Source organism: Chaetura pelagica, unplaced genomic scaffold (assembly GCF_000747805.2).
Source record: "Chaetura pelagica isolate M959 unplaced genomic scaffold, ChaPel_1.0 scaffold425, whole genome shotgun sequence".
Taxonomy (NCBI): Eukaryota; Metazoa; Chordata; class Aves; order Apodiformes; family Apodidae; genus Chaetura; species Chaetura pelagica.
In genome coordinates this window covers 2,088,207-2,160,295 of record NW_009953205.1, presented here as the reverse complement: position 1 = coordinate 2,160,295, position 72,089 = coordinate 2,088,207, and positions in this window count along the sequence as shown.

Here is a 72,089-nt window from a genome sequence, read left to right as displayed (position 1 = left end):
AATAAGTTATTTTATTTCAGCTCCTCTTTCCTGCATGCTATTGCTACTTTGTGTTCAAGCTTTTCTTTCCAGTCTCTTTAGAGCTTTGGTTTACTTCCCTGTTAACTTCTGCCTTGTACAGCATTCTAATATCCTGTACTGAGCAGACAGCATTGGCAAAAGGCTATTAAAACATATGTGATCAATTTTATTATTTTGTAGTAGTTGCTAAAGGCTTTGTCTAATGAGAGAGCTAATGTCTAATGAGAGAGCTAATGACAGTGAAAATGCAAGGAGCAGAGTGAGAGACTACAAGGAAGGCAGAATGTTCAAAGTTTGGAGTGTGTTTGCCTTGGAGCATCCCTTGGCTAACTGGCTAGCGCGATTGATGAATGTGCCAGGCTTCCAATTGCAGTCAGGGCAAAAGGAAAGTTGTTAAGTAGTGTTCATATGTCAGCTTCGATGGCCTGAATACCACACCACAAAACCAAAACGCAATTCAGCACGACTGGCAACCATCCATCAAACAGGTCGAAAATTGAATGAACTTGCAACAAAATTACCCCCGGCCGAAAGGGAGTAGCATTCCTATGGGTTGCAGTAAGATACTTCAACAGAGCTCTTGCTTGCAGCACTCAGCAACCGTGGCCCACAATTCCAGCTTCTACCGCTCCCAGAGCTTTCATAAACACTTAACATTTCATAAAAGTTACAGTTTTACATGTGATTTCTAAGCTACGAAAAATGTCGAGGGTATGTTGCCCCTTCTGCTCTAACATGCTTTATAAACATTGGCTAGAGCAGCTGACCCAGATGTATGCAGAACTTATTTGTTGAAAATTTAAAAACTGCTCTACCTGACACTTTGCACTCCATTCAGGATTCCACTACAAAACAGGGAACTGGAATATTTTGTGCATGGTACCATACCGTTATGCCTAATTTCTCTATTTCACTCTAAGCAGAAATGTCTCTGAGAAGCTTTAGAAAAAAAGGCATCAAAGAAAGTGAGGGAAAATGTCAAGAACTTGTAAATAAACAGCTGGCTTGCAACATATGTATTTTCTTCTATATTTTTCAGGTGCCACAATCTACAATCCATATCTGCCAGCCTTGTAGCATGCAGCATAATTTAACTGTAATTGATAATGTAAGGGCAGATGGAGAGAAGTGTCAGCTCCTGCTCACATCCTCTGGGGATGCTACAGAAATCAAAGCAGATGGTCCAATTGCTTCTTATTTATGTGTTGCTGCTAGCTCCTCTGCTTGCAGGATAATGGATCATTATTGCCTGCTGTGCACAAACACCAATATGCTTTTAAATCTGGTTCTCAAACCTCATGAAAAAGCACTATATTTCATATTAATTTGTGATTCTGCACTTAACAGGGTCCACTGATTTTAATTTATAACTTTCAAAGGAACAAGGTTCAGTCATGGATTTTTTTTTTTCCATAAAATAAGTGATCAACTGACATTTCTAGCAAAATCATAGACTAGTTAACTGATCATACAGGCTTGAAGACTACAGAGTAGTTAATTATTATTTGAGTGGTATAGTATTATGTGGTTTACTTACTGACCAGTCTTCGGTAATGAAGGTAAATCTCCTTAAAATGGAAACTTCAAATATATATCAGATAATATATAGTGATATCACTTGAAGCCTTCATTTACGCAAAGACACTTCTGATTTCTCTCAGACGTAACAGTTAGGAAACCTGCTTGTCCCAGCTCAGACAGGCTACAGGACTTCCTGCACATCCAGTCCACTATACATATCTCCAGTGATTAAAAACCCCCTGACTTTACCATTGGCATTATATATATTCCATGGAAATTTGTTGCTATGCCTTCTGGAACTCATTGTTAGCAAGTTTCAGTTTAGACCCTAACATTTCACAGCATGACCAATATTTATTTGTTTTGGCTACCAGAGCAAAAGGTAGTTAGTCACTGTTTTGTAAAATGAGATAAGATAGCCAGCTGTGGCACTCTGCTAACTCTGCTGGAATGCAAAATGTAACAGGTTCATGGAAACTGCCTTCAAAGACACTGATGATGTACCTTTTTTCAGGCTGAGACAATACAGAACCAGAAAAAGTTTGCCAATACTTAGCCCCAAACTGCAGCTAGTAATAGGTAGTTTAGTTGGTTTCAAAAAGTATGACATCAAAGCGAAAACTCTAAATTGAGTTTACTACCACAGAATAATTTGACATGTTAACACCTACAGTATATAGAGAAGTATAAGACACAGCAGATAATTTTATAAATTCTGAAAAGCTGTCAGTCCTTTGAAAGGACAAGGTGTTGCTCAGTGCAGCCAGTGAGTAAAGCACCATGAACAGAGCAAGGCCCTTTCCAAACATGGCGCCTACGAATTAGGTTTAGGTTAATCCACCACTTATCCTACCCTCAAGGTGAATCAGTGAATGATTAACAGAAGAAAATGCTCAGTGTTCCATGCACTGTTCAATTAATCCATTTATCTGCTAAGGTGATTAGATACTCTGATGAGTTGATACTGAACCTGTGTTTTATTTACTAGCCTACCAGTTTAACCAGATGATGTTGTGATTTGACTTGAAATATGAAGTTGCTTTTTCAGAACTGTGTTCTGATGTATTTTGAACAAAAAGTATGGACTTGTATAATCTTTTTCTCTGTCTAGAACCTAAACACATCAGACACTGCTATTGTCCAATGTCAGCGGAGGAAATTACTGCTACATAATAAATGTGCTGATACCAGGGAATGTTATTTCACTTTCTAATCAGGCAAACTACCAGTGACTGATGAAAGTTTTTGATAAATTCAGCAATTACCTTCATGCTCAAGACAAGTTCAAGATACTTACTAGCCAAACTGAATTAAGTCTTGGATGATAAAAAGGAACTTGAAATCAGTGGTGTCTGGCAAATACTGTGGGTTGGTTCAGGGACCTTCTGAATCCACCAAAAGCTTGCTTAGAATCATTTTCATATATTTATATATTTATTGTAAAGGCTCTCAAAGCAATTTGGATCTGTCCCCTTAAAGATATCTCCCCTGTTTTTCATACAGGAAAAGTTTGAAAAGAGGGCTTTGGGAAAAGCTTTCCCATAGTGTAGGCCAAACCTCCTAATTGTCTTACCTGGTCTTTCCATGAATGAGGAGAGTTTGACAAGCTCCAGCTGCATGATACAGGATAACTTTTCATAATAGAAGAAAATTACAAATGTACACATGTAAGTAATTCTTCAAAACTAATAGAACTAACAGTGTGTGTGTAGCTACTCACACAATCAAATTTTCAAGGCATTCAGAACAATCAACTTCATCATTCCTAAATATAAAATCTAATCAGATCCTCTAAAATCAGTATTTTGAATGCTCTAGAAATCAACAAAATGTTCCTCTTCATAACAAAAAAGCACTTGTTCCATATGTTGAAGGAAAGGATTTTCTCTGTCAGTGATTAGACTTCGTTCAGTTCCTTCTGGTTAATAGAAATTTTGATTGTCAATCAAATCTTAAATTTCTCTACTTACTACCCAAACAGTCACCTAGAATTTCTTCTTCTCGTCACGTTCCTGACATAAAATAAATTAATGACACACTCAGTCATTCATTTAGAACACGAAGAAGTGTTCCTTAATAATAGTGTTCATATTAACCAGCTAAATTTGAAACATAATTTAACATCTAATTAGAATATTCATATACACTTATACAGTAGGTGCTAAAATAATTTTTGTAACCTCAACTGAGACTTTCTGTAACCTTGAACACATTCCAGTAACTTCAGTAGTTACATACAGTATTGCAGAAAAAGAACAAGACAAAACCCTTGAAGCTGTACCTAATTTTAAAAAATAATCTCCTTTTTTCCTCAGACACCTGCTGATATCCAGAACTGCCTCTCTACATACCTGTTGCACTCCCAGTGTCCCACAGATAAGGAGAAAAGTTTCTGCATGGTATCCTAGAGGCAGTAGAGCAAATTCTTTGATAGAGAGACATGGTTCTGGTTTTTATATAAGTCTATAAACTCTGCCTAGCATAGCATAGAATAGCCACCAAATTACTCAAAACACTGAATTTCAAAGGCATTTCTGTTCAACAATTTAAAGGGTGTGGTTAGTCGGTCGAGAGAGGTTCTCCTTCCCCTCTATTCTGCACTGGTGCAGCCGCATCTGGAGTATTGTGTCCAGTTCTGGGCCCCTCAGTTCAAGAAGGACAGGGAACTGCTTGAAAGAGTCCAGCGCAGAGCTACTAAGATGATGAAGGGAGTGGAACATCTCCCTTATGAGGAAAGGCTGAGGGAGCTGGGTCTCTTTAGCTTGGAGAAAAGGAGACTGAGGGGTGACCGCATCAATGTTTACAAATATGTAAGGGGTGAGTGTCAGGAAGATGGAGTTAGGCTTTTCTCAATGACCACCAGTGATAGGACAAGGGGTAATGGATGCAAATTGGAGCATAGGAGGTTCAAGGTGAATATCTGAATATTTTTTTTTACTGTGAGAGTGACAGAGCACTGGAACAGGCTGCCCAGGGAGGTTGTGGAGTCTCCTTCACTGGAGACATTCAAAACCCACCTGGATGCGTTCCTGTGTGATGTACTCTAGGTGACCCTGCTCTGGCAGGGGGGGTGGACTAGATGATCTTTCGAGGTCCCTTCCCACCCCTAGGATTCTGTGATTCTATGAATTCAGTAGATTATATAGGATGCTTCTTTGGGTTGCAACACTAGACAGGCAGGGAAGCTGTGAGCTGAGCCGCTCTGGGTCTGGCCCTGACCAAGTGGACATGCAACACCTCAGGATGAAGACCTCTATAATAATGAGATTTTTTTCTTTACAGAGAATCTTCTTTTTGCTAAACTGACTTCCTGTTTCTCAATAGTTAATGCTGTGCTATCTCCATACTGTTAAAAGATGTCTTGGACGACCTCCTACCACTTAATTTCAAAAAGAGTTTCAATATGAGAAGACAATCTCTGAGTTGTTCAACAGGTTTATAAAACTAGTTTTGTATGAGAAAGGGAGACAACAGCTCCATACTTACAATGCAATGTCTGTTGCCATTAACAAAAAGGCAGTTTGGTTTTACTTTATCTGCCTGCACTATCACTGGGACTCAGTGACAGGAACTGCACCATGGGAATGGTTTTTACACGAGCTTATATTCTGTGTGGAATGGCTTGTGTTGTTCACTTGCATGAGAATTAATGCTCAGTACAAAAAAAAAACCAACAAACTTTTAACAATCTTAAAAAACCTGCTGGAATAACCACAGTTCTGCTGATTTGGCAGTTACTGCATGGTCTGATGTATTGTTTTGTTTTTCCTTCATTTACAAGACCTAGTGCTAAAGCTGTTCAACTTTAGGTCACCTAAACACCACTGGCAATTCATGTAAACTCTGGGAGTTGTTGTCCTCTGATACAAAATGCTACACATTAGCATTACGAAGCAGCTACACCAACCAAAACAGTATCTGACAAAGATTTTCTCCTTATCAAAAAAGAGGGAAAGGAATAATACTTTAAATATTACTGTACCATGATTATTCACACACACTTTTTTTTCCTCCTGCAGAGCAGACATTAGTATTTCTAAGCTGAGCAGCCTAGTTTTGCAAATCCCACACTTTTCAGGTTTCTTTCTTGGTTACTGTACAAAATGTTTTGAGAAGCTTGAGTTCAGCTTGTGCTAGAATTAACTCTGTGATTCTGACTAACCATTACATTCTCGAGTACGAGGCATTTTGTGGCAGGCTGTAATTCTGGCTGCAATCAGTAGAGAATTTCTCATGACTTTTAAACAGGTAGGTGTGACATCAATTGATCTTTGCCTATAGAACTAGAGAAAAAATACTGAAAGAGGCTCACAGTCAAACAAATCTATTCTAATGAGAGCTGCTTTGAAGGTATAAAGCTCTTTTCTAACAGAAAAACAACCTGCTCCCTGTTCTTAAAATAGGAACTCCATTTTACACACCAAAGGTTCTCTACCACCTACATGCTGTGTCTGCAGTTGCATTTTGTCTATGACAATGCAATGCTGAAATGAGCTGAAATAAAACAGCCTGAATCTTTGGATTCACAACGTGCAGGAACACAGGTAATTGGGTGTTTTAAAATGGCTTGAACTATTAATTCATACCTATTTAGGTAATACAATAAAACCTAAGAAGAGTCAAGTAGGGTATAACTTACAATTTTAATTAAGTAAACTATTTGGTTCATTTGAACTTGTCTTTTTCTCTTCTTAGCACCCATTTTGAGATAATTTCCAGCATCCTCATGAGCTGCAAGAGTTATGGACGAGTGCCTTATAGCATATTAAAGGCAGAAACTGAATTTAACCTCTGAATCACATCACCATATTTATGAATTCTTTTCCTTTAGTAGCAATGTGAGTTCATCCTCCTTCTAAAAGGGGTTTTTCCACCATCTGAAGGTCACATGGATATGAGAAAAGTGCACCAGACCAGGTAAGCAGAAGTAGAACTTGAGTCAATGCATATAAAGTATAACATGTATGTCATGTCATAGTAAAACAGTTTTGTTATCTTCATACCCTGAAAATAGTTTCTTCCTCTTTCAATTACAGAGAAAGAATCAGTTTCTTAATAGGTAAAAACACTTTGAAGTTAAAGCTCAAGATAAACCATATAGCAGATTTAGTGCAGTGAGTTTGATTGAATATATGCTTTAGTCTCTCAGAGAAAGTAAAACCAGAAAATTATAACATGAAAGGAGACCAAAGTCTGTGCCTTTTCCATGGCTGCAACACTTTTAGACCTAGCAGATTTACTTTATTCTTCTATGTATTTGTATAGCTTTCCTGAAATTATTGTTGCTGCTAGTGTTTCTTCTGGTATTTTATTCCAAAGGTTGGTTATCATTCTCTATGTATGAAAAAAGATACTTTGTTAAAATTATTTATTCCTGTTGCATCCTTCCATGAACTGTTTCTCTACGCTGCTGGGACTACAATATTTTCATCTGTTAAACTGATCACAATAAAGCCATAAGCTGTACACAGGATGTTTGGAAGAACAGTTCCATAAGGGCTAATAATTTGCTTCCAAGTCTTCAAGAATAAGATGTTAAATCTACATTCACCTACTAAATAAAAAGCTTGAGTTTACAGATCATCTTCATTGATTCAAGCTGGCAGAGTGTACAATGGGAGAAGAGCCAGACACAGGGCTTAGGAACAGCATTTAAGAGCAACACATCTCATAAGATGCAGGCAGAGGTGGCCAAGACCAATAACCATGTCTGGCTTTGTAGGATATAAAGAAGTGTATGAAACTAGTAAACAGACAGGTCACTGTGGCTTTGCTTGAAATTTTGCCTCAAAGTGATAGGAAAGGTGATGCTGAGACCATGCAGTCTGAGGTTCCTAGGGATGTATTTTTCTCAAGAGAGCTGCAGTGGCTTAATCTACTCAGAAGTTTATGCAGCAAGATGAGAGCCAAGAAGAATGTCAAATTGCCACCCTCTAAACATTGTTATAAAGAAAAGATTCTTTGATCTGTTTTTAGATGAAATCAATTTCTAGAAAGAAAACCTGTCTAGCCAGCTTTGATCACAAATTGCCCCCCCCTTACCCCAGTATTTTATGAGGACACCAAGTACACACCAACTCTGCCAACAAAAACATGATCATAGTCATGAAACCACATATAACTATAGTTTAAAAGTACACTGTCAGTAAGGTACATCTCTGGAAACCATCCCAAAATCACACCTGTGAGAAATGGGCACTACAATGTCAGCGTGACACTGGGAGGTTAAAATGGGTCTTGCCTCACTGAGCACATTGGTGCCTTTCTACCTCCAGATGGAGCAAAATGGGAGGGCATTCTGAGCAGGAATTGGTTTAGAGCACAACCTGAGCTTTTCTGAGATTGCAAATTATTGTGGCTCTTGGCAAAGTTTGGACCTGTACTTCATTATCAAGGCCCAAAATGAGTTTCAGGAGAATCAACAATAGGAGATGTTTATTTAGCTTCAGAGCAGGATAGAAAAGCAACTATCCACATAATTATTATGATTACATTAATGGCAATAGTATTCACAGGTTTTTTATTAAATAATAAAAATGTTCTGACTGAAGGTTTCAGTGTCATAAGTTGAATGCAATTATCTGTTTCAACTCCACCATTGACTGCATTTATTTACATTATGATCAACATTTTAATTGGAACTAAAGCTACCAACTTCTGGTATCCTGCATACTTCCATAAATTGGCTGCACATAAAATCAGCAGTAATCAAACATCTAAATGACCAAAAGATCAAGCTTTTGTATTCAGTCTTTTCAAAATAAAACCCAAAATGTCAATGGCAAGTATCCAAGTCTCATGTTTAGTTTCCTTTAAAAAAAATTGAAATCCTGTCATTCTTCTGCAAAATTCTTAGAGTATAATAGCACATGTATATCTGGCTAATGCCTAGACTTTGAACATGTACATTAGTTGGACTAATTAGGTGAGTTTATGAAAGAATTCTTTGTTTTGCACATTGGATAATACGATTCTAAGCTGTATTTACTCTTGTTACCAGTGGGTTGGATAAGTGACGTACTTCTTGCAGCTGTAAAAGGTTTTCTTTATACCAGTTTCACAACCAATTTATGATGAACGCTGAAATCTGTAATTACTTGTGTATTTATGATAGGCTGAATAATAAACTTATTTATTTCATTTAATGAAAGCCTTTTCCTACCGGTAATTTTTATTCAAAATGCTGTATTTGCCACCTGAAAGGATATCCCAGCATGTCAGAGAGATGTACCTGAAGATGCTGTTATCACAGTATGTCATAGAGTTCTCTGGTACAGCCTGCTAAAGATGATGGCTGAGATTAAATACAGCCCACTTGGCAAAGGGCAGATGGCAAACAATTGTATTTGACCTTTGTCAAAGAAGGCTCATTCACAACCGCCTCTCATCGCATCCTCCTACATCTTTCCTGGGGGACCAAAAAAAGCAGGTCCATGTTCTGTGCAACACTGACTGTGAACTGATGCCCTGTGGGCTAACATGGCATACTCACTCGCTGTCAGTCCAAGGCCTGACAGCTACACTTCCCTGACAAAACTAGTAACAATACCACATGCCACATTTCCAACTTTTACCCAAACTCTTAGCTCCAGAGCCTTTTTAACATGTTTTGTATTAGCAGCACACAAGTGGTATTAAAGAACGTGTTGGGAAAATTGCACTTAATTGCATAAGACTTGTGACAATATTTTCTATTTGACTCAAAGTTGGACTCAGATCTGAACATTCAGCAAACTGGACTTGGGTTAACTCTCAGATTTTAAGACTGTTTTGTTTTTGTTTTGGTTTTCATTACTGGCACCCAGTGAGTACCTTTTAACCTCAGCATGCAGTTTATAGTGTCTCTTCTATCAAGAAATTGGAAAGTCAATTAACTGAAACAGCTTTTTAGTATTTACCTTTACCAATTATTTCTTTATCAATTACTTTTTCTTGTCATAAGTATATACACTGTAAGCACTGCTAATTCATGAGGATGCAAACATCAGTGTCTCAAATAACAGCATGTGAATAGTACAAGTGTGTTAAGAGCACACATGGCCACATTGTCATTTACAGCACTGCCATTTTGCTTGGTTATGGAGAAGTGGTCATAAATGTAATTATTTCCTCTTTTTAAGCACCATTTAAAAAGTTGAGTGAGCCTGGCTGGGATGTAAGTTATTGGGTTTTTCATTGTAACACTAGAGAAATATAATTTTGAAATATATTCGGACCAAAGCCTGAATACAGCAACCACAATCACACACATTACTCAAGAGACAAATGCAATTTTTGCTTCTTTTCCTCCATCCCAGTATATAAAACAGTGGTGTTCTGAGACTGAGATTTTGAAAGAAACTTTGAATGAAGCCTTTTTTTTTTTTTTTTTTTTTTTTTTAAATGAAATAAACAAACCAAGAGCATCACATGCATTATTTAAATTGACAGGACACAGAGGAAAGCTCTATTTCATTTAATGAGGAAAATGAAGCTGAAAGATCATACAGTTCATGGCCACAGGTAGCTTTCCTGGGTCTGTTCTGTGGAAAATCCATAGCCAACCTTCCATAGCCTGGAAATGTTCAAGGCCAGGTTGGATGGGGCTTTAAGCAGCCTGTTTTAGTGGGAGATGTCCCTGGCCATCCAGACAAATTGGGACTATGTGATGTCTAAGGTCCTTTCTGACTCAAACCATTCTACAATACAAAACTGAAACTAGACATTTGCCTAGATGTCTTTAGCAGTCACAGGACACAAAAGACAATAACCTGGGAACTAGGAAAGTTTTTTGGTTGTACCAGATGCCATCATCTGGCTCTACTCTCACAAGTCGAGTTTACTACACAGTACCTGCCTAAGCCCCCAGTTCCACAGAGCTGTAAATCAGCTCAGGTTGCAAGAACATTCCTATTGACTGCAGCCATTTAACTGAGTAAGGATGCCTTCTCAGGACCAAATCCTAAAGGTAAGTTCATTGTAAAGAATATGAGATATGTGATAAAGCACTTCAGAGGCTTTCTACTACCATGGACTCCAGCAATCAGAGACTAACGGCTGAGTTACTTGTGTGGAATTAGAACCTTTCTCATCCCCACTCTAAAAGCCACTGCCAGTTTCATCTCAGATTCCTGAGTGTGCCTCTCAGAAAAAGCTCACTTCTACAGCAGCATGTTACCTCCCCCTGAACTCACTCCTTGTTTAGTCTTGCACTTCCAGGATTCGGCCTTCTGGCTTTTCACTGACTCCAGATAAACCACAGCTTGCCAGCCTGGAAACTCTTCCCTTTCCCTCATAGCCCCACTCATCCCATGAGGTAAAGACTATTCTCAGATGAATGGATGGTGCCTATCCATGCCTGTGTGGGAAAAACATATAATGCTGGACCTACAGAAATTAAAAGCTTTAGAAACCTAATGTGGAAATGAATTGTCTATATAATGTCACAGAAGCAGAGCACTCTGCTCCAAAAGGTAGAGAGTATTTTATAGCCTGTTGAATTTCAAAAGCTAGGGTTAATTTTAAGAGTTACTGAGATTCCTCACATGCTAAAGTACTTTGCCAAACTGTGACAAGATGAAAGGAGGTGAAAGTAATGAACAGCTTGAGGGTGTATATTTGTTTTACTCAGAGGAGTTTTATCATTAACTTTACCGGTGCCAGGCCTGTATACCCAAAATTAAACAGTGAGTTAGGTATTTGCATACATAATAGGCTAATAAGCCACTTAAAAGTATGATTGTACATAAGAAGCATAGGCAGTACCATAGCACTACCAGACTAATTGGTACATCTTTAGCAGATTATGATGGTTTCCTTTATCATTTTACATCTGTTTCTGCTTCAACAGAGATCTGTATGCCTTACATTAGTCTTACACTAGATAAGCTTAATTTTAGTATATTATTTTCAGCTGTAACAACAGCCAAGCTGACAACCAGTACACCAAAGGCAGGTTTGGTCTTTTAATTTGTGTTTGTTTTGTTTTTTCCTTCTGTTTTATTCATTCCTTTAATTTACTTATTTATACTTATTTTACAGCTTTGTTCAAATTTGTATCTGTGGCGAGTTTACGGCACACTGTGCTTAACTTTGTAAAGCCAGACTGTTCTCTCATATGCAGTAAAGTTTTCTACGTGATGCATGTTGTGTTTTCCTTCACTGTTTGGAGGACCTTTTATGAAATCAGCAGCTAGACGGAAGGAAATCATTTGCATACTTGGCTCCATACACCTGGAATTCCTTAATTTTAGGGATTAACAAAATGAGTCTAATAAAAAGCATAGGGCCTTGTTAATCAGCTCTGTAAACTCCCTTCATTAGCTGTTACTTGCTGCCAACATGAGTGCACATTTCAGGAAATTTACATTGTGCAGGTCAGTTATTACTATTTTATGAACTGATTTCTAATTTTATGTGACACAGTTTGTGTTTTTAGTGTTCCTAAAAGTTAAATAACTTTTCTTTTTTTTTGAAGTCTTGGATAGTGTGTGCCCTTGTGCAGCCTCATTCATGACACTTTCCATACATTAGGTCTATAACAACATTGATTTACTAAAACTGACAATAAAATATAGTGTCATTAATATAAATACAAGTTGTATTTGAGTTGATGTTGAAAACTTTCCTTTAGACTATAAAATATAGGTTATAAACACCTGAAGTTTTGTCAAATTTTGTTCTGTTTTTTAAAACAAAGGCAGGAAAAAACTTGTAAAATTATTAAGAAATCAAATAATTATAATCACTTTCTCCTACTATTTCCTACTAGAGTGAGTATAGCTCATGTTTTCATTGTAGATGAAACAATGTGTAAAGTTATTCTTCATCTCTGCTTATTCATACTTGGAAGATCAGATCTCTGTCCTTTTGAAGCATTTGGAGACATTTTCCCCACTGATTTCATTTTCCCCACTGATGTCTTCCATCAGATCTTTGATTTCAAGGAATACCTGGGAACCTGCTATTTTCTTTACTAATAAACAAATGAGAATTTTGAATATATCAATGGTATGTATGTAGTAATAAAATTCCTTTTCCCTTCCTCTCAGTTCTTTCTTCCTAAATAATAAGATCTTGGGTTTTTTTACCAGTGGAATTTGATGCTGCCTTCTAAGAGTGGAAACCTGTTCCACTCATATAGCAACTATAAATAGCAAATTTTAGATACTTTAACATCTTCCTGTCTACCAGACTTCATTTGGATTTTCAATACCTACCATATCTGTCATGCTGGCTTTAAAAACCTGACTTGACTTCAAGCTAATGCTCTTTCATTTTAGAGCAAAGCAAGTTTAACCAGTGAGGGAAAACTCCCCACCTCTCTGGTGCAAAAAAGTGTGTCCCAAAACCTAGACTGCTTTGGCCTGAGGATGCGACACATCACAGAGAAATGAGCCGTGGAGACTGAACAAAAGGAAAACGTGATTTGTGACTAGGATGTACACATAGCCTGATCATCCTCCTACCATCTTAGCATTATTTTAATGCTTTATTTTATCATGTCAAGCACACAAAAAGCAGCTGAAATAGCTTTAAGTGGAACAGAAGTATCTGCAATTAATAAATGTTGTTAGAATGGAAGAAGAAAAACTCCACATTCAAATGCTTAAAGTCTTTACAGTAGTAAGATTCTGATAGATATTCTGAGAGCAAGCCAAGGGACTAACTTCTTCAGATAAATAATTCATTTGAATTATTCAATTCATTCTCACATTGTTACCTAATTCACAGAGGTATCATGCCAAATAATATGTACAAAGCAATTCAAGAGATGGAAGATGTGATGAAAATAATAAATATTATTCTTATATTCAATTTATTTATTTTCATACACATGCAAAAAACACAGACAATTTTTTAGAAATTGAGGTTCATGATAGTTTCACATTGGTTTTGAGAACTTTCACACTACTGAGTTCAAAGACCTTTTTCTTCTGGAAAAATAAGTATGCTTTCTTGTGGATTTAAGTTAAAGCAATGTGCTACGTATACTGATAAAGTTCTCTCACATGTTGGTTTTGTACTGGATGGCTATATTACAACAGTTTTATTATAATTTTCTCATTTTCCCCAACTCTTCTTGCATTATTTCAGGCTTGCCTAGTCTCCTTTAAGTACTTGCACTTTGTGCTTCCCAGTTTCCCCATTATGAAAAAGGTAGCTTCAAAAAGTGTTAGGGAAAAATCCTGAACAACTTTTGTAATTTTTCGGTAATTCAGGAAAAGAACTATAACTTCTCCAGCAGTAATGTCAGTTACTTGGGGGGTGTTGCTCCCGTTTAGGAATAAACTGTAGTGATTTCTTTCACATATTGAACCTCCTTTTTCCGCTTTTCAAGAGGATGTAATTTTTTCTTAGAAACTCAAGAGAAGATTTTGCCACTCTATATTTAGTACTAAGAAGTATTGCCACATATTATTTCTAACAGCTGCAGCTTTGACAAACTATATTGACTTTTTGCATGTATATACATAGCCTATTTCCAAAATAATAAAAATCAGAATAAAATTACTAAACTCTAAAGAAATCAAGATACATGCAAACATATACAGAAATAAGAATGTTGCCATGTCAGATTAAATGTAATAGATTTTCAGAAATCAACAAAATACTAATTCTGTTTGTGTTGAGTAAAATTCCTTGGTACTTAAACTAGAGTACACACTACAGAGAAAAAACAGCTCTTAGAAATCCCTGGCAACTGAAGACACACTGCATAGTGGCTGACCCTGTGTAACTGCTCCAAAACTATCTTTTTCTAAAAAATATAACTAAATTAATAGGTTTAGTATTTTAAGCTACTCAGTGAAATGAATAAAGCGCTTTATGTTGCCACAGAGCAGACTGAAAAGCAACTCTACATCTAGCCTGACCTGAATAGCATAGTGATTTTAAACATTATGATAGTATCCATGTAGGGCTGAAAAAAGAAGCCTGAACTCTTCAACATGTTTTAAGCTGGTGGAGAAGATTACTATTGCTTAGGAAAGTTTTGCTTTGTATTATTTCCTTCAAATATTATCACTTTTCTCCCCTAGGGAATTGTAGAGATAACCAAACTATCTAGATGTCAAGAGAGGATATGAAAAATAGACAGGCTGTTTTTAACTGTTTGTCACCTTAATGGCAACTGGAGAAATCAACATGAAACGACAGCAGGATACAAACCCTCCTTCCACTTCACACAGTCTGATCACACACTATCCACCAATTTCCACTTTCTCAAGTATTCTCATACAAAAGGCAAGCCTTAGAGGTAACTTCAGGGCATTTTCAAAAATGTCTATAGACACTCCCCTACTTCACACATCTATTAACGTATGGCAAAAAAACGTCACACTTCCCTCTGTGTATGTGTTATACATCTTGTTGAGTTTCGACTTCACCCCTACCTTCCCTTGAAGACAATTCCAAGGATAAACCTTAAGGAAAAAGTTAAGAAAGGAAGGAAGAAAAACAGTTCCAAAACTGATACTTGCAGGCACTGGGGTAGTAGCTGAAGCAGAGTGGGTAGCCAGCCTACTGCTGCTAGCCAGCCCGCTGCTGCAGCTTTGTCTGGTGTCACTGGGTTGCTGTCCAGCTGAAAAAAATACTGTCTAAAGAAGAGCATATTGCCAATGCTGGCTGCCAACCTTAGAACTAGTGATAATCCAAACAGCACAAAGTGCCCATTATCAGTTCCTTCTCTGAACAGCCCATTAAAAACAGCTGTGCAGATAAAAGAACTGGAGAACTTTGTAGCAGAAATTAAGCAGAGAGAGAATGTGGTGATGGGAGCCAGCCACTGCCATTTCATTTCTGTGAAAGAAGAGTAAAAAAAAAAAAAAAAAAGTAAAAAAAAAGTATAAGACTCCAAGTTATGAATGGGAAAGGAAAGTTGTATGTCTGCCTAAAGCACTGAAAACCATTGTGGAAGAGGATTTCCGAAGGCAGGAGGTCTTCATTAAGATTTAGGGGGGCTAATCCTAGACGATCTCACATCTCACTGCCGTGAGCTGGGAAGGCAGATGCCAACACCTGAATGACAGCATACAAATACAGATACTGTCATCTCTCCACACACACAACACATTCCCACAGAGGCAGCCACACACAGTATTTCCCAGAGTAACTGCCACTGCTCTGTTGCAGAGGAGCCACTGGGGAACAAACTAAAATCCTTTCTGTAACAGGAAAATGATTCATGGAAAGTTACATAAAACTTCGGGTACTCTGTTTATCAAGCTGCATCTGCAAAGAAACATGAGGAAATAATTGCAACTAGGTGCTTTGGAGCCCCTGGATCATTGTGTGTCTCAGTCCAGCTATAAACAAACACAGTTCTCCCCATGCGAGCCTCAGTTTCGTAGACAATAGAGCTCTCCCTCCTCCCTTACTGAAAGTGCATTCAAATAAATTCAAAAGAATTTACAAGAGCTGCTCTGCAACACCATGTCCTCTAGCACAGCCTGTTGGAGAGACACAGAGACATCACAGGCTCACATCTGATCCACTCATGCAGCCTCTCACATGTTTTAGTCAAAGTCCAAATCGTTACTTTTCCTAAAAGGTTTTTTGCCTGGACACTGCAAACACAAAGGACAGCTGTCACTGAGGACTGGACTCCCCAAACAAATACAGCATGGTGGGTGACAGGGGCTTCTCTTCTGAAGAAAACAATTTTGAAGATATGTTGCCAGTATAGAGAGTCTCTGGTCTCACTTTAAAAGCAACCATCCTTTTTGGACTCTGTACAAACTTATTCTGTACTAGTAATCATCATTGGTATAAATCATAGAAGCAAAGGGGTATTTTGTAGTATTGTTTCTTCTAAAATTTATAAATTTTCTTTTTCTTTTCTTTTTTTTTTCTCCCCCTGGATAATAGGCAACCCTTTTTAAGTGACAACAAGCAAGCAAACTTTTTCTTATCCTACCAATAAAATTGTAAAGATTTTTTTTACAGTTCTGACTGCCCCTGTTTCAAGTTTCCTTAGGTGATATGATCAATGTGTTTTACTTCAATTCTTATGCAATTATGTGGAAAAAAAAGGTCTAGGAAAGGGCTGCTGAACTTTGCAAATAGTGTTGAGTACCACTTAACAAGAGTGGTTAGAAAATTGGAAATCACTTTACCAGCTACTCCAGACAACTGCAGAGATTTTTCATGCTAATATTATTTTGGAATTTCCCCAAACTCTTGGAAAGCCCGTTTGTCTCTTCACAACGTAGCTGAACTAGAGGACAGCTGGCATGAGGTGGTTCACACAAAACCTTACACTTCTTTTTTGCTGAAGAGGAGTTAGCGCATCGCTCAGTGTTCAGAACTGAATGTAAAGCTCCTCTTTGATTTAGCTTTCCAACAAAAACAAAAAGAAATGAAGAGAATTTAGAGGGAAAAGGAGGAAGAAGTGAATAATAATAAATAATCAAATCCAGCTGTTTCAGAGGGGAGACAGGGAAGAAGGAATCTAGACCACAGTTCTTCCTCCTAACATAACTGTGTAAGTATTTTGAGTGTTCAGATGCCCTGGTGATGCATGGTAATTGTATACATAGACACTGAAACTTTTTTTTCTTCTCACATCAGGCTTCTCCATTTTAACCAGATCTAAAACATGCACCATCAGGAACTATTGCTTTCTCCATTTTTCAAAGAGCTAATAGATACTAATCATTGACCTCAGACTTGTCATACATCACTAGAAGGATGTTCTCCATAAACAACATGCTGGAGGTCATGTCAATGTCCACTTCCACCTCCTTTGATTTCTGCCCATCTGCAGCTTGCAGGCCAAATAAATCTCGTTAAACAGCATGTGCACAACTCTCTTAAACATTCCAGAGAACAAAGACAAAAGAAACAGTAATGGCTGCAGTTATATAAAGCTGCAGCAGTAGCAAAAGAAGTCTACGGGCAGCTTGAGTTTCGTAAGCACTGAAAACATAATCTATCACCAAGCAGCGTGCACGCTCTGTGTGACTACAGCTGGGGCACAATCACAGGCAATTCCTGAGCTGATTTGTGACTCAGGGCTGCAGGATGGTCTCTTCCATCCACCTTTCCCTTTGCCTGCCCCTTTCTTGCTCCCAGCTGCATGCTCCTGTCTCTTCTCTTATGCTGGCCTGTCTTAGTGCCCTTCTGAACAGATGCTACTGATAAACTTCCTAACCTGTACGAAAAAAGAAGGAAAAGTTTTATGCCCAGGCAGATGAGATAGCTCAGCAAAGCTAGCAGAGTGAGTTAAAGGAAAGCAGGGAACTGTAACACTGGGAAAACAGAGATGGATGGATGTGGAAACTGGACCATTCTCTCTGGCAGCAACCACCTGTACTGTCTGTGTGGCTAACATTCTTTTACAGCCTGGTCATGTAGTTAATTTTTATGCCTGGAAAAGATAGAGATGGGACAGATGCACACTTTTGAAGAGACTAAGAGAGACCCCCAGAAGATTCACCAAAATCCACATCAGCCTCAAAATCCACAGTCTGTTTCTTCTTGGCTTCTTTCTTGGATTCAAGAGAACAGAAGAAAGAGGAAATATAACAAGGTGTCAGTGAACATGCTTTGGATTATCAGAGATGTGCTTGAACCAAAGAGGGGTAAAGAAATAGAGTTCCAGTAGCTGTTTTGCAATTTTCAAATTGCAAAACCGATTGGTTTTAAAATTGTAAAGCTATTTGGATGAGTTCCTCTAACCCAGAATTCTACATTATTCTACTACCATAGTTTGCATCCCTCTAAAACTGTTCTATCTTGATTTAATGGCAAAGGAAAATTGCCACATACACTGGTATTCCAATGATTAATTAACATTCATATTGAAAATGTACATCCAATTTTACCTCTGATTTTAGCTCCAGCTAGCTTCAATTTATAGCTGTTTTGCTTTGTTACCCCTTCTTTTTATTAAAGGAGCCTTTCTAAAAGTGACACCTTCTCCCTAGGAAGATAATTATACAGCCTGATCAAGTCACTTGTTAACCTTTTCTTCAATAAGCAGCATAGACTTCATCTCTTGAGTAGCACTGGTTTTCCAGATCTTGATTCACTTTTTGCCTCTTTTCTTAAGCTTCTCCAATTTTACTATATTCTTCTCCAAAAATTTTGAAGTACCTTTTTGTCAGCTTTGAAGCAGTGAAGCTCAGCCCATGCTCAGCTGCTGCAGTCATTCCTTTCTTGCCTTCAGCTCGTATAAAATTACAACTACTCTGTTCTTAGATAGCTTTAAAAAAAAATATTGAAATTCCTCCTTTACGTGAATTCCAGTAGGTCTTCATTTGTATTAGTTTTTAATAATCTTGGGAGTTCAGTTACCCCATCCCAGCCCTTAAGAGATTCAAATCAAAAGCTATCAGTCTGCTTTACTGCACTTTGATTAATTTCCCAGAACCAATAGACTGTTTCCAAAATTAAACTACCTAGTGTAAGTGGCAGGAGTTCCTGCTTTCATACTGCTGCATTACGGAGCAGTGCTTAGGAATAGCAGCTGGATAAACTTTGCTCACAAGTTTTAATTCTGTCAATGCTACAAATGACCAAGGCTGTTTACTTTCAGATATCACATTGATTGAAAACTCTTTTTCTTTTTAAATTTCTATTGCCTCACTTTTGATAACTTATGGAGATACCATCTTATAAAATGGGAATTAATTAATGGTTAACAGCTTTCTAAACTACACTGCATTAGTGCTCAGGGAATCTGAACTGAATGCTAGAATTATATTCAGAAAAAATTCCATCTGGCAACAGTTGCATCTATCCACGCTCATTGCAAAGGACTGGGAATAGTAATATTTGTATACGAAATGATTTAATATCCAGTACTATGTTAATTTCCAACAAAAAAAAAAAAAAAAAAAAAACCAACAAAAAAAACAAAGGACATAGAACACTATGAAACAGAAAGAAAAGGGAAAGACACTTATGGATTAAAAAAAAAAAAAAGCCAGCAACAAAAAAAACCCAACACTACCAACAGCAACAAAAAGAACAAAACCAAACCACCAAAATAAAAAAACAACAACAAAAAACCTTGTTTATTTTCTATGGAAGAATAAAACTGATTTTGCTTGTAAAGCTATGACCATATGCCAGGCCTTTAGGGCACAGTGTGAGTAAAAGCTAACATCTTCTGGTTTTGCTCTACTCCGACTTTATTCTGAAATATGCAGTCAAGACCTCCCTCCCATTGTTCTCCATCTATTGTATATGACTTCCACTCTCAGTTTTGCATGAGCAAAATAGTTCTTTAAAACGTATATACCACCAGTTCTGGATAGTCCTTTTAAACTGTCCTCTGTTCATGCCATCACAGTTTAAGGCATGAGTGAAGAACACTGCAAAGTGCTCTGGATTAACTGCACAATCCACAATCTGATAATTGATCAGTTCCTGTCCTTATGACCAGCCATCAGGATGGGATATGTTAACTTGGTTTACACTGCTCAGATTTAAACAAACTAAGGCAGTATGACCCCACTGGTGTGGTAACCTCCTGAGTCCCGGGAACAGAAAGCCTGAAGCTGAAGGCTCAACTACCATGTAGTCACACCTGCTTAGATCACGGCAAAAGACATGGTCTGGTCAAAATTTCAGCTGCATACACTGACAAAAGTAGAATGATAAAACGTTTGAAAAAATGTGGCAAAACTTCTTCTTTGCTTTGTTTTTTAACCGCTTGCAAATAGACCAGCTGTCAGCAAGAGACCAAGGCAAAGCTGCACTGAATGAAGTCCAGGACCTGTCAGATCATGTCAAAGCTGACCCGAGCTGTGGCTGAGCTCTGCAGCTGCACTCTGCCTTGGGCAGAGCTTCGTGGCAGCATTTACATTTCAGTCCCTGCTAGTTCAGGGAGCACCAACAGGTTCCCAACGCTCTAGGTCAATATTACACAAATGTGGAATTCATAAATGTACTCTTCAAAGCTAAGTCTGGGAGCATCTGAGCTGACATCCTCTTATTGCACTCACATTGGTGAGGACAGAAAATGACGCCAAATAAACACCCGAGGTAGACTTTGTCACATTGTTAATGCTTTGCCATTAATCCTGATGTTTGGTTCCACAATCAACCTTCTGTTTGGTGATGGCTGTCTTTGAAGGCTGCTCTTAGTCTTTGAAAATGCTAATTGTCAAGCCAACATTTACAGAGGAAGTTGTAAAATGAGAGGTTATTATCTACTGCCCTTGCTCTGATGATAGAAAAAGGCCACAAAGAATGGTGTTCTATTAAAAGCTTCATACATCTTTGTGGATGGTGGCAAGCACAAACAGATTAAAGAGTTGGTCTGAAAAACAGCATGGGATGGGCAAGCACAACAGAGGCTCCACAGCCTGCACTTCATCTAGCTGGGAAAGTATCCACTCTTGCTTTCAAATGATGGAGAATCAGCATTTGAAAACACCACTTTAAATGGTGTAGTGGTTAATTAATCTTAATGTTAGGCTGGTATATTATTTTTTATTTAAGTTTCTTTAACTTGCAAACTGCTTTATATACTGTTATTTGGCTAAAGGATTTATTTTTTTTTTATCATTTGTTTCCTTTTCCCCTCCTGTGATTAAATTGTCCATTTTTAGCACCCCTTTAGGGGATTTAAATACACTGAATTCCTTAACTCTCACTATGGATTTATTGTCAAGATCTGGAGCTCATTTTTGTGGCCTTTTCTGAGTTTTGTTCTTTTTTAAATAGAAAAATGAAAAAAAAATAAAGAAATAAACGCTTTATTAATACTTTATATATGGGTAATAGTATTTCTTTCTTATGCACCAAGAACCAGTTTCACTTTCATGCTCTTCTGGATGTTTATGTAAATTCTTTTCAAAGACTTCAAATAGCCCACCAAGTACCTATCTTCATTATGTGATTTCTCCAATTAGGAAGCTGTAATTGTGATGCTGAGCCTTGTAGAGCCATTGTGCACAAAGAACAAACAGGAACTGTCACAGTAGCTAAAGCTAGAACACCTCTGTATACGGCCCAGCTGGTAGAGAGTTACAGTTCACAGTTACTGCAAACTATTTCCTTATCGTTTGTTGTCATGAAGACATACAAGGTATTTGACACGGGTTCTGTGCTAGCTGTGATCAGCTGCAGCAGATGCAGAAACTCTCACGTGAGCACACGAAGGGGAATCAACACATGCCAAGATTCCATTTAGGTATGCAGACCCCAAAACTTGTGTGGTAAAACCAACCCCTACTTCAGCAAGCAGAAACTCCGTGCAAATTTCATCTGCAGGTGTATGGTTAAGAGGATGGACTGGGACTGCTTTTATCTAGCACATGATACTGAGATTGCAGGTGTGGTTATAATGGCTGGTTACAATAACACATACAAATATGGATCAAGGAAAGAAAACGTCTAGATTTAGAAGGGTAAGGCACAAACTAAAAAGTGCAAGTGTTGGTCACAGAGGGATAATGGCAGAAATAAAAGTGGAAAGATTTCAGTGGGAATTTAGCAGAGGAGGTAGCCAGTTTTCTCCAAACTTTCACTCCAGTTAAGGCAAAATATTCAAGTGTGAATGCAAGCACGCACTTGCACAGCAGCCAGTTCTTTGTGAGAAATCGGACAGCTTTGCTGTCAAGAGTGAAAGTGTGATTTCTTATTTTGTCTTTTCATATCCAAGGTGGAATTTTAATCCACCAGAGGTAGGCCTAGCATCCCTACCCTTTATTTACATAAGGTGCTAATTCAAAATAGTCACACATTTACAGGACATTTTCTCCATACCACAGCTTTTCCCTCTCTGGAATGTTTCTCCTGCCTAGTCTGGCTGCAACTGCATTGAGGTTTTGGTGGGCTATGTCCACTCCTGGTTTTCCATCGTCCCTACAGCATGAGTCCCATTTGTTTAGCTGTGTTTTGATCTCCTAATTCACACCCCTGTGTGCCATGTCCCCGCCACTGAAAAATTCCTGCCCTCTTCTCTCTGGCTCCTCAGAGGTGCCAAAGCAAACAGTTAGCGATCACACCACAGATTTCTGTTAATGTTCCAGGAAAAGAGATCCAGCAGTTCCTGCAGGCTATTAGGAAGGTGCTGGTGCAAACATAAGGATGCTAAAAGGATTAGCAAGATGTGTATGCACCACCTTGCTGGAGGCAAGGAGCTAACAAAGGTTGAAAAAAGAAATATAGAGTTAAAACTAGTGGATTCATGGATGAAAAAGGAATTCTACATTGATCCCAATCACATATCAGAAGCATGATTATAACTATATGTATTGTACTCTTAACAGAAATTTTAATTTACACTAAGGATACACTTTAAGGATTAAGGATCTGTCCACAAACAAAATATACAGCAAAGATCCCCTTCAGTTTAGGGGTCTGAGACTAAGTGCCTTAACAAGGGTTTTTTGACAACATGCATGAAACTACATGAATCCTCCTGAATGTCTGTTTTATAATTTCTCTTCACATTGCAGGTCCTAATTAGGGGCATATGAAACTAAATATATTCAGGAATCACATTCTCAAAGTGAAGAAACACTTAATCGTTTAAGCTCAGGATTTCTTAACCGATTCCTTAATTTCATCTCTCAAATTTTACACTGAATTTTGTCAGTTTATAAATTTACACTAGAGCATAGCAAAAGGGGAGGCAGGGAAGAATAAAAAAATTCCCAGACCTTAAAGGCATTTTACCACAGAGACACTGAAAAATAAAGACCATTAGCAAAAAAGTATAATTAAATTAAAATGCCAGCTTGCCAAAGAAGCTCAGTAAATGGGAAATATATCAAACGGTGATAATACAAATGGGCTATTTCTCAAGGTGTGAGAAAGTCAATGGAATAAACTCTGATAATTTGCTGACTTCCTGCGTACAAGGTAGAGTAATGACTTAAAAGTAAATTGCACAATAACAAACACCACAATACATTATGCACCGTAGTTGCTCTTCATATTAACATCAGTATTGCAGGTTATTAAACTGCGTGCAAATTTTAACCATATACATTTGGGGGGTTGTAGCTGAGGTAATGTGGCTTGCAAATAATGGTAGATCTGCATGTGATTATGTAATTCTGTATTTTGATGTCTGCACTTTCCCAGAAATCACTTCGGCTCCTTTATTTTTGACCCTGTTTTCATTTTAATCAGACATGAATGACAGCGAGGGCCTTTTCCGCCTGAAAAAAAATAAAATAAAATAAATCCACTCTTTTCATAGGACCACAGCCTTTTTGGAATATTCAGAATTACTTTTGGCACCTAAGTTCGTTTTGCTAATTCCCCTTTTAGTGTCCAAATCACCTTTGAAACCCACCCGAGGCGTTGATGTGCGGGGCGGGGATCCCCGCGGCTCTGCTGCCCCCTGCCGGCCGCGCCGCGGAACTGCGGGGGCTGCACACGAGAGCGCTGCCAATTAAATGCCACTTCCCTAAGCGCTACGGCGAGTCTGATCATCAAAAAGTAGCGTCACATGGAACAACAGCAAAAAAAAATAAAAAAAAAAAAAGTAATCAGAAGATGCTATTCTATTCATAGGGAAATAATTCCATTCAACCCAAATCCGCCCTTGTCCTCTGCTGCGACCGATACACAAACGTTGTGGTGACATCTCACTTTGTAAGGGCTTGAAAAAACAGATCTGCCAAGAAATAAGTTTCTTTCGTCCAACATATAAGACTAGATAATATAACTCCATTGAGAAAAGCAGAAATAAGCATTTTCCCAGCCAGTCTCCTGGGGATGCAAACGTTTCCATCCCAGCGGACCCGCAGCCGGGGCAGGGCCGGAGGCAGCGCAGGCAGAGCTGGGCTGGAACCCCAGGCTTGTCCCGAGGGGAACCCCAGGCTTGCCCCGAGGGGAACCCCAGGCTTGTCCCGAGGGGAACCCCAGGCTTGCCCCGAGGGGAACCCCAGGCTTGTCCCGAGGGGAACCCCAGGCTTGTCCCAAGGGGCCTTGGGGCTCTTCGGTCAGGGTTGCTAGGTCCAATTTCTGAAATTCATTGGCTACCAAGTCAGAGGACGTCCGAAAGAAATGGTTGAAAAATTATTTTTAAAAAGAAGGTATGGACAGCTTTAAAAGATTTTTTTTTCTTTTTGTCATAAACCTGCTGTGTGTTTTAATGAATTCCATTTTCTTTATATAGTATGCAATTAAGCAGGCAGAGTTAAGTCTTCTCACAGGTAAACTCGCATTCAAAATGTTAAAAGAATCTAACTTGACCTTTAAAGGGCCAGCATTTAAGCAGTCAAATTCTTGCTTTCCACAAGCATGTATGTGCTTTATATGTATTATCTACCTGATTTTTATCCTGATAGACCATAACAGCTCCTAAAGAGCCATTATAGATTATTGTGTAAATCCTTCTTTGTTCATGGACTATTGACCCAACAGTGCATTATGTCCCTAAAGAAGTCTTGATAGTCCATCACGTTAATCCAGCTGCAAGGTTAGTGTCGATGTATGGAAAATCTTTATATAATTTTCAATGAAATTAAATAAGAATTTGCCTGTGCAGATAATTACATTCCATAGTGAAATAATTCAATATCAGAGATAATGCAGAGTATACTCACATAAAGAACATTAGATCATGTTATGGATTACACTGGTGTGGTTTTTATTAAAATTAAATGTAAGCTCTGTAACAAGAACAGTCATTATAGATTTGCTGAGCTTCAGAGCTAAGATAACTACAGAGATTTTATTTCTAAACATATAATTCTAATAAAGAATATGTTATCTTTTTATATTAGTAAGCAATTTGAACAGAATTTGGGATATAGAAAATACACCTCAAAAAAAAAAAGATCATACTTATACTTCAACTCTCAGTAATTCACAGTTAATATCTAACCACAATACGGTTCTCTAAATAGAATTTGTATGTTGTGACATAACCCAAAAGGCAAAACTATTTAAAAGTGTTTAGTTTTATGAACTACATGCAGTAGAGACAACTTGTCCCTCGGGGCAGAGGCTTTGTGGCAGCTGGTGCTCAGGTGACATTGGGCTGCAGGCCAGCAGCTGTGCTGGGTGTACCTCAAGCATCAGCTAAAACCCCTCTTTTGTACAGAGCCGAGATAAGGCAGTATTTTGAGTTTTATGGTACAGTTACTACAAAAATTAAATGGTTTAGTGACTTTTACCTCTCTTTTTTATACATGTGTTTATCTTTCTCACTCAAATTAACATTTGAAGCTTTCATTCGACTTCAGAATTATACAGAAATGAAGTAAAATTATCATAAATGAGCTGAAATCTTGCTGCTATATTACCATTTTAATTCATTGCTCCATTACCCATTTCCCAGTCAAAATATGTTCTATATCACAGCAATCCCGACCTGCTGAATTCAAATAGCACTTCGCTACAGACAGTTACATTTGAGGTCTAAATATCTGGACCAAATATCCATCAGTTTGCAGGAGAGTTCCTCTCCCTACTAGTGTTTCTAAAAGAGCCAAATCACTGCATAAAAGATAGCTTCCTAGCAGTATGCAACTAGATGCCAAATGGTTTTACAGTAACACTGGACAATAGCTTTACAGAAAGTATCCCCTGGGGTATAACTGCAGTATTCAGCTATTGCTCCAAATGAAGACAGGAGTGCGAAAGAAGTTGTTTTTTTCACCCTGTAAGAATATGCTGATTATTAGGGTAAAGGAAAATGACAGCTCCTGGCCTCAGGAGGAGATGAAGAAGAAGAGCTGTGACACCATTCTTCCTCTCTTCATTCATGGCATTACCAAGACAGGACTCCTTCCCGAGGGAACAGCATGTCCCATGTATCTAACTCCCCATACATCACAAATCCCTCCCACAAACTAGCTCCTCCAGGCAGTGCAATCTGAGCGATTAGCAAAGAGCAACCCAAGCACCCAGGGCACAATGTGGACCCTTAGCACTGGGGTATAAGAGGTTCATTATCATTTCAATCCCTTCCTTACAAGCCAACAGTCACCTCTACACCTCTTCACAGCTTTATCTTGTGGAACACACACTGCAGTAATTGCAGATGAATCTCTGGACACTGTTTCACATCTGCGGGAATGTTCATTTCACCAATGCTCTGAGGAGTACCAAAGGAATTGAGCTCTGCTTGCAATTCCCAAGCCTGTGGGTCAGTAGGAAACATTTCCTTTAGCTCTACAAAGGCAGTGTAAGACCTTATGTAAGACACAGGTATATTCTCCTCCAGTGCCTACAGAAACAGACCATTAATATTTTACAGATTTCTCATCCTCTCCACTTTGTAATTTATCAATGCCCAACAGGTCCTCTGCCAGCTATACATTAAAACTATTTTCAAAATATTTCATTGTCAGCCCATGGCACCTTCATTATTTATTAAGATAAGGGACTATGATGAACAGGAACAGTAAGTAGCTTGTTTGCTCAAATGCACTTTATGAATCCTTTGAATGCACAGATCTGGTAGGAATGTATAGCCCGTAGGTATTAGAGTCATAGGTATGATTCATGCAAATAATAAAAATATCGTATGCTTGGTATAGTAACAGCATCATCTGCCTGGAGAGTTATGGTCTATACAAGCCGGACTTTGAATCTTGTGACTTTATTTTAGGTATATACATGAAAATAAATCAGAGACTTAATTGTATTTAACACTGACCCAATTATATGGCATTTTACAGCATGATGAGTGAACAGTATGAGCAGGTGACAGAATTCATAGCTCATTATTACCATTCTGATAATATATTTTAGCCCTTCTATTAATTTTTTAATGAAGGAAGGTAAAGTTCCCCCTTATGCCCCAGAAAAGGATTCCTTTAATTTGCTATTGTCTTCTATAAATTTTTTCAATTACCTATTTTAGAAAAACAAACAAAGCAACAAAGACACCACCACAAAAAAACAATACTGCAAAAATCCATGTTTTTAACCTGATTACATTATTTCTAGTTAATTCAGAGAATTCTCATGCTTTTTTATGTTGGTTAAAGGTGCTTTCAAAATCCACAAATAAAAGAAGAAATCAACACATGAACAAGGCAAATTCCTAGTGGAATTCTCACGTACAATCAGAAAGCATCAGAAATTACTTAGCTGACTCACCTCCCTCTCTCTCACACAAGTGCTACCAAAACCCCATTCAACAATTAGCTCCAAAAGGGTAACAGGGAGAAGCAGCTTTTAGGATAAGAATCTGGACCTGAGTACCCAAATTTATAGAATCTTTGCCATATCCCTCTTTTTTAAGAGTATACTAGGATATTTGTTAGAATAGGGAGTGCCCACCCAGGCAGAGCAGCACCTGCAAGCATAGAAAGTTTTGACACACTTTTCTATGTCCTCAGCTTCAGTCCTAAAGACCTCTCATTCAGCTCTGGAACAGCAAATAAACTGAGCAGATCTTGCATTGGGAAATGTCTTTCCTCTCATACCAGATAGCAACATACTAAAAAAATCCCCACAAACCCCTTCCCATAAACCAAAAATCAAACCCAAACACCACAAGCCATGATCCCCCTAGGTTTATGCTTTCTGTAAGTGGGGTTAATGGTGTAGATGCGGACAACCAAATGGCTTCATTGCACGCTCTTTGCCTGCTGCAGGCAAACTGTTACCCACAATCTAAGCTCAGACTTCAGCAGCAGATACTCAGTATCAGTGAAGTAATCCTCCTCCAGCTCACTGGGTTTTATGTCCAGTCCCAAGTAGATGAGATTTGTTCCAACCCCTAAGTACAGAAGCCCATCCACAGAACATAGAGATCTGAACATATTTAACTTGGAAGATACCCAGAGTGAGTCAGGATGGACACAACCACTCTTCAGTTCCCCCCATACCATGAACAAGCAGTTGGTAATGACTCGCTTGGAAAATCAACACTGTAATTTCCTACTCATAATTGCCTTCAACAGCTTTAATGTATTATTCTCTCACTAAACTTGTCCCAGTTACGGTGAAAATTATTTGCTATGGATGACTTGTGAACTGTCAACAAAGAAACACTTTTTGCCTATTTGATTCTTAAACTGCATAATTAATCATATAGTATAATTTGTTTTCTGATACTATAAACTCTACCTCCCCTCTAGAAAAATACTGTTTTGTGGGGAAGCAACTCAACTACAAATCAGTATCTGGTAGAAAGAGTAAAGATGTATTTACAATCAACTAATAAGCAGTACTATATTGAATGTATTTTTTTTTAAATCAAAGTCTAATAAAGGGTATTAACACAGTAGTGTTTTAAGTCATATTACAATTTATTCATTATCCTTGTCATTATTCACCAGCTCTCAGCATCTGTATGCATAGAAATTCCCCACTTTGATAAGGTAAGGAAAGACTATCACTTATACTTATTTAATCAAGCCAGTTGGTATTTAATTTTGTATACATTTCAGTTAAAAGAAATTTCATTTTCTCTCAGAAAGATAATTTTAATGGTAAAATGTAATCATATGTCCATTACCTATGACATCCAATTTTATGTTTAATAGAGCTTGTCAAATTGAAAATTGCAGTTTAAGACATAATCCTTCTTAGGTCCTGTCACACACACACACACATCTGCCTTTTCATTTTTATTAAGTTATCTGATAATTTCTTAACAGACAGTTAAGCTCTAGCAGAGATCTCACAAGGTTACAGGAGAAAAGTTGATCTGCATTGGTCAGAAAGAGCTACCTTCGAAAGAGCTCATTTCAGCAGGGGAAAAAAAAAAACAGATCTACAGCCTGAAACACAATTACTTTGTGGCCATGAATACTAAGTTGTAGAAATATTTACCCTCAAAGGTGTAAACCCATTATTTGCTCTTATATCTCATTCAACCCCTTAACTTCAATATTTTTAATGTAATTTTCCATCCACCCCAACAATTATTATGAATACAACTTTGTAAGAAAATATAGCTCTCAGATTTCAAAATTATCCACTGTGGAGGTGTTAGCAACTGACAGCAAGATGGATAAACTACAACATAGCACATATAAAAGAGATTTGGTAAGGAACAGCAAGGGGAACAGCTTATTTAAAGAAAGTTGAGCAACTACCTCCTATGATTTTCTGATGATGCTAGAAAAGGATGAGGAAATTAGCTAAGGTTTCAGTTCAGTTTTCCTACAGTGCTCAGCTGGACTGAGAGCAGGACTCAGCATTTAGATTTTCAAGCCAATAGATTTTGTCAAATATTTTCAGAAAATACTCTTCTAAATAAGGATACAGTAGTGACTGTGTACAGAAGAATTGATTGTTATCACCATGTGCTCTTTTGCCAGTTTTTTGGGGGGGTTGTTTTTGCTTTATTTTTATTCCTAAATACTTTTTCTATGAAATCCAGATTTGCATATTTATAAATTGCCACCCATTTGGACAGGTAAATGAAGACCAAGTTTTTGAGCCAGGTTCTTAGCTGGCATGTAGCAGAATGCTACTGAAGTTAACAGAATTAGAAGTACAGTTACACTGTGTTGTAATACTGAAATCAATGTTCATTTAACTCAGAAGCCTCCTGAAGACTCAACTCCAAAGACTACATTTTTCCATGAGCCTCACTCCAAGCAAAATTTAAATTTAAAAAAAAAAAAAAAAAAAAAAAAAAAAAAAAAAAAGCCACAACCAACTTTAAATTACTTGTATTAATTTCTGTCTTATCCTTTTAGGTTGGCTGAAGTATCTGCAGCACTGGAGTACAGAGGTAGGGAGAGAAGGAAGAGGTGGTGACTTTTTTCTCTAGTGATGAATGGAAGTCTGACTACAGCAGTGATGTACACTATCTCAGTTGCTGCAGGGGTTAGATCACATTAAAAGAGGAATGTGCAATTGAACTGACAGAAGGTGAATGATTAGCACTGGACATCAGTCATTTGTTTCAAGGCTGTAACATGGTAGAAAACTCTGGGCACTGGAATTAATCTGCAGGATTTCACAATGGTCGATAGATCTGTTCTTAGATAATTGAAGTGTTTACATTGATATAAAACCACATTATTGTTTTTCACCAGCAAGAACTACAAAGGATAGAAAATTTGAAAATGTTAAAAAACCCATATCAGTTTTTGGCCCACTGCCTGACAAGTGCAGGATTATTGCTAAACCATTTTGTGGGTTGTCCACTCTAGCTAACAGTATCCCAAGGGAGATCACTTCAGATGCTTTCCCACAACTGATCTATAACACTGTCAGAAGCTTCTTGCTTATTATCAACCAAACATTTGCCTTTTTAAATATCTTCCTGTAACTTCTAACTACACCCTCACTTACAGTGCAATTTTTCTTCGTTGGTGTTAACACTTTCCATATACTTGTAGATGGTTATCATATCCACACTTCATCACTGCTTAGGCAAGTTCTGCACTCTCAGCTTTTTTTATCTTTTATCTTCAAGTCAATTCCCTTAGTCTTCAGATTTTATGTCACTACTTAGACACAATAGGGAAAACCCAATGTGCTAACTTTAGTACACTTGAAAGAAAGAGTGTCAGGGTTTTTTGCATAATTCTCCACTTCATTTCTGAGCATGTTTTTACTTGTCCCTTTAAGAAGTCTGAATAAAATATTCAAACTGAATCTTCTAGTGACTTTTTTTTTCCCCTTGTGAATTGTTTGTAAGCAGATAAACACCTTATTGCACAGTTTGGTCTATAATTTGTATTCTTTCAGTTTACATTAAAATATTGATGAAGCTTAAGAGCATGAGTTTTATTCAACTGAAAGCACTGAATAGTTGATATTAAGTATATTATTCATATAATTGTTCCCCTAGACATGGAATATGGGATTACTTATTCTTTATTTTCACAAGAATTAAGTGTAAGAGATTTGAAAAAAATCACTAAAGATGTTAAAATCTCTTGAATGTGAGAATTTGAACAAGTTTCTGGCCATATTTCAGTAGACCATTCTGCAAACTCCTTATTACATAGCAACCCTTTGGAAACAGCTATTCATAAATAAAAGTGACCTTAAAGAGGAGGAATTTGGATTAATTTTATTTAAGATTTAACATTATCTGAAAATGTGATTATAAAGCACAATATGGGTATCTTCTGATGTGATTGTAGGTTGGTTTAGGTCTTGAATTAGACTTGTATAAAATGTGTATTGCTTCGTAATTGCAAGTAGCATGTTGATGCATTATCTAAACTGCTGCCTACTAGGCATTGTTGGATTAGATGCTTCAGTGACAGCATTACAGCCCTTAACATTACAGTAGCTGCCATGGAGTAAGGTCCTGAACTATGAATCCCCAACAGGGCTTCAGCCAGGTGCTGGGCAGCACAGAGCACACATGATGCTCTGGAGGTCTCCAAAGTAATTTTTCACCTGTTCACACAGCACTGTTCTTGAATTTATCAGCCTGGCCCCCTCTCAAGCAAAAATGTGGTTAAGGTTACTGTTTGGCCCTGCTAAGCAATGCTCTGGGAAGGCTGCCGGAGTCAGAGTCCTCACCAGAGTCTGGCAGAGCTCTTCAACAGGCCTCTCATGTTCTTTCTGGGACCTGTTCTAATGTGACACTCTCACATTAAGAGATTTAAAGTAATATTGGAAGCAGCTCCCTTACTTTGGTGAGCTACATTGGAGAAAGGGGAAGTAACATTTACAGTTTTAAATAAAGTTCAAAATTATTCTCATGCATGTTAATTTGAAATAAGGTCTGTATGAATAATTGTTCATAGGAGACAAGAGAGCATACAGAACTAAACCTGAAAAATTCAGATTGAGCTTTTAATATCTTCAGAGTGGAAAAATCATTGGAAGAACCTATTTATGATCACATTTCAGATTGTCCTGTTTAAGTGTTTAATGCCAAAACATCTGGACAACCTGATCAAATTCTCCTAAAATTCTTTGCATCAAGGTTATATTTAATATCTGAATACTAGGACACTTCAGTATCCTTGTAGATGGTTGTCTAGAAGTAGATTGTCTAGTTATTTTTTTAATGTATTTTATATACGAAAAAACATTTTCCTTCATCATTCCTCCTTTTTCCTTTTTACTGAAGAAAAGTTCAAACACTCTAACTGCCAAGCTGTAGTAAATTGAAACAGTTGTCTATTAGTCCCTGAAAGGACAAGATGTTTTCAAACAATCCAGTGGTTTTGACAGACACACCAAGGCAGCAGTGTTAGAGAAGTCAACATCACTAATGAAAACTGCGTATGATTTAAGACAAAACCAGTACAACCAAGTACAAAAGACTTTCCTTTTAAGGTAATAATTGCTGCGAATTAAAATAGTTTGATAGAATTTCAAGAGGTAGCTGGCCACTTTCTTCATAACAACAGTTTGTTCTCATACATTGCTGTATAGCAAGTTCCACTGGTATAAAGGGCTGGTGTTGAACTATTACATATGAGTTTTATTACAAAGAAAATTGTGCTAAACAATATTTTTTACTATAAAACCAACAAAACGCAATGGACCAAACTCTAAAATCAATAAGGTAAATGCAACTTTTGTAGCACAGAAGGCTTATATACACAAGCAGGTCTCAAAAGCTTGACTATTGTAATCTACCTCTAATAGGTATTTTGAGATTTAAACTAAAACAGCTTGCACTGAGTTGGTTTGGAGAGGTCATTATAAAATCCCATTATCACTGCTACAAGTTGGACTATTTGTCATCACGGAAGAGATGACAAGCTCAGAAATACTACATTTGTTATTATCAGATGATAAATGATATTCCATTAAAGCTGCAATATATCACCTGCAAAGCTGCAAAGAAGATATCAAACCTATCAGTACTTGACTTATAATTTAATTTTCAAAAGCTGTCAACTAAAATTCCAAAGGCTAAGCATTTTCATTTTTAAAGTTCATCTTATTTATTTTCCTCATCTGTTAGTCTAATTTTTTTGATATGGCAAAAATAACTGATTATGTGCAAGGTGTAATTCTTTTGCTTTTGATTAAGTAATACATCAGATGTCACTTATGTATTAAAAATATATGACAAATAATAAAGCCAAAGAGCAGTGATGAACATACCTTATTTAGGTTTCTTATTTTATTTTTAAATGGTACAGTAAATGATGGGCCCATCTAAAAATATTTCAATTATGTTGTATTCTAACTAATACTAAGTCTGAAAGTGTAAAAGCAAGAAACAAGCCCTATGTGATCCTTAGAACCACCACTGTTCAAGGGAAAACTTAACCAGAAAAATCTCCTAAAACCAAAAAACAAACACCTCTGAAAAAAAGAATCAAAACTCCATATTTGTGTCTTTGGACAATGATATTGTAGAGGACACTCATTTAAAAAAAAATATGCACAGCCTCAAATTACAGAACTGATGCAAGTATTAAAAGTGACATCCGCTGATTATTCATTTAATTGCTATTTCAGTGTTACCTAGGTTGTTCATATTTCTTAGAATATTTCTAAAGTCAGCAGGCATTACAAGTTACCTGAATATTTTGGCTGCTAGTCAGGCATAGTGCATAATGAAACACTTCAGCTATTAGCATGACAATTTTTGCAGTATGTTACTGCTGTGTGATTAAACTGTCCCTTTTTAAATTAATTGACTCAACACTTTCTGATACAACATACTTGATACATTGTGTTAAAAGTTTCTGCTTCTTCATTTATTACTTTAACATCAACATGTAATAACATCCATGTTACCCAGGTGTAACATTTCCTGGCAATTAATGAAGGGCACTAACTGAATGTTGGGGAGAGATTCAAAGTAACTTGGTAGCTAAAATACATACATCTGCTGTTAGATGTTCATGCTCACTATGCAAGGCTGCCCTACCAAGAGGAAAAAAAGTCCATAGCCCTGTCAGCAACTGCTGTTTGGCTTTCAAAGCACTCAGTTCCTCAGAGTATTTTCCAGAATTCAGCAATAAGCAGTGGAACAGCCCAAGTTGGCCACAGGACAGTTTCTTTGCAGAGCATAGGAAAAAAGCCTAACAAGCTTACTGTAAATTAGATACTCTGTGCTATGCAACACAAACAAATGATTAAGGATAACAAATACTTTCTTCGCCAAAGGGCAGAAATTATAAAGTTTTTTGAAATAATTAGTCATGATTCCATAGTGGAAATTAAACTGACACTCTTCTACCCACCCTTAATTCCTGTAATGTCACTGTGTGCACAGAGCCACATCTGAGCTGATATGTTCAACTTCAACCCCAGGTTGTTGGTTTTTTTTTTTTTACTTGAAGGAAATCCACCTTTGCCTAAAACTAGCAAGTGCTACCTCTAGCAGTTTTATTCACCCTGTCTGGATCTGACAGCAGTTAGTCTGTTCTTCATATTCCAACCTGTGTGACTTTCAGGCAGGCAAAGATTTTTGGTCCCCTGCAACAGATCTAGCTTAACTTCCTGTTCAATACTGCCACCTACAAGGGAAAACAGTACCTACCAAGTTGCTCTGAAAATGTTGCCTTCAGCATTGTGTTACTTTGATCACATTCATCTCTGTCCTTTTTTTTTCAAATTTGATTTTAAATATTTACAACATCATACATCTTCCACTCCTGAAATTACTAACGAACTGCTACTGTCTGTGAAACCTGCTGGATGAGTGATGGTCAACTTAAAAGGGAGCATCAATGTTTTATTTGTGAAATATAAGCTGAAAATAGTCTGCAGATTCCTTTTTTATTGATCTTCTACCTTATGGAAAGGTACCTTATGTACTTAAGCAAAAAAAGACTCCACTGTGTATAATAAATATTAAAAACCTTTAAGGAAGTAGATCAACATTCAGTACTAACTTCAGGTAAACTACAGGGAAACTAAAACCTCAACAGACACAAATAAAGCAACCGCAGCTGGAAATAATTTACAGAGAGAGTGGGAGGACAGACTAATGAAGAAACTAGTTGCAAAATATTTTTATGAGTTTAAAAAATACTGTGAACAGTATTTCCACAGTTACACACAAACTCTGAAAGACTAAGAAAAATCAGAATAGTTCTCATGATAGAAGAAAATCACAGATTTGAATTTTAAACCACCTAGTTTTTACATACTTCATACTATAATTTTTCATGGTTTCTCACTTTTAGCCAGGAATGCAAACAAAAAATATTGCAATGACTGCTGCCTACTAGAGGTCACAGTACTGTTGCTACTAATTGTAGCTGGAAGACCTATAGAAGCAATTTAAACCAGTGTGCAGAGGCATAGACTGAGCTGTGGCACCAATTCAGTCTTTGCAGGATGACTGTAATTAGTCGCCATAACATAATAAGCACAAAATACAGGTTGAATAAGTGATAAACAGAGGGACACAAGAAATAGAACAGGATTACATTAAAATGAATGAACTAGTGCTTGGAGTAGCGCTAGGCTGAAAAATAAGGGAAAGGCATAGAAATAGTGAGCTGAGAAGTATTTGAATGTGAAGTAGGCCTTTCACCTTAAATGGAGGAGTGTCTGTATCAAGATACCTCAAACTAGACTGATAGAGCATAGGAATCAATTCAGCTGGTTAGCTGTTTTTTTTCAATCCTTAACCTCAAAAATAGAAAAAATCCATGTAGTTACACAGTATTAACCAAAATACTTTAGTTATTATCAGTATTGAGGAGAAATACAGGTCCACTTTTGCTGTTGAATATTTCCATATGCAATATAAATGTATTGCAATATGCATACATGTATTCCACATTTGTGCATATGAAGTACACCACAATATACAAAGCTGTCATATGCACCTTAGTGCCCCATGATCTCTCTGCTCTCCTGCTATACAGCGAGATGCAATGGATCTAATGAGCAACTCCTGCAAAAAAAAGGCACTTTTTATTTTATTTTGGCCTGTGAATTACGAGTGCTTGACATCTGAGCTGTTTAGATGAAGCTTACTGTCTTCCCAGTTGGATGAACATAAATCCTAGAGTTATATTTCCAGCATAAATAACACTGTAAATTTGAATTCTACCTTTCCATAGATATGCTTTAGTAGTGGCTTAAGGATCCATGTTTACTCAAATGTTTCTGACAATATATTAATTTTCTAGAACATTTATAAGAAGCAGATGTTAAGCAAACTTTTTTTTTAAATATTGAACGGACACTCATTTTCCAAAGGCTCAACAGTTCTTCCACATGAACCCTAAATCGACCAGCAATATCTTGCCTATTTACTGAATTAACGACCAGGTCCATAGCTTTTATTTTCTTAAGGAGAGAGAAAGAAAAATAAAGAAAAGAACAAGGTAAAAAGATGGCAAATTATTCACTCATGTTTAAGCAACAACTGTTCTGTTCCTATAGCAGCCCAGAGTGCTGAGGACACAAGATTGCACAGCAGGCTAAGAGGCCAATCTCTGCCTGAAGAAAGCTGTTGAAGAGTCTTCACAGTGAACAGCTATTCTAAATGGCCTGCATTTTCTCCTAATTTCTAATCCATAAACGATGAGCCAACAAAGAATATATTAATCACCTCCTTCCTTCATCTTTACAGAATAGCAGTACACTTCTGCTAATCTCTAAGAAACTCAACCCTTTGCTGTAGATGCACCTATTTATGTGAAGCTAAGAGCAGCCCAGGCTAGTTGCTGTCTAGGAGTCCCCACCAGCAGCTACAAATGAATCTGGATAATCTGAGAATTTACTTGTGTGTGTATTCAAAAATGTTTAATTACAGACATTGCGAGTAGACTGGGACCTGCTTTTCAAAGAGATAATGGAGTCATCAATATCTCAGCCCCCTCCTTCTGCTATTTCTATGCAGATTACTGACTCATCCTTTAACACCAACTCTGTGTTTGCCTGCAGTGCTCTCATTACCTTTGACATCATTTTTGGTCCCAGGACATCTAATTTTGAGCTCTACAGTACACAGATGGGAAAAGAGAGACAGTACTTGCTGCCTTTGAATTATACAGAATCCAAATCCTAATGTTATTGCCTTTTCTTGTCACATTGATGAGAAACAAAGAAAGTGAAGCTTTTTGTAATGCACCTGTATAAACTGCAAATGGCATCACTTCAAATGGCACTTCATGTTCCTATTGTAAAAATGGATGTAAAATATTTTTTTTGGGTGTTTAAAATTATGTAGTGTAATGCTTTCAGCTCAGATCCCAGAACATTTATTGCAATCAAAGAAGATAACAGTATATTAAAAACAAAAGCAAATAAACAATGATCCTTCCTCCTTTCTCTATACCATATGCACAAGAAGTGATAAAAGCATCCTGGTGCATCAGGGGAATTCAGACACTTAAAGATACTGATACCTTAGTGGATTAAATTCAGAATTGTCCTAGGCTGGAAGAAAGGCTCTCCCAGGAGTCATTTTGCTGCATGAACCTGTCTGCAAATTCCTGCAGATCTGGTCATAGGTGAAAATCTTCCTGGGGGTCTTGGCACCTATATGAATCAGTGGATGGATTTAGATTACATAGATAGGGCATTTGGAATTGAATTCCAAGGATTAATTTCCTTAAGGACTTTTTAAAGTAGTAGTATAACTTCTACTGAAGTAACAGAATGGGATATTGATTTGATTTTAAAAAAACAACATACTCTGGCTCCAGATACAGAGTGGCTGATGCAGTTTGAGAGGGAATTCCTACATTTATAAACAGCTGATGCACACTGGAATTTACACAAACATCCTTTCTTATATGACTTCTCCTTTTTCTGTCTTTACCACATGCCAAGGATTTATTTCAGTAGAAGTACACTGGCTCCTCCCTCCATTTTCCCAACCACCCTGCAAGATCAGGAACTGGGACTTTTTATCAAAGAGGTACACTGAGGAACTCTGAAAATCTTTGTCTTGCAAAAGTTAGGATTACTACAGAATACATCAAATATGAACTCTCATTTGACACCAGAAGTACAAGGATATTGCCTATTCTCCTTACAAATACCACCATCCCTACCTGGTTTTGCTCTCAGAAATATATTTTTAAATTAATAGCATCACTAATTTCTAGGTGAACAAAAGTAAAAACAACCAAAACCCAAAACACATGCTCAGGCTGTTATAGTCATTATTAATATTCAGAAAAATAATAACCACTTAATTTTGAGCTTCAAAGATGACTCATGAAGACTTGCAAATGCTTCCTCATGGAATCTTTGTTTTCTTTAATGCTGCTGCCTCTCATGTGTTCTACATTTTTTTCTACATCTTGTAACCAAGTACACCATGGCAGAGAGTGGAGGAGATGAACCCATAAGGCTCCTGTTATTAGAAAAAGCCTGTGGCTGGAGATATGGGAAGACTGAACATTCAGATTATAAACTCTACCTTTTAAGGGTTTGTAATAGACTAATAACTCCCAGGTTTTCTCATTCCCATAAGCTGAATGACCCTATGACACTTTGGACGTTTCTCTGCATGTGTCACCTTACAGAGCAAAAAATAATTACGCAAGTCTTATTGTTGAAGGTGTGCTGCTCACCAGTGTATGCCTCCAGCATCTTTTCCTTTCACTCATCACCAGATGCTTTATGTCATTACTAAACTCAGACATAACAGGAGCCTCTCTTCTGTTGAGATTTGCCTTATAATCCAATGCCAATTCTGGAAAAGCTAATCCTACGCGGTACAGGGAAGACAGGAGTGACTGATTACCTCCTTGGAAAAGGGTGAGGCTGAACTGTAGAATAAACTTCTGGAGAAAACAAGAAATAAACATCACCTTTTCAGGTACTCCTCATCACAGAGCACACAGATGCCTGTTGAACCTCAGTCCAGACTTGGAGCGATACCCCTCCTCAGAAATAGGTATGTACCTTTTGTGAGTCACACCAGCTCTGGCAGCCAGGTCACGGGGAAATAACACCTGCTTCTTCTCTTGGGTCCTTATAAATGACAGGGTTAAAGATTCATAGTTCACCGCTACCTGAGAACTAATTTATATTTTGAAATACAACACTAACTACTCTCCTCAAAGCTATCTGAGCAAGCCTGATCCCACATCACCTCTTTATCTATGGTATTTTCCACTTGCTTTTATTTCTTTTTCAGGGGTGGCAGGAAAAAATAAATAAAATTTAAAAAAATCAGCCAAGAACAAGGCATAGCTGCAAAAATAAAAAAATAAAATAAAAAGGTTTTGGCTTCCCTGCGATGAATATTTACATGACATGCCACACAAGGAAAATATTGAAAACTGATCATTTCTGCTTATCACTTTTAAGACTTACAGCAAATACATAGCACAGATTATCTAAAATGCAAATGTCAGACAGAAACTACCATGGCGTGTGTCAAACTGGGACATTAATAAGAGGATATTATAAATTCTTAAACATCCCTGCAAAAATGATAAACTGACACATAGAAAAAACCTGCTCTGTTGAATCTTTTATTGTAAAAATATCCTTAACTATATTTGAAAGCAAATATGGAATTTTAATTACTTGGTTAAGAGCCTTGCTTTTGGAAATAACTTCCTGAACCCCCTACCTCAAGGATCCATCAGAATCAGTCCGAGGACCTTCATCTTGCTACAAGTTTGTCTTTCCCTTTATTAAGTAGCACAGGTTGGCAGGCCAATTTTTCAAAGTAAAAGCAGCTCCCTTTCCAGCGACTGAAGGCCCATGCCCTTGAGGGCACCAAGCTAATGTCATCCAGATCACTTCGGCACTAATCTGCCTCTTTAGCTATGTCTGCACCCTGCCTGACCATCTGAGAGTCCTACATTTTAGTACTTGCTAACCTAACTTTGCCCAGGATTAAATCTGATTTCAACACCAGATGTCAGTGTTGTGCTTATGTTACACATAACTTGGTTTGGAAATTACCTTATTCTTTCCCCTATGGAAATTGCACAACTAAACCGAGAGATTTTACTCTTTTAACTACACTATGTCACATCATATATTACATAATTGTCTTTAAAAAAGGACTAGCCCTACTGGAGCAATTGGCACATCAATTTAATCAGAAGCATTAAGGCTTTGATGTGATATTAATCAAATACATATCCCACTTCTTTGGAAACACTAAATAAAGTAAGACTTTTAACTACTTTATTTTTATTTCCTTCTATTTCCATGAGGAAAAAAGGTAATAAGTGGATTATTCTGACATTTCTTAAACTTCTGTGTGATACCACAATTAACTGGTCTCAGAATGGATTTGCTCCACAGAGCTGCTCCCACTCTGCAGAGCTGCTCTCCTCCTTTCAGCAGAGGTCTCTGCTGGGAAAAGTATTTTCAGTGGCAGTACAGAAAGATACAAAGGTAAACACAACAGTGTCAGCTCGTTGAACAGATGATCTCTCAGTCCATGCCTATTGAAGCCACAAAGCCCTTACAGAAGGAAATATTATGTCATGAGCCACATAATGTATGTTTTAATTTTATAGCTTGAGAGCAATACTTAATGATCTGTCTTTTATAGAAAAGTCCAGACATTTCAACTTTAACACTATTTTCTCAAATGAGAGGAAAATACCCAGGTCTCCCTGTTAAACTGTATTCAAATCCAATTCAATATGAATTTAAATACTCATCGAAAGCGTTGTTCATGTTACACAGATGTTGAAATATTTTTCTGAATATAGGTTTTGGAATAAAATAGACATTAGCCGACACTGTCTACATAAAAACTATGAAATCTTGGTATTTTAGGGTTATTAGGTAATAGTGCACGGCACTTGTTGGAACATCACTTGTGTCGCTTCCAGCTTTTTCCACAAGATGGTGCAGAAAGATTTGAGGGGCCAGAAACGCTCGTTAATTTAGTAATTAATTTCTTTCTGTAGTGATTAGATCTGATTCAAAAGTATAAACTGATATAACAGAACTATATTTGAACTTCCTTACATAAGAAGATATTATCCACCAAACTGAAAAAGAATGAGGAAGATACTGACCATGGACTGTATTTTCTATAGACGCATGATGAATTTCAGTCAAAAGCAATATCCAGTGCTTGTAACTGTAAGTGATGGTAGCATACTTAAATCGTTCTAGACCACGGGCGACTAACAGGTGACTCAAAAAGAAAAAAAAACCAACAGCAAAGATACTTGTCGCCCAGTATTTGGTAAAACAAGAAAAAGAAAGGGAGGAGCAGACTTCCCTGTATAATGCATTGTAATCATCAGGAGGCATGTGGATGAGTAGTGAGCGAGCTGTGCCTGAAACACGTGTGTGATAAACACCCCTAGGAGTTATTATTCCACTTAGGAAGGAAAACGAGGTGTCTTCCATGTTTTCTCTCCTATTATCCAATGCTTTTTCACTGAAAAAGGAAGGGGCAAGAGAAATCTTAACACAGACAGAAACATAACAGCTCTCTCAGGGACAGGCAGCATAGAGAACAAGACAAGAGTATTAATATCCCCTGTGATGCCAGCAGTTTTCTGAATCACATCCAATTAAAGCTTAGATCAAAAGCAGGTATTACAGCAAGTGGAATTTACCCCTTGACTCCCTCCTCTTCCCACCCCTTCCATTGCCTTTGCTGTGATGCACAAATGCCTCTAGCTCAGAGCAAACACAGCCAGATTGCATCAGCTGCAGAAAGATTCTTTTCAATTTTATTTTTTTTTTCAAAACAAACAAAACCAGCCTCCTCCCAGGCAATTTCTGCTGCCTTTCATGTCATTCTTACTTGCCATGGGTTATGTTGTACAGAACTCAAAGCCTAATTATATTTCTCTCCTGGGAGAGAAACAAATACCATCCTGGGAGAGAAACAAACATCATCCTGGGAGGAAGCAAGTACACCTATCTTGAGAGTTTTGGTAGAAGTGAAGGTAACCGTTTATCAACCTTACCTCTTCAAATGCAGAAAAAATATCCAATAAATATTTACATTTCCTTTTATGTTTTAAGAAAACAAGCTGTACAAATAGGCGAGATTTTTAGCATCCGCCTACTCTAAGCTATCGTGATGCTTTCTTAGAGGTGAATAACTTTTCTTTAAGATGAACAAGGTTTGCATATTTAGGCACAATCTTCCTCTTGAGAGTTCCCGAAGCAGGTAGTTACCTAAGGAATACTTAGATCTAGCTTCTACAGAAGACTGTCTGTCATAAAAGTGAATATTAAACTCACCTCTTATCAGTTGGCCATATTTTGGTGTCTGTGTTTTGGACACAAAAAAAACGTATAAGTACCTTTATGTAGTGAGCTACAGAAAGTACCATAAACTAGACTACAAATGGAACTGACTTGAATAGAAACTGGCTATTTTTGTAGATGTTACGTGTAAAGAGTATTATGAAAAAGGTTTGAAGAGTCATCAAATCAGTAGATTTAAAAGGGGAAAAGTAATCCCAAGGCTTCAGGGATGTTTCTCAAGCATGATACAGTGCTAACTTTCAGGTTATCACTAGAAGAATCCATTGATTGCATGAATGAAGCCGTGTCAATTATCCTATAGAAAATAACTAGAGATGTACACAAAGACTTTTGAAAGAAGGAGTATCTCAGGTGGAGCTTGGAAGGCTGCTAACAGTCTAAGAGCCCCAGTCTCTATAACTGGTCTCTGGAAAATTCTAAATTCCTTGGTTATGTCATAAGTTACATGTTACTCCTTTCCTTTAGTAGCATTTGTGAAATCCTAACAGGTGAACAGGTCGGCAAATTTAGATTGCTTCTTTTCCCTCGCTCCTGGACTCTTTTAATGTTGACTTGAATTTTCCACATGCTTTGTGAATAAAAGCAATTGGAATTAAGATGGATTAGTCACTTCCTTGGCAGCAGGTAGCCTAGAAGAAGCAAGCATAACAGTCTTTCCACTTAAACTTCATTCAGCTCTTCCTCCTTAGAGGATGCACTGAGGCCTTGAGTGTGCAAGTGGAGACAAGGACTGCCCAGGCAGGATGGCACTAGCCTGGTGGTTTTTAAGCTAATGACTGACAATCCTGCCATGCTTCAGTATAATTCTCAACTTCTGTTACTAAATAAAATCACTACAAATGTTATTGCAAAGTCATGAAAAAAATTATCTTCTGCAATTTTCTACTGTGATTGTGACTAATAATTTAACAATAATCTCTGACATCATGAACTTTGAAGGGGACACTGTAGGACACTCCTGTTTTTCTGTCATAAGGGTGGTACAGGGGAGCAGAGCTGAGCAGAGGGAGCTCCTCCCTCAGCTCAGTCCCTGCTGTGGCACCAGGCATTTCCTCTGCGGTGGCAGGGCCACCTGGACTTGTTGCACCTCTCAAGTCAGGTCCTAGAGCTTTCCATTAGAATATCTCCACAACAGCACAGCAAAATGGATGGGGATGGAAGGCACAAAGAAACTACAGAGTAGCTCCTCAGAGGCATTGGATGAGGAGCTGGTAATACCAATACCCTGTAGGATTTAGGGCCCCAGTGGTGTCCAGGCCCAGGTCACTGGGGAAGAGCAGAGCAATGTCCTCTGGGGAAAGTGGTGCAACCACTTGTCAGCCATCAGCACTGCTTCACTGCACTGATTTGAGCTCTGCCTGGGACCTTGGGGTAGGAAAAAATCATCATCTGCCCAGAATCTCCTTCCTAACATTGGAAAGCCTTTCAGTGAAAAAGTCATCTCCATCTCTTCCTTCAGGATGAAATATGAGTGAGAAGTCATCACATAAATTCTCAAATTGCTTCCAAATTTCACTTACTGCAAATTATGCAGTATTTGGCTCAGCTTTGTTTTCTGTCAGGAAGAAACCACACACACAGTAAACCAAGGAAGTTTCCTGAGTTATTTGGAGATAGGCTCTGTTAGCTCTTGCCTTCATTTCTCTGAGCGAGGCCCAAACAAGGCTGCTGCCTTCATTTCTCTTAGACCTTCCATCAAGCTCAGAAGCATCAGCCAGAGCTGAGCGTGTCCTCCTACATGGTAAGTTCTGCAAAGCACTAACTTTGTTTATTTGCAGGTGCAAGGTATGGTGGGCTGCAATGGGTCAGAGTTGTACTAGCTTGAGACACACACCCCCAATTGTCCCCACCCCGGATATCAACACAGTCATGGAGTCCACCTGAATAACACTAATGGTTGATTTAAATATATTACCTGGTGGATTTAAATTCTGAGGCTGAGTCAGAGAGCTTTTGTTACAGCATTTTTAACTCTAGAAATTGCTCCCTGGTGATCTGATAGACTCCCTAGTTCATTGATTTTCAGGACGATGTCCAAGGCTTATATATTTATTGATGCCTTTGCTTGCAGATGTTGGTGATGATTTATATACATTTATTGAGGACGTGTTGAAGGAGTTCACTTAGTTGAAACTAGTCAATATGTTCTTATTTTTTTGTTATCTTTGTATACATGCCAAGAATCCTAGTGATGAGTGAACTTTATAAATTGTAAAATAAATACATTTATGCTAAACCATGTAGTTATTTATGGCTCAGAGAGCTAACTTAGCTGAGACAGCAAAATGATGCTACTGGAACCTAATTCATTTTCTGACTTCCAGAAGCTAAGAACAAGTCGATTATTCCAGTGTGACATGAAAACTTTATGGTTTTAGTGATTAAGAATATGTACGTGCTATTTACTTTACAGCATTATAATTATTTTGTAATCCATTAAACCTTGTTTTCTCTTTGGAGTAACATTTCCCAAGCCTAGCATTGAAGTTGGGAACTGAAAAGAGTTCACTCGACTAGAGACAGTGAAAGGCATTTACTGCCCATCTGAGTAGCAGCACTGGATATGCATTTATACCAGGGCTAAAGCATTTTTCTGTTCCCTGGGAAAAGCCACAAGTTTACATCTCCTGATGAAACAGGGTTTCATGTAGAGAAGCAGTCATTACTACTAAAATTCTCTGAGCAGAACTTGCTCATCCACTGCTAAAATCCTGAATAATATACAGAGTAAGATACAGGAATGAAGAAAAAAAAAAAAAGGGGGGGGACTTTTGGGGAAGGGAATCTTCCTGATTCCTGCACAACCATTCCAAGTGCCAGATAAGTAACACCCCAGAAATACTAGTACAATAAATACAAGGCCAAGTAGCCCTCTTTCACAAGCTCCTATTTCACCTTAAAGCCTAGAGCATCATTCTTGGTTAACTTCAAATGTATTCGCTCCTTCCATTGTTCCAACTGCAAACATGGAAACAGTAAAGTACTCATGCTACAAGTTTCAACTTCAGTGAGTCTCCTACCAAATGGTGCATTTTAGATGTTAGCAATTTAACCGAGTATACTAACATGAAATTGCAACCCACATGGGGGCACTGAAATAGTAGGCAGTGACCATAGGTTTTTCTGATATAGGAGATAATATAAAACCATTTTTTCTATGATGGGCTCCACCTCTTACTTACTGGTTTCCCGAAAGCTGTAGCTTTTCTCCCTAACATATTCAATAATTCCTCAGAGGTGGCAGTGAAGATTTTTGTGTAAAATAAGTTTGGATGTCAACTGGGGTGGGGTGACAGTGACAGACCTCTTTCAGTTCCTGTGATTCAGACACAGTACAAGTCTATTAACTATGACTAAAAATGTGTTACGCCTTATTTTTAATTAGTCAAGTCTACAGCTGTGGTTCTTGTCAACCTGATATTCCTTACATATTCCTTACAATTACATGTTAAAACTAACAAAACTTACTATATCAGAACAGAAAAAGTTAAAGCAGTACATTTGGATGCTTCTATATTCCAGGGAAAGGTGCTTATTTAAATGAGATGCAAAACAGAGAAAGAAGACAATTGAGAAGAGAGTATTTTTAGAGGTGTTCTGCATAATCTATGGATAAATCTATTCATTCTTGCCCCACTTAGAACAGAAGCATCACAATCCCCTATTCTCACTTGTAGATACCTTTTAACAATAATAAAAGTAGATAGACTACAAAAATTAAAGATTGACTTGACTGGAAATTCTGAAAAAGCTAGGTCCTTCCTAGTTTACCAGATTTGCTGTTAAAGTGCCAGACCTTGAAAACTTGGATTTCCCAGAAATGCCATGATGGACAATTCCCAAATTAGCTCTAATTCTGAAGTCAGAGCCCAGTGCGCTCCACTTCAACATCACCACCCTCCTGTCAGTTCCAAGTTTAAGCTGAAGTACTCCGATAATACCTGCAGAACTGCACATTGAGATAAATGCTTCTTACAGAACGGTGCAGTGACTTCGGACATCACACAGCAAGGTTAAGTAATTGTAATAATTAAAAGCCAGTACATGGCCCAGGATATGAGTATCATCTGCTCAGAGACTCCTATGAGCAACTTCACTTCCCAAGTGTACACCCTGCAGAGAATTTCATAGGATGCAAAAGCAAATATCAGCTCTCCAATCAGATCAGGTAGAAAAAGCATTGTACTGTTATGGTCAGTCTATATATAATAGCAGATTTTAGCCATGACACCAGTTGCAAACTCCAATGGCAACATACAGACAAAAACATAACGGATAGTTAGGCTGTCTCTATCTTCAGTTGATTCTCTCACTTAACATCATATTTAAACATACCTGGGTTTAAGCTTTCATTGCACCAAACACAAAGCAACTCATTTAACAAGCACTTTTTAATAGCATCAGCATCTAGACAATACTGACACTCCTACACACACTAGATAAAAAGGAATGTTTTCCAATGTGCAAGTTTTCTTCATGTGGTAGAAGCATCTTAGAGTGCTCTAAGTAAGAGTTAGGAAGGCAGAAGTGCTCACTCAGTTCTGTTTCCCTCCACTGTGTCCTGCACACCCACCAGGAATGTGTCAGAATCGACTTGCCCAGAACATCAAGTCTAGCTTTCAGCCACCTGATACTCATAAAACTTTTTTTGAGCTTTACAGGAATCACTTTCTCCCTAATGTGCTGGGGTAGTGGTGAGCAGAAGCGGTCCTGCTCATGTCTTCTTGCTTGCATTTACAGTTACTAGCACTCTGCCACAGAAATATACACAATATATTAAACTTCAGAGGGAATCCTACATTTTCTGTAACTAATATCTCCTTCATTAACAAGCACCAGCAATTAGACTAAACTAACTGTAGCACTCACAAATGGGGTTAGCAAAATACATTAAAATGAACATAATTCTATTTTGTGCTCAGTCATTTAAATGGAAAAACAAATGCATTCAAAACAAAAAAAGAACTTTAAAACTTTCCCTTTGGTACAAAAAGATTTGCATAAATAACACTTTGGGTGAGAGACTTTCCAAACAGCTATTTTAATATTCATTGCACAGCTCACTAGCATATAAACATCATTTTCTCTTGTGAGCTTGCTGCTGTCATGTTTTTCTTCTCCTTGTTTCTACAATGACTAAGCTGCAGTCCCTTCTGCATCCCATCCTGTCCCCCCTCACTATGGGACATGTAGTTCCACCTTCCACACTCCAAGGTGACAGCCACACTGCACTGAAATTGAGGCAATGGTTCTTTTCCAACAATATTCCTTGCTTCTTCCCAGACTCTTTGTAGCCAGTGATTTAATTCTCATATCTAACCCTGCTTTTCAAAATTCCTAACATTTTGCCATTTTATCATTTTGCTCTGTTTTCAAAGATGTGTTCATTCAGCGTTATTAAATATCATTAATATTGCCCAATATGTTTTTCTCCTAATGCTGCTAAAAAGCAAATATTATTCTTTTAATTAAAACAGAAATTAAGAAGCTTCCTGAAAAATGCAGTTGAATACCAAGTCTAGAAAATAACCAAATGAAGGATAATTTTGTGCAGGTTTGGATCTTCTGCAAAGCATTTATCATTGCTTTAGCTGGCACCACGATCACTTCTCCTCTGTGGATAATGGATTGTAGGGAGAGTACGTGAAAACCCAGGACAGGAGTTAGTTAAATGTTGTGCCCTTAATATAGAAATCAAGTGGAATTGTTTGAAAGGGAAATGTAATTTTGACAGGAAAATAAGCATATTAAGGTTGACAGGGTAAAACAGGTCTGCTTTTTGTCCTTTAATATTCCCATGATTGTTGGGGTACCTGCAATACAGCAGAATTTGATGACTAATGGGAGTGGTGGGTGTTTTTCAACCTTTCACAATCTGTGCTGATGTAGTTGTGCTTGTCATTGGATCCATCCTTCCCGAGCTTATGATTGTGGCTAGACTGTAACTATTAATAGGTTTGAGACATGAGTGGACTCTATTGCCGTGCAATTCAGTATGATGAAAGCTTGATTCACAGGGCTAGCTTTGTGCTGTCCTTACTGTGCTGCTTGCTTTTCTGGTGCTACAGTGAAGTAGTGCAATGGTGCATCTGATGCTGAATATTTAACCAGCAAAAATTGTTGAGTGGTAAGTAAAAAGCATTGTTGGAAAGAAGTACATCTGGAAATGGAAAGTATCTTGTCCCCATTGTACTTAGAGAAGATCACACATTTAATCATTTAATGTTACTTTTAACCAACACCATTCTGGTTTCATTTGTATGATAAACATATATTTCTTTGCACTATTAAATGCTATATATTAAAAACAGACAAAAAACCAAAACCACAAAACCCTGATTTGCCTTTGCTACCTCAAGGTCACTGAATACCCTAATATATGAAAGTGCACAAATTTCCTAGGGATACCACAGTAAATCTGGGGGTTATGTTTGAAGAAGAAAGAGATGACATCTCTCTTATCAGTTCTTATGTTTGTTGCTATTTTGTTGCAGTTGTGGTAATGCAGCAGATATGGCCACTGCTACTTTGTTGAAAGGGGATCTTTATAAATTCCAGTTGTCAACATGAAATCAATTCTGCTATGGGCAAAAGAGTGTTTCATCATTCCAATATTTGCACTCAGCTAAACCATATCCACAGGCTGGATTGTGCCTTCATTTGTTTATTTATTTAGAACCAGGAACACAACACATTTTCAGCCCCGCACTATGGATCTGTGGCAAAAATTGCATAAAGATTGTACAGTGGATTTTTCTAAGTAAATGTGTCCTTTGATTTCAGTGAGAGAACAAAGCCTCTAACTGAGGCCCTGTGGATTCAATCTGAACCAAGCTTCCTAGTCGGAGAACAACCACATATCATTAATTAAAGACAAGAATTGGGAAGAAAAATTATGATTACATGTGATATTCTTGGTGCTCTGTAATTATTTTTTCGTGTCTTACACCTACGGTAAATAAGCCAAGCACTCAGTAGCAACAGAGAGAGGAAAAGAAAAAAGAAAAAAAAAAATGAAAAAGAGAAAAAAAGCTCTCAGTTTGCTATTTCTTTCGCTATAGTATTTCTTCTTCCAGTGAAAGTGTCTGTAAAATTTTTAAAGGAAAGTAGGTTGCTAAAATGTACTTAATTTGCCATGATAGATTGAGTCCATGCTTCAGTGACTGTAATTGAATCTGTGACCTATTTCTTTAGTAAAGTAGAAATAGTCTCTTGGGTTTTTGTCACTACCATCTTTTAATGAAATTCAAAAAGACTGTCAAAATGTCTACACTTTTTCCAGTAGTTGTTAATATTACTACTTTACAATTTGTTACTTTTTAATTAATCTTAATAAATGTGTACACCATCTACCTGGCAGGTGGAAATGGTAGACATCAATTCATCACTGTCACACTAAAGCAAAATTAACAGGACAGAAAGGGTATTAAAAACAACAGAATATCTAGACACATATTGGTTCTACTTAAACACACTTTATATCTCTAATTTACAAGATCTGTATATTACAGAAGCCCCACTCCCATAGCTGAACTTAAAGGATCTGTCAGTATTTTATTCATAACCCTGGACTATTTCTAAGATTCAGCCTTCAAATCAGCCTTGGGACTGAATTTGATGGGGAGACTCCACAGCCAGGACTATCCTGCCTCACTCTCCATTTCCTTCACCAGAAGACAACACTTCCACTATGTAGCTATTTAAAATATCACACCATGGGAACCTGGGATGTGACCCATGTCTTGGGTGACATCCTGATTCTACACTCAGATGAGATAAACCTTACTTTTCCCACTCAGTCTTTCTAACGGAAATGTAAGTCAAGTGGTGCAGAAAGGGGGAGCTTTTATCTAGTCCTTCAGTCTAGACAGACAGGGAAGCAAAGCAAACCTTTCCTGCCCTACAGTCCAGACACAGCCTTAGAGTCTTCATGGGTGCTTTTTAGCTCGATTATTTCTGATACATTGGTGTTTCTAGGAAAAGTCACTGTCAGTTCTTCCCCCATCAAGGACTGAAATGCCACTAGCTAGGTGTTAATACAGATCTAGGAATGATCATACAAACAATCAGGTGCAATGTTGTTCTTATATTATCTTTAAGCATGTAACTATGTAACTGTTGATTTATGTTGATTACATCTGCACATGGACAGCCTAGGGCTGGCATTCACAAAAGAAGGAGTATTCAAAAGAGCAGCATAAAGCAGCTCCTGTGGCTGGGCATAGTTTCCTCATTGTAGGAGGACAGAGAAGATGTTATCTCTATCTTCTTCCTATGGGAAGCCAAAAACATAGGCCAGACTGCTCCCATTACTGGGACATGCAGGCAGGGCATAGGCTCACATTCTCTTCCTGTAAGTACAGAGTTTTTGCCCAATTGCACACCCCTATATCTCCTGTTGTGGACCTGCAGCAGAGACTTTCTCTGCTGGTGTATACACTACAAGAGACTCAGAGGGAGAGAATGCTGTATGAATCAGCTATTTATAAATTCAAGTATGATCTCTCCCACTCACCCTCAGTACAGTACCATGAGTCACACTTACCTGAAAGCTATTGCTAGATGTACTTTTTTAAAAAAAATTAAACTCTTCAGAGGAGGAAACAAAAAGTAAACAAAATAATCCCAAAATTCTATTTTAATTTAAAAACTCAACTTCAACACTTAATCATATTCCTGGTCCCTTAGCCTGCTTTCATCCTACAGCTCTTTACTCTTGATTTTGTCTGCTAATGCAAACAAGTCATACGGTAAAGGGCTTAGCTCAAGAAGGCAACCATTGTGCCTTCTTTAGGGCACAGTAAACTAGGAGCTACAAAAGCATGATATTGCACTTTGATGTTTTCAAGTCACATAGGCCCTGTCCAATTAACAGTTGGCTACTGGTATAGTTTAAAGCACAACACAGAGCACAGAATACTTCAGCTGGCCTCCCATGGGCTGCACATACAGACCTCACTGCAAAAAGCTAGCAAGCAACCAATAGGTGAACTGCTGGCAGGTCACCATGGGGAACCATAGCTCATTTTTCCCTATGATCTAGTTTACCTGTTTCTCAAATAAATGAAAGGTTTTGTTTCCACTAAGGCGGAAGTTTTGATGAAAATTAAAACAACAAACACTCTTCCTTTTCCACTGAGACAAGTTTGAAGGCCTATAAAGAGATGATCACTATTTTGAAAGGGAAGTGATTTTAAAGTTATATATATATATATACACATATATATATATATACACACACACCACATAACTATGGTTCATTTTCTCAGAGGAAATATCATTGATAAGGATATTCAGCATATGGAGTCACTAACATGATGGACTATAATGGCTTGAAAGCAGTCATTATGTTCTATTAGGATACACAAACAAAACAGATTCCCTCAGCAGACCTTGGTATGTTTCAAAGCTATTACACTCCAGAAGAATTAAATCTGCATTTTAATTATGGTAAAGCTGTTTAAGTTTTATCCAAGCTACTGGATATTATCTTCCTAAACATAATTAGGATTTAAACAAAGAAGGGTCATTAAAAATTAAGTAATAAAAAAAGTTTACCTGCCAAACTTTAGGTTTAAGATATTAACTAAAGATATCAGGAGTGATAAAGGCGCAGATTTTTCAAAGGGTTACAACCTTTTTTGTGAGCAGTCTTCTATCCAACAATAACAATAGACAAACAGGCAGGCTTTGGTGCCTCATTACCTGACGGCTAGATGCACTCAAAGATTTAGAAGTTTTCCTTATTTGTACTTGCCATCAGGTCTGCAATTTTGTAAGTGCTACTGCAGGAATATTAAAATACTTACATTTTTATTATCCAAAACTTAAGGTGCTAAATTAATATTCAAAGTCATAGTCAAAAGATGGGACTGGAAATTTTGGAACTCAAAGTGTGCCAGCCCCTACAGGACACAAGGAGGCTCAGGATACCTGCTTCAGAGCTTGCACTTAAAGATGGAGCACTTGGATAGTTTCTACCAAAATAAATACATAAATAAATATGGCTTTAAACCAGATCTTAGTATGTGAAACATTGTTCAGAGTAAATAAAATACAGGATGCTTTAGCCTAGCATTAAAATAGGAGAACTAAAAACTTTGTCAAGACAGTTTGCATATATTCCTCATGTAGCATGGAATGACAGTATATTAGCTATCTATCAATACATGAAGTCAGATTTTTATCATCTTCAGATTTTTTTCAAGGACCATGTAAGTCACAATCTTCCTGGCATCAGCCTGAAAGATTTCAGCTCATTCTCATGAATCTAGCACAAATGAATCAACTGCATCAAAAGTAAAATTAAAAGAGGATGAAATCAAACTAAAATGATGGCAGCAGAACTCCTGAACTTCAAAAAAAAATGACAACATGATTAAATTTCAGTTTCATCTTAATAATTTTATCTAGATTCCAGTCTTGCAAGGCTTTGAACATAAATTAAGTCTCCTGAAAACTGCACATACAGATACCTAAATGCATACAACTTATAAAACAAATAAAAATAGTAGCAAAATCCCCCATTTCTTCATCAGTCCTAGAACAATTCTGTAGCTGTCTAGAGGAAATGCAAAAGGGGAAGGACAGAAGAACCCCCACCAGTGAAGGGTATCAGGAGGCAAGAGGGGTGTGCATTTCTTGAATGATGGAAATCCAAATGCATGTAATTATTGATCTGGACAGCTTTTGCTAGTCTTTGAAAACCTAGCAAGATAATTCAAGAAATGGAAATGAGTAAGAGTAAGAAATGGGATTGTCTACAAAACACAAATGCCATTTCCAAACAGAGGGGACAAAATCAGATGAGTTCTTAAAAATAACATTGGTGAATTACAGTTTAGTACAGACATTAGTATTTTTATATAAGATGAATTACTGAATAGATCTGGATACCATCCTGCACTGCCGAGTTCTAAAGTCCTTTTGGAAGAGTCCCATGTGTATTTCAGTATTGTACTGGGCTTTTGTTTCAGGCTTTTGTTTGTTTTAAACTGATAAAAATTATTTATTCCATATATATTTAGAGTATATGAAACATGTGCCTTGGGCTGAAAATGGCAGCTTATATGACTGTGGAAGAATAAAGGTGGCTATGATTGCATGCATAATTGCCCAAATTAAACCCTGTTGGGTTTAATCTTCCGAAAACACAAACAAGTAAAAAATAAAGTGGATAGAGAAATCATACTGCATTCCATACAGGTTTTCCAACTTCATATATAATAAAAGTAAAAGCCAGAGAATTCATTTAGATCCTAGTATACCTCCCAGATGAACTTTATTCCCCACTTTTTAAAGACTTTAAAAGTCAAACTAGGTTCCATATTGTAAAAATTTCAATGGAAGGGTGAAATATTTTCATGCCTTGCAAGGGATAAGAGACCATTTGGCAGGTGGTCAAAAGTTGAGGAAAATCTGCACAAAGCATGACAAGATGAATAGAAAAGATGCCTCAAAGCACTGAAATGGAACAACAGGAGTTGGGAAAGGTCATTCATAACAGTAAAACTATTGAACATTTTAATCACAGCCTGGTTCTCTGTTGCTTTGAGCCTTATTTCACTTAGTCATTTTTACCAGTGCAAAAGGAGTGCAAATCATTATTCAAATACTACTTCATACCCACTTACACCACCATTACCTGACACTGCACAGTGTGAGGCAGAAGTTTCTCTAGTTTGAGTTTTGCAGCAGTCACAAGCCTTCTAGTCTGTGGGAATGCAACTTTGCAAGAATATTTTCAATTAAACTGTACTGTACACAGAAGCTGACATTTGCAAAGAAGTGGGAAAAAAAAGGTTCTTTCATGCATTATGTTATTTCTGAAACTGTACAAATATTTTTACTCCAAAAGCCCTCAAAGTGCCACCAATAGCATCCTACAATAGGAAAGTGGAGACAAAAAACCACTCTCTAATCAAAGCCTTATATGAAACGGTGATTTAGGGATGATATCAAAGTCACAGGGAGTCAAATTCAGGGGAATTTTTTTTTATTTTTTTATTTTGCATTCCAAAATATTCCAATTATTAAAAATAACATTAACAACTTTTATTGTGGTGACCTGGAGATCATCACAGTTGATTTTAACAGGAAAAAAAGCCAGATGTATCAGTGAGGAGATTTTATATAGATAGATACTCCACCCACTGCAGAAAATCTTTTATGTCTTAGAGATGCGTTGAACTGAACAGGTTTGGATTTCATTTAAAATAAATACGTTCATGGTAATCAAAGTGTAGTTTGAAAGATAGTGCCATAAAAGTGAATTGTGCTTTAACTTTATGTCAAATTTAGAAATCAGTATTACAACTCAGAAAATGCAGCAACAAAATGTTCTTGTATTTATTTAGAATCCAGAACATCTAAAACCTATTCTACTAATTTTAAGGTCATATAAACTCTGTCTGCTTTCATTTCCATGTATGACTACAACAAAACCTAAGTGACTAAGCTTAGTTTAAAGCTAGCTCCTGACCTCCCCAAAGTCCCCAGCCCAGACTAACAGAAATTGAGACAGTAGAGCTGCACTGTACTCTAGTATGTCACTCAACCATCCCTTAAATTTCTCAGATAACTTCAGAATAAAAGCCAAGTTAGCTTCACAGAAGGGACATTCACTTTACTCCTGTAAGGGACAAACGGATACTTGCTTTCTTTCAAGGATCATTATAGATACCATGAGGATTATTCACAACACAAACACCACTGATGTATTACCTTCTCTTTCTGCCATCAAAAATGGAATAGGTTTAATGTCAGATACCACATCAACTGTAAGGAGTACATACCCCCTAAGAACTGGGAAATGTACTGCATTATTTCCACCTTTTACATCCACTAAATAAGTAATAGTCCCAAAAGCTGACTCAACACTTGATTCTGTCTTTCAAAGTTTCTTTTACTAGTTGTGTGTCTTTGCTACACACTGAAAAGCTACTTTCACCTCTACAGTATGGATTTTACAAGACGATTTCTCCAGAATTTTCAGCAAGTCTAAACATACCAATAAATTAAGTCTAGTAAATAATTTCCACTTGGGGAGAGAATGTTCTGAAGTCCTCTAAGACTCCCTGCATGGGATATATTGGCATGAGAAAGAAAAAGTACAATGCATTGCACCAACATCCTTTAAGCACGTTTGTTGAATATCTCATCTTGGTGTGTGCAGAAAACACTCCTCTAACACGACTAAATTGAAAGGAATGCCCACGAGGAGAAAGCAGTCCTTATTCCACATATATGTTAAGTACTGCCTGAAATGACCATTAATGCTCAGAGACAGTATCTTGGCATTATACCAGATAGACCAGCAGAAATTTCATCTTAATGGTCAATAGCAGTTAAAAAGAAAACAAATTATTTATAATTAGGAAAAGAATAAGGAATAACATACTAATCAGCATTGTAACATTGTGGAACTCCATTTTATCCCTACATCTTAAAGGTCTGTGTGAGGGGGAAAAAAAATAGTAAAATTAGAAGCAGTACAGAGAAGGACAACAAAGATAATCGAAAGTTGCTGTAGAAGTGCAGAATATTTACCTTAGTATGACTTTGATGATGCTTTATAACTAATTCCATACTGGTAAATCATAAAGAACCTAATTTTAACTGTACCCTTCTTGTTCCTGCTTCCTATGTTGTTCGACCTTCCTTTTATGGCTACTACTCCCAGCAGCATTTTTTTTAAATTTGAAATTATACCCAAAGCCTCATTTTACCAGTTCAGTTTCTCTCATCCTCCAGTAGAATTACAAATGCCACCACTATGACTTCACTCAACTGACATCATTCAACTGTGTAAAGCAACAGCCTCAGCTCTGAGCAAAGCAGTGCTATTCACCTGCAACTTATGGGTAAGGCGATACAAAAGAGTAACAATAGCCTGAGAATACACAAAGCCTTGAGTGTTTCGTCAAAAACCTCAGTCCTGATTTTCTGTTTTGCAGGTACAGGGCAGGTGTGACTGACTCACATTAAGATGCTTTGAGGAAATTCTACAGCAAATGAGTAACTTAAGCTCAGACACTTCTGGATATTGCTGCATGCTCAATGCTACTTGTCTGCTCTTTTTGCTGGGTTGTACAGTACCACAAGCAAGAAGTCTTGTTTTGAAAAGTGGCAGAATTTTTCTGCTAACCGTAACTGTATCTTTAGAACCTTCTCCATGTTTTTCAAATGTTGTCTGCATTCCTCCAAGTGTTTGTATATCATCGAAATAGAGGCAACACTATCTACCTCTTGCTGTATGTTTTTCTCTAAAATACAGCAGGTGCACTGGTCACCCCATAAGAAAACCTTTCATATCCAAACAGCCCCTCATCCAAGTTCCTTGTCAGAGGATTTTTTCTGCTGTGGGCCTAGGGTCCCTGTTGGCAGAGAGGAAAAGCTAAGGCGAAGGAATCCTGTTGCCTCTACCAGACCTCTTAAGTTCCTAAGCCAATTATTCAAATACCTCTGGTAAAATTCTGCCTAGGTATTACTCTTTCATTTTAAACAATATCCTTTTACCAAACCCCAACTTGTACCAAATATAGCCTAACAATTTTTCAGCTTTCTCTTTTCCTCTGAGTCACTAGCACACTGTGGTATCAATTAAAATTCAGACAGCAGCTTTCTGTCCAACAATGGAGGGCACAAATGCATTAATTCTAACGGAAAACAGATACATTTAAAAGATAAAATAGTGCACGCATACATAGTCTTTGCTGCATTTTGTAAAAAATATTTTTTACAAAATACTTTTAATTCATTTCCTTGTACACTCTATCAAAAATAACGACTGTTACTTCTCTGTATATTCCTATTTTCAATGCCATGTCACTTAAGCCAAGTGGATAGGCTGTGCTGCTTCCTTTTCTACAATGCATGATTTTGAAGTGGCACAATATCCTAAACACTTACATAAAGAGCTCAGTTTCTAAGCCTATAGCTCCTTCACACTCATGGAATAAATTTCCTAGATAACAACTGCTTTGTTTTGTCTTAAAGAGCTTGTTATGGTAGCAGCAAAATAATCTTTCCCATCACTGTGTATTAGCATGCAAACAAGCTCAAGCAGCATAACTGCTCTAACTACTGTGTGATGCTCCTGAGCAGCAAAAAATTTGCTCCACAAATTTTCTTATGTCCTGTGTCTCATTTTCCTCATTCTTGTTAAAGACTGTCTTCCCTGCTTTATTTTGAAAGATTCACTACATTTTTTTTCTCTTCCAGGGTCAACAAGGGCTACCTCTGTGGTGCATTCTAGTGGGAGTTCTGCATGCAATCATTTGTCTTCCCATCTCTAGATCTTTTGCTACTAAAGCAAGCTGATTTTAAAAGTTACTGCAAAATAACAAAATCTGATCTGAGTGTATCAGGACTGACAGAAAAACAGAGTTGATTTTTGTTATTAAGTTTGTATTCATCTTTAAATATTTGTGATAGCAATATCATAAAAACACTTGCGCTCTAATACTTCATCTCATTAAATTCTTACACATAAACACAAGGTATTAAGCAATAAAAAATAGGTTTTCTGGCTAACATAAGAAAAACAGCCCTTTGATCACACTTTCTACATTGTTTTCATAAAACAATATTCAAGTCTGAGTACATCTTGCAGTACCTACCTTTCACTAATTACACTGGAACTTGTTCATGGTTCTACACTTAGGTATTTTGTCCTTTTCTTTTAAAATACTATTTTAGGTGTCAGCATTGTCAGTCATGCTGTATGTAAAGGGTTTAAAACCAATGTAAACCCTACTCCTAAAAAAAACCTGAAAACCATTAACCACTTGCTTGCTAAAAACCCAACTGGCAACATTCTGTTACACTGAACCTAAAACAATAAATACCCCAAACACTATTAAAAACAAACCCATCTTATCTGCTCCTTGTGCAAATCTTACATTGTAAACAAATCTGCAACTGAATGAAAACACCATTGCTTCCCTGTAGCAAAAGAAAGTAATTATACAGTTTTTATTATTAAAAGAACACTAGTTTTCTCTAGTCATGATAGTCCGTAAGTGGATTATGCTCCTGGGTTTAGCTCTTAGTAATCAGGTCACAAGCATCTGTGAACATGCATTAAGTTTGTGCAAACAACTGTGTTTGGAGGTCAAGCTAACCCATGTGTGCATAGACATGAATAACGAGCTATTAGGCATTGTCCATCCATTAATTCCCTGCTCATATGTGGAAATAACATTCACAGAAAACAGGCATGCACCTGCATGTTACTTAAAGTCTAATGGTCACATTTTGCTTCTCACCACCAGTTCATAAAACAACCTTAGAATAACCTTTTTGTGGTCATTAGTTTGTGTCTTCTGCAATATTGTTCAGGATTCATATTCAGAATGGAATTTGTTTCTTTTCATAAAAAGCAGATGTAAGCCTTGAGAATGAAGCTCAGTTGCATTTCTTCTAGAAAAATAGTCACTTCCAATTACTAATCTCTCAGGATAAAAAGAAAAGAGCTAAATATCTTATCCACAGAAAAACATATCATTAGACTAAACAGATTAGTCCGTCAGGTGGTCCATAATTGCAAACTTTGGCAACACTACACAAATAATCACTTAGGTCACCAAATTATAACAAGTGTCTTCATTACATGATAGGCCTGATACACACAACTGTGAACATTCAACAATTCTTAAGCCATCCTTTTGATAAGACAATTGGGTTATATCGAACTGAATTCCTCCCTTGAAATTAGACAAGGTACTTTATAAGAAACAGACCCTACATCAAAATATTGAAGGAAGCTATGCAAATTAATCAGCAAAACAAGTAGTGCAAAAAGGCCAATACCCTCAATAAATTGCATTCTCCTACACACTGAGGAGTTGCAATAGTTTTTGTAATCAATCGACTAATATGTGTAGATTCATCAAACATCCTGTAGACTGCAAGATACAAGTGACAGAATATGTATAAAGGAGCAGAACTAAACACATGGATTAACTAAGCAGCCTGGTGGCACATTATCAACCCCAGAGCCAGAAGCAACAGGTTATTTCCTTTCCACCAGACAATAGGAAATACATGCAATCCTGATTAAATAAAGTTCTACACAAAAACTCTGTCCAGGACTGAAACTGTGGATTCACATAAATGATTGCATTAATCCTGGGATAGCTCTGGGTAATTCTTTTTTGATCAGAAAATTATGATATATATGTTCATATCTGAAACACGTGTGGGACGTCACTACAGGCAAGAATATGAGTGCCATTCCATTTACACAGTTTCGTTTTTCCTTTGCTGAAGCATAAAAGGTGTGTTTTTTCACACATTGTGTGGTGTTTTCTCATATTTTTAATACTATGCCATGTGACCCCAATAAAGACTAATACTAAACACATTTTCAGCTAACACTGTTAAAGGAAAAAAAAAAAATCTAATGGCTGTAGCATAAATGACAGTAAAGATCAGATAATAGGAGGTTCTAAGAAATCTGTGGGGTTTTTTTTCCCCAGAGATGAGCAATTTCACATTTTTGCACTTATTTGTCACTATTTGCATAATGACTCTAGCTACTGCTTTTAGTCTAGTAAGTGCTGTATGACAGGACTGTTTTAGACAGCAAACAAACAAGGTAAATTTCTTGTGGTGCACAAAGAACTTATCTGAATTTGCTGAGCCTCAAAAGATGAACAAAATCCCAAAATTTCTAATTTGATTCTGGATTAGACTTGTGGAAATAAAATTTCAGTTTCTCCTCTGACTTCTTGTTCAGAGGAGAAAAAGTTTCTTGAACTCAGCACAAGAAAAACATGTGAATGGATCTGCAGAAAATCCACTGCTGTTCAACTAGAATCTTCTACACAGAACCTGGGATTTGTTCACTTTTCAAATCTAAAACTGCTTTCTTACTTCAGCATCTCACTAAGGACTAGTAGTGGTGCTAGAGAAATTATCCACCACCCTTTTCTTCATGACAGTTTCTTTGGTAACTCTCTGGGAATGCACCTTCAGTGTTCATTTAGACAGAAACTACAACTTTCCTATTGTTGCACTACAATTGAACAGTTTCTATCTAGGTAAGACAATATGGTAATTACTTATGACAGGATAACAATATCTCAAAGCTAAAAGAATGCCAAAATCAAACCAAGAATGTATTTTTAAAGTAATAGCTAGTACTTGATAAAAATATAAAATTTAGTTTACATAACTATTGACTAACTTCCTTTCCAAAAAAAGGATGAAAGGGGAAGAAAAATTAGCATCAACAAGTGCTTTTAATATCATTAAGACATGAAGACTGATAGCTGATTGTCTTCAATGGATAACAAATGTAAACTGCCTTTAAAGCTCAGTACATTAATATTTTTTAAGACCTATCTACTGAAATAGAAGTCATACTAAAGGAGTAGTAAACTAAGAACTAAGGTAGTTACTGACCAATAGGCAGTGACAGAATAAAGTGACAGCTGTTCCTGCAAGCCTTATGGAAACACTGTATTTTGGGATAATGTTTAGGATACTGACATATGCTACACATTTCCAAAGTATTTAACCTGAATTTTGTGGCATTATTAAGCATACAATATTGTTTGTTGTTTTTTTTAATTTTCTAACCATCACAGTTGTATATGAAATCAGAACACAGTACCAAAGCCTGGAGTTTAATGTCATAAAACTTCCTTTTTTTGAGATGTACAGCAACTACTGAATTTCAAACTCCATTACTCTTATATTCTCACCATTCACTTGGTTTGCTTGAAACCAGAGCAGAACATAGTCAACTACTGTAATTCCGCACATTGGGCCAAAGATACTGTGCAACTGGGTCAGCATTAAAACAAACTCCTTAAACTTTGCAGTCAAGAAACTATCCTATGAAAGGATAAAACTAGTTTTTTTTTCTATTGTTCAAGTAATCCTACTTCATTAGTAAAGCTACCATGATTGTTATACTTAATAGTTGTATGTCACTTTAAATCTTAAAAAACTGTTTGAACATTAATTATAAATGAACATTAATAATACACTCCTGTCTAAAGTATTTAACTAATTATTAACTCTAATTCACACATGTGAAAACTGAGACAAAAATAATCTCAAGTTTCAAACTTCAAATGCTTACATTTAGGTACTAAAACCTATATTACCTATATATTATTTTCAAAAACTCTGAGAACCAAAAATATCACTTGAAATTTAGAAATTTTGGAGGTCTCACCACATCTGAAAATCAAACTAGTTATTTAGGAATTCCAGAAAAGAGTCCAAGTTTTGGACAGAACCCCAGGACTACATCAGGTAGGACAAGTACTGATTTGTGATTCATGTTGCTTAATTTGAGCCCTGTAGACACTTCAGGTGCCCAGGATATATCTGTAGTCAACAGGTACTGAAAAAACATCTTCAGAGTTTAGAATATTCTATCCAAGGGCTGCATCTAATCTAAGTGAGATGAAGGAAAAATATATGAACAGTTTGGAGTGGTAATCTATAAGCCACATGAGGCAAATGCAACCCAAATGTGCAAGCCATCAACAGCTCTGTTGCACACAGCATCAATTCAAAACCAGCAAGTGAGAGTGTGATCCAAAAGACCTGCGAGATCAGACTGCCATCACAACAAAACACCGCCAAGACTATGCAAGAGTCTCTCTTCAAACCTTTTCAAAGAGCTAAATTAATTCCTCTGTGAGAAACTACTTATTTTAATAGCTTATTATTACAATAATTATTATGCAAAGGATGCCTCATAATTAAACTTTTAAAAACTGCACAACACAATGCTGTGCAGAAGAGTCCCTCAAATAAACAATCTAGTATCTATGTAGAAGTAGAGTAAATGCTTGGACATGGGTTTATCTACACAAAATGTTCTTCCAATTGGGCATATAAGTTTTATAATCTATATGTATATTATTAAAACTGCTATGAAAGAGGTTGATTCTTTATGTATAATCGGTTCCCATTGAATTTAAATTACTTTTGCTAAAGCACTGATGCAGATAAAATACACTAAATGTACAGAATATTAAGTAAACATTTATATTACAAAACTGCTTTCAGGTGAAAACGTGCTCAGTGAAACACAACCCCCATAGTGCCTTGCAGAATATTAATGCCCACTAGATCACAAGACAACAAGTATTCCTATGTAAAAGCTTGAGGTGGGATAAAAGGTAGCATTCAGATGACAAGCCTCAACAAAAGAAATGTGCAAACACATGGGGTGTGATGCTATTGGGATGTAAATGAGGTTAGAAATATATGGTATCAAACCTGCTTAGCATCAGGAGTGTCTTGTAAAACAGGGACAGTTTGTTTAGCATGAGTAGCTTCAGCTGACTGATATCCCACTAGAATTTGCATAAAGACTAACTGTGAGAAGCAGCATGTAGATAGAAATATTTTAGGGGAATTATAATGTACTCTGCCTAGAGAAGGATGCAAACTTCACTACCTGAACCAACCTCCTTTGGACACTTTGGGATCTGGGATCAGAATCAAAGTGTCAGGTTCAAGACAAGATTCAGTGAATGTGGAAAAAAGCAAAAGCCTCCCAAAAATAAGGGGCTGAAGACTAGGGAAGTCATCAAGTGAACCCATAAGGGACACTAGACACTTGGAAGCGTTTCTTACAGAAACAGAAAGAAAAAGAACAATTCTTACTTCAAAATTAAAAACAAAAGTTAACACAGTCCTTATGAGTATGGGTACCAAACCTATTGAATATTCATGCTCCTAAAAGCAAGTTTTTCCTCATCCTTACTTGGCTGGATAGAAGAAATAAAGCAATGAAGGACAGCTTGAGCTGAGACCAGCAGAAGCAAACACTTACTGTCTGCATGATCCTATCACGACCAGCATACAGCAGGAGGAAGACAACTGGAGGAATTAGTAGCTCTTCCAGCAAACTCAATTGCCTAGGCAGTTAGTTCACTCTAGGGACTGATAAGCTATGTAAGTAACCTTGATTAGTTGTCCAGAGTTCCTTAAGCTGCAACAGACATTTAAAAATAAATAAATTCTTAAAATGCAATTTGTAGTATCCTAAGCAATCATAATCTGTTACTGCATTTCTCTTCCACTGCTTCCTCATAGTGGCAGATGTTTGGTTAACCAGTGTGCCTGCCACTCTTAATGGATTATGGAAGGACCCTAGATCAGAAATATCAATTTATATAGCTGAATATATTTCTTTCCTACATCCCCTTCCACAGAAAAGAGAAGCCAAATTAAGAATCAATAATTTTCTGAGGCAAGCACCCCTTGGGTTGTATAGGCTTTCTTTAGGGTTCAGTTGTACTGGATCAGAACAGATCTAAATTATAGATATTTTTACTGTCTTTATTGTGCTGTCTGTGGGTTTAAAGACTAACAATCTGTTTGGAAAGAGTCAAAGGAACTGAAAATTTTATTACACTGGCAAAGCTACATACTTATTAGGATAGAATGCTTTTGACAGCTTTAGCAATAGAGCTTTGCCTGCTTGCTGAATACATCCCAATAGTAACCATAAGTGTTTCTCTGATTCAGATTTTACTCAGCTTTAAAAAAACTCCCATCTACCTTGATGAAAATGAGCTTAGGATGTGCCCCTCCAGCTCCACCATTTAATAGAGAGCCTGCACTATTTCTTTCAGACCAAAAATTGGAACTGCTGTATTATGTAAATGTTATTGCTCCAAACAAAAGATTGGTGTTGTCCTAGTAATTAACTGTCTGGATAATTAGACCTCTTTCCCTTTGCTCAGCAACCTGAATTCATGTGCATATACAGACTGTTACAAAAATAAACAAATAAGCTTTACATTGTCTGTGCAGAATTGCTAAGAGATTGGCAATAACAAAAAAAAAAAATTAAGTCTTATTCTGGAAGCTGAAAATCTATTAAAAATGGAAATGTAGCTTTTCTGCAAGAAGTGGAAATACAATTAAAATGTGAATTTTGTCATGTGGAGTGATGGATTTGAAGCACTCAAGAAGGACAAATGAATCATGCTGAGCTGTTAATATCCCTGCCAGTTCTACAGCATTCCACGAGCATGTGAAACTGTCTTTGTTTGCTTTCCTAACAACCATCTCTTAAAAGATTCTCTGGGAACATAGGAAGCTTCTGTAGTGGGATAATTGTATCAACAGATTGGACACTTTTTAAAATGAGTAATAGAGGACTTAGATCACTACTACAGAGTGTAATACTTGACGTCAGTGGGAGCACTGACTGTAACAAAGATTATTAAAAAATAATACTCGTGTAAGAGCAGAAAGTGTTTTTTTAATGGTTAATCCATATGTGAGTTTTGATGCTGTTGTGAATTTTTATTATTTTTAATAGCACTAATAATACTTATATTTATTAGACAAGGGTAGTAAAGAGTACGAATTATTAAACCTTACCAGAGATAAAATAATCTAAAAAATGCATTAGAGTATTTTGATTATTTGCTCCCTAATGCCTTAAATACAAAAGCCCTACACATTTAGGACTTCTTTTACAAAGGTCTAGAGGCACCTTTAAACCTTCCCCGATTTCACAGCAGGATACTGTAAAAATTTATAAAATATTTATTAACTATAATATTATTGTCTAGCTTAATAAAATTAATCTATGAAGGACTGACAGCTTAGGAAAATAGATTCATGTATACAATTTGAGGTGTAAATTTTTCAATTGACACAAATAACTGTACAGTTCTAAAAAGTAAATAAAAATTATTTCTTCCAATCTATCTCAAGAGGAAATGCTTCCTCTATAATAAAACAAACAAACCTCCAACCACATGACTAAACCACTAAATAATTCAGGATAAGAGCACATAATATAAAGTGTAAAAAGATGTTCAGAACCTTTAAAAAAAGTTCCAAAGATCTTTTCTTTTTAGCTATCTCTGTCTATATACATGTATATCTGAAAAAAAAACCAACAACAACAAACCACATCACAACTTATTCAAGGTACCAAATAATACCTTCTGCAAGTGTGTGTGTGTGTGTGTATATATATATAGATATATATGCAAAGTTGATATTTTGGGGAAATAATGTTAAGAATTCCTAATGGAATCCTTATATGTACATGGATACTTCTTCAATAAAATGTTAATGATTGAAAGAGTAAGCATATTTCATAGTAGTATAATGTTAATTACACAATCAAATAAGCAGAAAACAGGAAAATTAATCATAATTTTAGAACTGTATTTTTCTCAAACACAACAGGGGAGTTTCTTTGTTCTGGTGGGGATTTTATTTGGTTTCTTTAGAACCTCAGCTTGAAGTGCCACTATGTAGATAAGAAAATCAGGAAAAAAAGGAGATAGAACAGTTTTAGTCTAAAGAGGTAAAAAACCTGCTATTAAATATATGGCCAAGAATAGTACTTTTGGAGTTAATTATTTAAAAACAACTCAAGCTGCTGTGTAGCTCCTATTAATACTCTGTAAAAATAATGTAGCAGATGGTGGTAAGACACTGAAAGGAAAAGCATTTTTGTTCCATGTGCTTCTAACATTGTCTGATCATCCGAGTCCTTAGGCATTCTGGTTTACTGAAGGTATCAGGTAAAAAAAATTTTAAAGATCTGATATCATGTTGGGACATGAATCTTAATGCCAAAATGGCACATACTTATTTCCTGTTAATGGCAGATATATTATATGCATTCTAGCTAAGGAACAGCATACTCAGGAAATTACATTATGGTCTATCATAAAGTTTGGGTACTGATAACAGAAATAATACATTTCTGAAATGTGCAGATGCCTTATTTTATAAGTCTAACATCTTTTATTATTAATGTGAGTACAGCATCACAGATAGCCACTAATGACAATGAAATTATAAATTTGTTTTGTCATTCTCTTCATTGAGCATTTTGCCCTAGCAAATTTACTACTTTTCTGGGAGCTTCTGCCAGGATCTCTAAGGTGCTTTCTGTAGATACTTGAGATTCCTAGGGAGTGGGTTGGACTCTGAGATAGGGCTCTTATAGAGCAACGTATCCTTAGTACATAGATATAATTCCCTGCTGCATCTTGGGTAGAAAGGGTGCAGAATGCTGTTCTGCATGCACATGAGGTTAGGATAATGCCCATCTTGCTTTTCACATGTAATAATTTACAACTTTGGTTTGGGAAGTTATGATCCCAAATCCCTAAACTGCCACCTCCCTTTATACTGGGTGGCTTGCCAAATATCCAGTGATTTTAACAGTGCAAGTGCCACAATTTGTAGAAGATATGCAAACTGGCATGCTTCACAAGAAATGAATGAGTCTACACTGGACATGTTACTATCAATAGTGGCAGAAGCCTGGCCATGGCAGCACTGTTTCAGCTCAGGCACATCTATCCTGATGAGAGAGTGATGTTAGATAGTATGAGCTACGAGTAGAGTCATTCCAAGCAGGTGCCCCCCAGTAACATGCGGAGATCAACCTATTTGTCTGAAAATGCGGAGTTAAATCTATGCATGACACATTACAGCACATATTCATCTTCAACCATGAAGAGAGGCTGAAATCAAAGGATAACTTACATTCAAACCTCTTTCCACTACTAGCCCATCACCATTTTCCATTACCAAAGACTGGATACCTCCTAATTGATGCTTTCGATTCATAGTAATTAATTGTAGCTAGACTTCTTTTCATCTCTTGAAATACATAATATCACAATGGACTCAGACAGAAGAGAGTAAAGGCAATCTATATTACTGCTAAATAATCACATTCACTGCTTTTATCTTAACTTTACATGCCTTTCACCTGCTTTACAAACATTAAAACTCATTTAATATGCTTTTCAAAAATGAATAAGGCACTATAAAAAGAGCATATTAATGCCTGTATACGTAACTTTTAATAGTTTTAGTCAGCTTTATTATTTGGCATACTGTAAATCAAATTGAGTACAAATATTAGTACTGACAATGTGTGTATAATTAGATCTTAATCTTTACTGCCTGAATATGTATTCATTGTAAAGGAGTAGGCAAAGACTTCTGAGAGGTATCTCTGTAAATAAATAACACATTGAGATTTATGCTACTGTAATTTGTACAAATATTGCTCACACATAACCCTGTGACAACTTTTTTTTGTGATTTTAGCAGCTAAGAATACAAAGAGCTTGAAAGAGTTTCAGAACTACTTTAAAAAAGACGAGTAACTGGAAACTTCGATTTTCACATTTTCTGGTTTCCTACCATTTCCTTATCTGAAAAATACATTAATAAATTCTCTCCTTACAAGTAATGTAGGAATTGGAATTTGTTTTTTCCCTTTCCTTTACCTTGAGAAACACCTACCAAGACAAAAGTTTCACTGTACATTTTAATTACAGATCTTGTCTAAACAGGAAAAGAACAACAAGATGAAATGTAGACTAACAGGACACATTTTATTGACAAAAGCTATCTATTACATCTTTCGAAACTCAATATTTGTTGGCCAAATAAGCAATGATTCAGAAGAAGAAAAGGGAGAGTTTAAATATTTGAAATGGAAATATTTGAGCCAATCCTATTGCATCTATAAATTAATGTCTATTAGGAAAGGCTAGGCCTCTTCACAAATCCCAGTAAATTTAGAAGACCGAACAGCTCTAGCAGTATTGTTTTAACAGTGTTCTAAAAGTATGCAAACCCATCTTCCTACACTTTGCTTTGTGGTCCCACAATGCCTGAGTTTAACTGATTTCCTGTTTCGAGTCATGAGAGATTTCATTCAAATTAGGACAATCTGCTGGTGATACAGCATTAATTTTCTCTTCTCTTATCTACAAAGCTTAGAGTTAAAATTATTTTTTAAAGTATCTTAACATTAAGGTTCATTATAGATATGTCCACTAGTTGATTGTGTCTGTGGTCACAGCAGGCTGAAAGGGCCCTCTTCTACAGACTACTGCCAGATGTCCAGAGGTTCTTAAGCTTAAAAGGTTTTTCGTGAAATCTCTGCATTTTGACATAGCACCTTGTACCTTTTAGGTTGTATGGAGACTCAAAAGTCTGCAGAATCCAGACAATCTAAGACCTGTTACAAACTGCTAGTTGTTTGGAGGACACTATGTTAGACTACAAGACTACATCCTGATTAAGCATCAGGGCTAGGGAGAGAGAGTATTGGTGTCTTCTCACTTTTATATTAACAAGGGTTGACCCTGAAAATATTGACTCACTTCTCAGTTTTTCCCTTGTTCTTTTTATTTTTACTTGACCCAATGAATCACATTCAAAGGTCTATTTTCACATATACTCACACTCAAAGTCTACAAGTGCCTATACAAGTGTCTATTCAACCTATATCCATATATAAACATATAAAGCTTGAGTCCAGTCCTTAATTTCAGGCCCTCTAGGAATATTAACCTTAAAATTAAGGTGACAGTTCACTTACTTCCCCAAGTGCTGTGAATGGCAAATACCCAGGCCACAATCTCCAAACAGGAACAGGTTTTGATCTCTGTCCATGTGAAAGTTCCGGAAATCCCTTTTCCTTGGAGGCTGTGGGCTAAAGATGTTACTAACAGCCTCTTAATTTCATCCCATCCCTTCACTGGTTAGTTTCCTAATGACATGACTGAAAATACTTATAGTTAACATTTCATATAAATTAAAACCATGTTAGGCAAAACTGTTGTTTAATATATTTTTAAGTGATTTGCAGCTTTGAAGTATTTTGACTTGACAGCAGTTTTACTGGAAGAAAAGAGCAGAGAGATAAATTAGACTGCTAATAGCACAACATCTCCTGTGTTGACTTAAAAAAACAAAATGATGCAGGATTTGGCCTAAATACGTAGATCTAGAAGTTTGGAAGTTTGAAGCCATGTCAACCTGCTTTTGTCACATAACAGCTCAAGCATTCAGTTTCCAGACAAAGGGAAAGATAAAAAGATGCATCTATAGAAAACAGAAGGAAAGTATACTGTGTAGAAAAAAAATAATCTTAAAGAGATCATAATGTAATAAAAGGAATTAATAATAAGAGTGTAAGAAAACAATCCAAGAATTGAAGAGTTCATCTTGAAAGTTATGAATTTGTTATGAAATGCTAATTTTTGAAGATTACAGCATGTTCCCTAAAGAAGAAGGCTAGAGAAACTATTAGCTGTTCTTGATCTCAGAAAAGAAGGAAATCTTACAAAGATATAATAGATGTTTGAAATCTACATCATACTATAGGAAAAAGATACATCCTCTCACAGACCTATCACACCTGTAAGCAGACTAAAAGCTTCTCTTGCACACTATGCCTTTGAGACATGGAGGAACATTATATAACACTCTAAGAGTTGGTTATTAAAAAATCACACAGAAAACAACCCAAGTTCTTCTCCCTTAAAGGCAGGTATCTTATAAAAAAGAAACAGATGAGAACAGTGCTCAGAATATATGGGTAAAAAGCAATGAAATGATAAAGGTTTGTAGTGAAAGTGTCATAGGTAGGAGTATAACATCAGTACAAATCTCTTAACATCTTCATATGAAAAAAAGTGGAACAGATAAAGGAACGAAAGCCCTGTGAAGGATGGGGAATGCAGCTCTGCCGTACTTTTAAGACCAAAAAGGTTTAGTGCTTAGTTCTGTTGAAATTCAATAGGCTTTACTGCCTTATTTCAGTGGGAGTTAAATGCTAATTCTCTTGGGTGCCTTTGAAAATTTCTACCAAAATTCTTTAGACTTGGCAAGTATTTTTGACAGAGAAGGAGTTAAATGAAATAGTCTCTTCCCAACAAACAAGAAATTCAATTAAAACTTTTTTTTTTTTTTTCCTTTCAGATGAAAATCAGATCTGAATGCTCTGGTTCCTCAAGCATCTTCAAGATTTATTAATGAGTCACAGTTGAATGTACTATATGTTATATTTATTTGAACAAACATATTAAAAGAAATAATTTCCATTATCTAGATGTATGTTTGCAAGCACCTGAGGAATACCAATCCTGCTAGTTTTAAGTATTCACTTACTCTTAAAAACATCATTCAGGCATTGCAAGACATAGAACTACAGCATAAGCAACGACCTTTAAGTGTATCTTCTTTTCCATTATCTCAATACTGTGAAATAGTGATACTGAAATCTCCATAATATCTCCACAGAAGCTATTTATTTTAAAATTATTTCACACAGTAAACCAACTATATTTTTATTAACAACAGCAAAAAGTTGATATGGTATTCACTAACATGCTATTCACCTTAGCTTTTATGAAGAATCTCTTCTTTCATTTGTATTTCAGTAAAAGGGCACATGATAGTTTTAATTCTTTATTAAACTTTTTCAATTAATTTTTTAAAACCTTATCAGGTGCAGAACATCTTCAGGGAACAAAACTTTCATAATAACAATATAGTGGAAGCTTGTAATCTTTAAAATTACTCATTCACTATGATTAATTTACCCTTTATTTGTATCTGTGTATCTAAAGGGCAAATGTCACTTTTAGAGTTATTACTTCAGACAGAAAATTTTATACAGAATTTTACTTTAGATGTAGGTCACATCATTTATAAATAACTGTCATGACTCACTCATTGCGTTTTCTGTCAATGTTGAGTTTCTTCCCATTTCAGAAATATCTCTGGAAGAAGAAACATTGCTCATAGGCTGTGAAAGGCATTTCACAGCCAAGCGAGGTACTATTTCTCTAATTAACAGAGGCCAAGTGTGTCATACTTGGAGAGTAGTAGAAGGAACACTGAACACCCTGTGCCTCTGCTTCAAAGTAGTCATCACAGTATTTTGTACTGATTGCATGAGCAGCTTTTAAGAGTGCTACAGGCAGAGATTATTTTCTGTAGACCATGGTATAAAAAGTTCTAATAAACAAATTTGCAAATAATGTTAAAATAGCCACGAGGGTTATGTTTGTTTCAAAACAGATCATTCAGCTATCTACAACAAACCTACACACGCATACTGATGTGAAAACCTAGACAAGCTTCAAAATTGTCTCTGTTAGTAACAGGATGAAGGTTTTTGCACCTTGTAAGAAGATAAAGTCCTGTGGATCTCAAGAGGACAAGTGAAAAGGCAAGAGTTCCTATACCTCTGTTTCTATTGGTAGAGGAATGGGAGGGGCAGTCAGAGCATGTCCAAGTACAAAAAAAATAAAATCAGACTGTATTTTGGGAAAGTGCTGCCACCAGTAATCCATCTATTTCTAAATAATTTCTTTATTTAGATGGACCTGCACTAGAATGCCTCATATGATTGAAACAATGTTTGGCAACAGCCTGTTTAGTAACTACCTTCAAGGAAAAAAGTAATTTCTTGAGAGTCACACAGCCAGCTACCCACACATAGTTACAACGTAATAACTCACAGGCTATTTTCAGTCATTTTAGTCCATCCTGCTAGAACACACAGCCTTTCTAAACAGCAAAATACACACTCTAGTAACAGATAGAATAGGGGAAATAAATACCTAATTTCTAATCTAGTAGTTGATCAGATTATGACTCATCTGGAGCAGGAGATCACTTCTGATGTTCTAAGTGTGTATGAATTGGAAGATGTCCTAAAGAAAATCTCCAGAACAAGGTGTGTTTTTTCTTTTTTTTTTTCCCCCCTGTATTGAACATCCATAAACAGTTCCTCAGCTGCAGTTAATCAACAAGCAAAACTGACCAAGTAAATAATG